Below are 72089 nucleotides of genomic sequence, written 5' to 3' on the forward strand. Positions count from 1 at the left end.
GTTGAACATCCCATTGCTTATACTCATACAAAAAATGATTTAGTTGAATCTTTTATTAAAAGACTTCAACACATTGCTACAACTATAATTATGAGAACCAAATTGTCTTTATTTGTTTGGGGACATGCTATTCTTCATGTTGTATGTTTAGTTCGTATAAGGCCAACTTCTTACAATAATATTTCACCCATGTAATTAGTTTCTGGGCAACAAGTTGATATTTCTTATGTAAGAACTTTTGGTTATGCAATATATGTTCCTATTGCCCCTCCTCAGAGAACTAAAATGGGTCCTCAATGTAAGCTTGGTATCTATGTTGGTTTTGGTTCCCCTTCTATTATTAGATATCTTGAAATGTTAACTGGTGATTTGTTTAAAGCACGGTTTCAAGATTGTCATTTTGTTGAAGCATTATTCCCTACATTAGGATAAGCTAAATCAATGCCTTAAGCACAACATGAAATCACATGGAATGTCATGAGTTTATTTCATTTAGATTCTTGTGCAAAATCAAAGTGAACTTGAAGTTCAAAAGATTATCCATTTGTAAGGGATTGCAAATCAATTACCAAATTTTTTGCAGATACTAGGGTAATACTAAAATCTCATATACCTGCTGATAGCTTTGGTGTATTCCCAAGAGGTGGGTGAATTGGAACTTAAAACTTTTTCTCCTAGGTTAAACTAGCTCAGCAACAGTACATTCACAACCTAGGTCTATCTACCCCAATGCGCAGATAAGTATAATATGTAGAATTTAAATCATGCGCATCATTCACACAATAACATACACGTGTGGTAAATATAAAGTGCAAAATTCTAAACAGACACACAATATATTGTCGAGGTTCGGCCAACTGTGCCCAAGTCCCGGCCTCTAACTCACAAGCCCGAGGATTCCACTAAAGGCTCACTTAAAGGGTGGAGCGGCACCGATAACAACCAGGTCAATTACCACAGGGCTGACCTCAACCTTAACCAGGTTAATTAAAGGGTTGACCTCAACCAACACACCTTACCAGGATGGCGCACCTAACTTTCCTAATCAGGTCAAAGCCAATCCTAGACTATTTCAAAGGGTTAGTCTCCCTCTTCAGGCATGTGCCTAGAAATACAACAGTACTTCAAATACAACGAAATGGTACAGTGATTATGCTTTCATGTAAAGCAAATGTGTACCCAGATACGCACAGTATACTTAATCAATCAAATGCACATCAATAATGTAGGTAAATGTAAGCTCAGTGATGTGTATTTTTGTGCAAGCTACACTCAACAAGATATGATCATTAATATGCTTAAGAGTTTTCTAATCAAGTTATTCCTTTGAAACAGTTAATATCAAATATCAATAATAATCAGGGTTTCAAAGATGTTGCAAATATTCAAAACAACTCAAAAGATTTTCTTCAATGTAATATGCTCAAGAGTAGTTTGAAAAGTATTATAGCTTGTAGAAAATATTTTGTACAACAAAATCAAGCTATAGGAATCTTTGCAATGAAAAAGCAAAGATCCTTAAGCGACTAGGTTTTTCCCAACACAAGATTTATTAAATAAAATCTGTGGGAAAAACTTTGCTAACTCCCCAAAAATAAATCAATCAATCAAGCAGGAACACTGGGAGTATTGGCAACCTAATATACACTAGCACAATCAATATACTCTCACAATACTAAAATGTATCAAGGGAATAAATATTTGAGAGTATTTGGGCAAGAATAGGATTTTGAAGTAGAGAAGATTTTGTTAATGATTTTATGCTAATCTCCTGCTAATCCTCACAAATGAACCCATATTTATAGGTAGGGGTAAAATTATAACCATTGGCGACTTGTTGGGAATAATTAGAAAAGATTTAAAATGTTAAAAGCTCATTAACCCAACTTAACCTTATTTTACCACGGTTAAATAATTTTAACACACCAAGGTTCAGGTGCCCGAACAGACTAAGTCGCAAAATAATTATTAAAGGATTCCGGTGCCCGAAATTATTCTTGGGTGGTTGAATCAAAGTCAGTAGCCTTTGGTGTGCGGTTCAGGTACCCGATGCTACATTCGGTTAACCAAAACAAGCAATTCGGTCGCCCGAGGGCTTTTTGAATGCGAACCTTCGGGCGCCCAGGTTGGTGAAAAGTATCTTGACATGGGTTCGGTCACCCGAGGAAGATAGGGTCAATACAGGTTTGGTCGCTCGAAGCCTGGTCAAACTGCTTACTTTCCAGCAGTTTGGGAGCCCGAGAAGTTTTCAACTCCTGAGGTTCGGCCACCTGACCTCTCACATATTTTTGCAATTTTACCCAATTTTACTTCAATTAATTCCCTAGATAAAATATGTGTTTGTGGGGACAATGTGCACTAGGTGTAGGGACCTAGGGTTTTTCAAGTACGCCCAAAAACCTGGCGTCGGTCAACCAAAGGGTGCCTTAAGGTCATTCGATCTCTATGGTCAGTCTATGGCATTTTTGAGAGCTTACAAATACCTACATGCATGACATGCAGAGATTATTACAGACCGATATACCCAGTTACTATTACAGACTCAATAACATTACAACAATTAATAAATGTGTCGGAGTCTTCACTTCTCTTCAGGTTGCCGCATGCCATTATATAAACTTGTCAATGAGAACCTGCACACAAACTTGGTAACCATTAAATACCAAAGTATTTGTCATTATCAAAACTGAGAATGACCTATAAGGTCAACACCTGCTGCAAATATTCCAGTTCATATTGAGGTCCCTAAACGACAACAGCCGGCTAATGAACCTAAACCACAAGTTAAGCATGGAAGGCCTGTTTGTGTAAAAGATAAAACTCTCAGAATGAGAAAATTAAAATTTGTAAACACTTCAAAAAAGGTTACAAAGGTGGATAATCCATTCGACATTCCTAAACCCATTTCTCCTGAAAATGAAATCCCTATTATAGAACCTCTTGAAGAGGAATCTCCTAAAGAGAAAACTCCTAAAGAGACATCCCTTGAAAGGGATGGGTACCTAGAAATAATAATGAGATCTCAATTCATTACATTGGAGAAATGTGGGATAGAAATAAAATTGTTGTCAACAACACATTTGCATATGTAGTAGCTACTAACATTACCAAAAGTAATGAGGATTCTAAACCTAAATTTGTTAATGAATTTCAATATATAAGTGACTGGCCAAAATGGAAAGAGGCTATCACATCAAAATTAAACTCTCTATCAAAAAGAGAAGTTTTTGGACCTGTAGTCCAAACACCAGAAGATGTCTAACCCGTTGGATACAAATGGATATTTGTGCGCAAGCGAAATGAAAATAATGAAATTACTCGTTATAAAGTAAGGCTTGTGGCACAAGGTTTCTCACAGAAACCTGGAATTGATTATGAGGAGACATATTCTCCCATAATGGATGGAATCACTTTCTGATTCTTAATTAGGCTAGCAATCGCTGAATGACTGGCATGCGTCTTATGGATGTAGTAACAACATACCTATACAGATCATTGGATAATGAAATTTATATAAAAATCCTTGAAGGATTTAAATTGCCTAAGCAAAACCCAGAAATTTATATTCCATTAAACTCCAACATTCTTTATATAGATAAGTAATCTAGATGCATGTGGTACAATCGATTAAGTGAGTACCTTGTGAAATAAGGCTTCATAAATGATCCAATTTGTCCATGCATTTTTATTTAAAGATCAAAATCTAAATTTGTTATAGTTTTTGTTTATGTTGATGATTCGAATTTAGTTGGGACTTTTGCAGAGCTCACTAAAGCTGCTAAATAACAGAATTTGAGATGAAAGATTTAGGAAAGACAAAATATTGTCTTGGCCTACAGATTAAACATGTAAATGGAGGAATTCTTCTTCATCAATCTAAATATACCGAAAAGGTATGAAGACAATTCTATATGGACAAAGTTCATCCTTTGGGATCTCCAATAATGGGCCGATCACTTGATGTTAAGACGAATACATTTCGACATCCTGATTAAGGGGAGGAATTACTTGGTCCTGAAATACCATATTTAAATGTTATCGGTCCTATAATGTATCTAGCCAATTGTACAAGACTCAACATTGCATTTGCTGTAAATCTACTAACAAGATATAGCTTTACTCCTACTCGGTGACACTGGAATGGAATTAAGCACATTCTATGCTATTTGAGAGGTACATATGATTTGGGTCTATTCTACTCATTTGATTCTAAATCTAAATTAGTAGGATATGGAGATACTGGATATCTATCTGATCCTCACAATGCTAAATCTCAAACTAGATATGTATTTCTTTACGAAAAAATTGTTATATCTTGAAAATTAGTAAAACAAACAATTATAGCAACATTCTCCAACATTCTGAAATACTAGCTATCCATGAAGCTAGTAAAGAATGCGTATGAGTCAGATCAATGATTTCTCATATTCAAGAAAAATGTGGTTTTCAATCAATTAAGGATATTCCAATATTTTTATATGAAGACAACGCTACACGTATAGCTCAACTACGATAAGGATACATAAAGGGTAACAGAATAAAACATATCTCTCCAAAATTATTTTATACACGTGAACTCCAGAAGAATAGTGATATAGATGTTTAGAAGATCCGCTCAAGTGATAATCTTGCAGATTTGTTCACCAAAGCTTTGCCTACTAGAATATTCAAGAAATTGGTTCATCTCATCGAAATGAGACACCTTAAAGATCTTAGCAGAAGTAGTTAATATATGGGTGACATTCAAGGGGGAGTGTTATCAAAAATAGATTATGGGAAATGTGGATGTCACCCCATCTTCCATTCAGTTTTCCACCCCAATAAATGTCATGTTATCCATAATGCTCTATAAAAGGGCACCCTACCCATCACATTTAGAGGACACATTTTTGTATGCGTGTATACACATTACATGCTTATATACTCACTTGTATGCTTGAAGTAAGTAGGGTATATAGAAATAAAAGGAGAGATAAAGAGAAGAGAGATATCTTGTACAAGGCAAGTTCCGATATTTTGTACAAGTCTGATTCCAAATCATCTTGTAATTTGACCTATGATAGTGAAGTTTTGATCCCATCTGCCAGTGGAGTAGGCATAGCCGAACCACGTAAATTTTTGTCTCGTCTCTATTTATTTTATATTTATTTTCTGCATCTTTTATAATAGTTTCCATTATTTTGTTCATAGAGTATGCCTTCAATTACTAATATTTGTCATGGCCTTAAATTTTACTTTCTTTTTTTCATAGTGTCTGTCCTGACGCAATTAAGTGAGACTCACTGAGCTAACTGTGGCAATTGTATATCCCCCTTCTAATGCTTGTCTTTTGACAGATATCAAGACAAATCGACTTTATTTTGCCAAACTTTAGGAGAATTTGTGAAAATTTTGAAGCCTTAAGGTGGTTCATTTAGAAAAACTTAGGTGAAAAATTTTAAATCTAAGGGGAAGTCTGCATGTTTGCCAAACTTAAAAGAGGTCAATACCTTTTACTCCAAAATTTTATAAATACATATACATTTTTCATTATTTTTTTTTTTTTGTAAAAAAATCTCCATATCTTTATCTTCTTCTAATGAAATTATTAATAAATTTTTTTTGTAATTTCTAAATTATGTTTTGTTGCATAAAATCTTTATAATTATTATTTTTTTTTACTAATGAAGTTTTAAAATTTTAAAATATATTTAAAATTTATTATTTGGGGGACTTTTATGTTTAGAATTTTATTTCTAAATTTATTTAGAAGTTATATTATTGTTTTTATCTAAATGAAGTTAGACCCTTCATAATAATTTTAGAACGCATAAGAGGAATTAACTATCTAATATTCCTTGAATTTAATTTTCTAGAGAAATGCTTTATATTACTTTTCAAATGTAACAAAATTGTTTGCATGCAAAATGACCTATATTATTTTTGCATTTATAATATCATATGCATATCTACATTGCTAGTCCATTTTTAGTTGTTGATCTTATGGGTCATATCCCATTTTGATTATGACAAATCTAAGGTATCTCACTTGTGCACTTAGTACTTGAACAGATATTTCTGAGATGGCACGAAGAGTGGAGGCACTACTAAAGCCATAAGAAGCTAAAAGATCAAGTCATTAAGGATATTGCTTAGCATCATAAAAAGCAAAAGGAATGAAGACCAATTTTCTCTATTGTATTTGCACTAAATTTTTGGTCTGTAATCTTCATGGTCTGTAATATTTGCATTTCATGCATGATAGGTATTTATGCTTAAGAGGTCATAGGACCATAGGGACCAATACCCTTAGACTTAAATGTCATATGCTTGTTCACATAGGGTTGAAATAGCACAAGAGACCAAAGAGGACATAAATGCCATTTATGTGATGTTTTGGTCGACCAAACTAGCTGAAGGTCAATAGGTTGACCAAGCCTCAGACGAGCGAACTGATTTTGAACATATTGCCCATGGTCGACCGACTGAAAAGTTAAGACTTCTTCACTTGCCCAGGTGACCGTTCCTTTAACCCAAAATGACCACGGTCGACCAAACTACAAAGTTTGGCAAATTGAACCACTCATTGGGCGATCGAAAGCATGAACGATTGGAAAATCATCCTGGCTCAGCCGATTGGCTTGATTACGCATCAAAGATTATAATTTTAATTAAATGCCTGATTATGTCCATTATTTTAATTAGTAAGCTCATTTGATAATTTTTAGATAATTATCTTATTTTTGTCAAAAATTTATGAGCATTTTATGTTTTATCATTGTAGGATAATTTTTGAAAATTAAAGCCGAAATTAAAATGTGTGTGGGTCGTGTGTGAGAGAAACCGAGCCATGCATGCATGAGCTTGAGCTTGTGAAGAGGCCATGCACTTCTCATGGAGCTTATGCAAATTAGAAGTCATTTGTGCTTGTGTGTGAGAAGACTACGTGGGCTTTATGCACATGAATCTGTGTCATGCAATGAAAAGTGGGCCGCAATCCAAGTCCGAAATTCGCTACGAGACAGCCTAAACATATTTTGGTATTTTAATCATAAACCTCTCCTCTGATATCAGATTAGTGTGATTCAAGTGCCATTGGAAAGCTTACAAAAACATCTACAATTTATCTTGAAATAGCCTTTTGCTAAATCGAACGTTTATGGGGCCAAAATCGAGTTTGAAGTTGCTGTATTGGGCCGTGTGCAGTGCTTAAGGAAAAAAAGGAGTCTTGGGCCACCAAAATAGAGGCCCATGCACCTATCTCAAGAGGAGACATGGTTAGGGAAAAATATTAGAAGGGGAATAGGGTATTTTATGGAGGAAGAGGGTTTATTGGGGGGAGGAGAGCAGTGTGAGGTGGCGGTGCGCAAGACAGTAGAGGACTCTCGGCTTCTCTCATATTTTCGGCTATCTCTCTCTCTCCCTTGTTTCTTTGTTTTTTTCTTTACTTTATTGTTCTTTAAATACATTGTTCAAGTTTATTTTCATTCAAGCTTTTGTTCAAGTTTAATTTTTGTTTAAGCAATTGTTTAAGTTTAGTTTATTTTTATTTAAGCTATCGTTGAAGTTTAAGTTTAATTTATTTTTGTTTGAATCTATTTTCGGATTAAGTACTATTTTTGTTTAAGTTATTGATTGGGTTAAGTTTTTTTTTTTTTTTTTTTTGAGTTAATGTTTAATTAAGGATTTTATGGTTGAATGTTTAATTTGAGTAATAAAGTTTTCATCTTTGGTCTTTTGTCCGAAATTTTAAATGTAAGATTTATTTCTTTGTCTGAATGTTTAAACGTGGGGTTGTTTTACTCATTTAATTTTGTTATCATTGTTTTTATTTTGTGGATGGATCATTAAGTAGAAATATTAGTTGTGTTGATTTTTCCATCGTCTATTTACAGTTACTCATTTCTTGTCATTTATTTTATGCGTGTTAGGTTCTTAGTTTATATTATGCATTATTTTAATTTAGTCAAAAACTCTCAAAAATCCAGAATTACAAATCTAAACTATGTTCAGTAAAAAAAAATTTCTTATTTTCCTTTAGGTTTATACAAAGTTTGGAATTAAACTACATTCTCTGAAAAGACGATTTGGTCTTGGGGCTAAATATTATATGACAGAATTCCTATACTTGGGATAGTCTTTGCGCTGCTCATTTTTAGAGTAAGTCAAGTTTTTGGCGCCATTGCCGGGAATTGTCAGTTTTAGTTTCAAACTAGTGTTTTTCCGGTTATTTTAATTTTTATCATGAAAAAATAAATATATAAATAAAATGAGTTTTGAAGAAAATATGGTTGCACCTGCACCACGCACACTTATGGATTTTTTGCAGCCCACATGAACCACACAACCATCTTGCATCGTATCACCTGAGAATGCACAAAACTTTAACATTAAGTTTGAAATGATGTTTGTGATACCTGAATTTTATGGGATGGAGTGTGAAAATTAGTATTAGAATTTAACTGATTTTGAGCTTGCATGTGTTACATTCATAGCTGGGGCTGCTACGAATCAGGCAATTAGATTTCGTCTATTTCCTTTTTCATTGAAAGATAAGGCTAAGACGTGGTTTAATTCTCTTCGGTCCAATTCTATCTCTAGTTGGGCTGATATGCAAAACAAATTTCTGCATAAATTTTTTCCCTTACAGAGAACTCAATTTTTGTAGGAACATATCAGTCGATTCATGCAAGGAGTTGATGAGACATTTCATGAAAACTAGGAGAGATTTAGAGATCTGGTTAACATGTGTCCCCGCCATGGATTTGAATCATGGCGCCTGGTCAACTATTTCTACACTGGGTTGACTCTTGAATCGAAATAGTTCGTTCATACTATGTGTTCAGGATATTTCTTTAACAAGGAGCCTGATGAGGCATTGGATTTTCTGGATCATTTAGCTAACTATGCTCAGTAGTGAAACACTAGGATTGATAGAAGACCAATTGCAGCTCAACCATTGAGAGTAATACATGGTGGACAGTGTATGAACTGAAAGATGATTTTTATGTTGAGCCACATCTAGCTAAACTCACCAAAAGAGCGGAGGCTATGGAGATGGAAAAGGAGAATAGTATGGAGCAACTTTGGAATCAACCTTCCCACTCCTATGCACCCCCTTATCAGCCATCATATAGGCTACTTTTTAGCATCAGTATCAGCCACAACAAATCTCTCAAAGCTATGCACCTTCAGGATTTCAATCTAATGCAGCACATGCTCCACCTGAGAAGTCTCTAAAGGATGCTCTTCAGCAGTTCATGTAGATTCAAGTCACAACTAACAATCAGTACACTCAGACCATAAATGAATTGTGGGATACCATTAATGAGATGAGCACGTAGTTGAATATCTTAGAAAAAAGGAAATTTCCAATAGAACCTCAGCCTAATCCTCAAGAATACCAGCAACAATAGCAACAAATACATAATTTTTCTCTTGAGACAGCGAAGGCCATTATTACTTTGAAAAGTGGAAAATAAGTTTCCCAACCTAAGATACTCATCGAAAGACAAAAAGTAGTCCCAACACCTAAAGTTACGACTGAGATAGATGAGGTCAAAGAAAAATCAAAGGAAGCGAGCCTAGAATTAAAGAAGTTTGTTAACGTGGAGACAGAGACCAGTAAGGAGTACCAACCTGTAGTACTTTACCCTCTGAGATTGACATTCATGGAACCATCATTTCCTACTAGAGTAAATGTCAAGGAGTGCAATGTCGAAGCAAATCCCTGTAGTAGTAAGGTGATTGGTACACCCGATAAGGAAGTTGAATAGAATGGTGAGAGTTTAAATTTTAAGGAACCAGGTAAAATATTTTAATGTTGATGCTTCTGAAGAACCAAAGGTCACTGCTCTAACAACTTTGCCTCAAAGATCGGTTCTTAAAGAAGTGAACTTCCTAGAAAAATATACTGAACAAAGATACTTCCATGTTAAAACAAGGAAGACAATCTGCACATGTTTTGTCTGGTACCTTAGAACATATTGATTTATTTGAGGCTAATTTTTGTGCAGGTAATAAGAGAGATTCATTTTGGCGGCTCAAATTTGGAGACCCGCAGGTTTAATTTATAGACCTACACCCACCAAATGAAATTCCTCCAAAGCCTCCGCCAGACAGACTGTGATATTTTTCTTTCCCTTCTTTTTATTTTGTTTTACCTTATTTTATTTTAAATTAATTTTTAGGTACATTTTTTTGTAGTTTCAATTTTTATTTTCCATTAGTTGCAAATAAAATGTTGCTAATTTGTTTTTATATCTTCTTGAGCTTTAGCAAATGCAAACTCTATAGACCTACATGCATATTGATCTCTGAGGCTTCCTTGTGCACTTAGAACATCATATTTTACTCTTATTGCATATTACTTATATGGATTGCTCTGGTTGCATAAGTGTTCTATACATGCTTATTTGGAACTAAGTTCATTCTTCAAAGTGTTAAGGGGAGCTTCTGAAGTTAAAATTTATACTCCTCTTGCTCACCTACCTTAACTTAGTTTATCAAATTAGTGAATAGGCATTTCCTTTGCACTCGATGTGCTCTTGAATAGTCATTTTCTTCAAATCATTTTCATTGGGCTCTGAATAATTCTAAAATGACATTCTTATCCAAAACATTTTGTTGTTAGCCCCTTCTTGCTGATGTCAAAAGGGGGAGAAGTGTTCTAGCAAAAACTAGGCATACTCATTTACGTGGGCATACACATACTTATTTATTTCTCTTGGCATTAGAGCAATGCATGCATATTGTTAAAAAATCTTTTGTTCTAAATATGCTTGATCTGGTACAACTTTTTTATGTACGCATATTCTCAAATGTGGGGGGGGGGGGGGGGGATCCTCTTGGGTTGTACCCATTTTTTGCTCTTACATTTGTCATCATCAAAAAGGGGGAGATTGTTGACCTTATAGGTCATATCCCATTTTGATTATAACAATTCTAAGGTAACTCACTTGTGGACTTAGTACTTGAACAGATATTTTTGAGATGGCATGAAGAGTGGAGGCACTGCTAAAGCCATAAGAAGCTGAAAGATCAAGTCATTAAGGATATTGCTTAACATCAAAAAAAGCAAAAGGAATGAAAACCAATGTTCTCTACTGTATTTGCAATTAAATTTTTGGTCTATAATCTCTGTGGTCTGTATTATTTGCATTTCATGCATGATAGGAATTAATGCTCAAAGGGTCATAGGACCATAGGGACCAATACCCTTAGACTTAAATGTCATATACTCATTCACGTAGGGTTGAAATAGCAAAAGAGACCAAACAGGACATAAAAGCCATTTTTTTTATGTTTGGAGTGATCGAACCTTGGCAATACAAAATACCTTGGTCGACCGAACTGGCTGAAGGTCAACAAGTTGACCAAGCCTCAGGCGACCGAACTGATTTTGAACATATTGCCCACGATCGACCGACCAAAAAGTTAAGAATTCTTCACCTGCCCCAACCAACCATTGCTCTAGGCCAAAATGACGATGGTTGACCGAACTCCAAAGTTTTGCAAACTGAACCACTCACTGGGCAACCGAAAGCATGAATGATTGGAAAATTGCCCTGGCTCAGCCAACCAGCCTTTGGCCACGATCAACCAAATGGAAAAATAGTTGTGTGCTGTTGTGAGTGTTTGGGCAACCGACCCATCATGTCAGGCAACCAAACCTCTCGAGTTCCCTAAATCTAACCATATTTTTAAGTGCTTAAAATGGGTTATTTTTTACTAATCTTTTCAGAAAATGATCGTCGTATCCCCAACGGTAATTTTTTTAGAGACATCTATAAATACACTTCCATTTGTCCTGATTAACAGCTGATTAGCAAAAACCATTAGCAAAAATTCTTAAAATCTTTTTGTGCTTCTATTGCTCATACTCTTTCAAATCTTTCAAGCAAATCACTCTTTCTCCTTACACTCTTATTTGAAAAATTATATCTGAGGATAATGATTGTTTATAACTCCTTGCTTGCAAACTGATTACAATTTAAAAGGGAGTTTGATTTCCAATTGTTGTGCATTATCACACATTCTCTTAGATCTTATTACTCTCTCATTTTGCATTATCTGAAATTGTTTTTAGAGAGTAAGCTAAGGTTTTTCCCACTATATTTTACTGATAAATATTTGATTGGGAAAAGTGGATCTTTGCTTATGAATCTTAGCATCCACATTACAAGATTCAGAAGCTTGCATATTATTCCTTTGATAAAACCTCTGCAAGCTTAAACCCTAGTATCTATTGTGCTTAATATTTGGTAAAATATTTTTAGATACTTGCTTAGGGTTTTTAAGATCCTTTGATTATCCATTTGTTGAACTTATGCATTATCTTGAATCAAAGGCTTCACTCTCACATATATACAAATATATATACACATTGGTTGAGAGTTGAAATATAGCTTAACCTTATCTTACTTGAGCATAAAATCTTATCATCTGTGAGTGTATTAATTGCTTTGTGCTCATTAGTGTGTGTATCTTCTTAGCATAGAAGCACCTTTAAGCGTACACAAAGTTTATATTGTGATTGTAATCCAGACGTGACTTAAGGGAGTGTTGATCTAACCTGTAAGGATCAGTTGTAATCCAGGTGTGGCTTGAGGGGGTATTAACTTAGCCCGTAAGGATTGGTTGTAAAGGTTAAGGTCAGCCCTGGTAATTTGACCTGGTGTTGTATTCGGTGTCACTCCACCCGCAAGTGAGGTTTAGTAGAATCCTCGGGTTTGCGAGCTACAAGCGAGGACGTAGGCACAGTTGCCGAACCTCGATAACATATCACGTGTCATTATGTCTTTACTGCCTTTACAATTTTGTGATTGCTTGTGTAATACTAGAATTGCTTTATCTGCCTAGCCTATCTAAACGCATGAGTATCGGTTGAATTGGAACTGCTTAGTAAAGACCTTAGGTTGTGGTTTACTACTGCTGATTATTTGATCTAAATTTTTTAAATATCCAATTCACACCCCCCCCCCCCCCCCGCCCCCTTAGGATCACACAAAAGGTCACTAGTGGTATTATTGTGATTACTAAACCCCTATATGATTTTCAAAACTGTGAAAATTTATAAATAATGTTATTAGTTTTCTTAATAAAATCAATATGTTAAATACAAAAATTATTTTATGGACAAAAATACCCATAAATGATAATACTCCTTTTTTTTCCCCTTAAAACCTCCTAAGACCATCCATCACACTTTTTGTGTAAATTAATTATATATCACAATTATTTAAATATTTAACATTATTTTTATGCATTAACATGGAATTGAGTGCATGTAAGTATTAATCTAATCAAAGACATCTAAGCACATGCAATTGCATACTCTCTCTCTCTCTCTCTCTCTCTCTCTCTCTCTCTCTCTCTGTGACGCACCGATTTTCGTACAATTTTTTTTCAATAATAATAAATAATTACACGTCATCCAGAACACCCACAAATCGGTCACGTCAACAATCCTATTATCATTCATACGACTCGACCTGCATTAGGTACTGAGTAAAAAGTTATTTTATTATACAACCTAACAGCGGAAGACAGTATATACATATCAGTCTGAATATAATACCCAAAGTATCAATATACACAATACTATCACATACCTAAAAAAAAAAAACAATACAACCCTAGTCCAAACTCACCTTGTATATCAGGCTTCCAGATCCCTACTATCACAAAGCTCTATCACTCGGTCGGTCTCTGTTCCCTAAAAAAAAAAAATTAGATAAATTGGGTGAGACACATCTTAGTAAGAAGGAATAAATTATTTACAGTGTGTGGCCATATAAGCTCAATTATAATACACTTTACTTTTCAAATCATCGTTTCATCTGAGAAAATACACTGATATACACATTCTCACAATCATATAGATATACAACACAAGCTTTTATAAGATTTAAAATCATTTCTCAAATTCAATAATTTCCAACATATATTTATCGCGAAGTTCCTGAGAATAGGGAAGATTACCCGCCCATACAGGTAGCTTCTCTCTGCCCTAACACATTATACAACCACGTATGGTCACATCTAATACCTATCAGGGCACTCACCTTACTCAGCAAGCCCTCAGGCGGAGAGTTTCACTTTGCCTCAATTATATATGTCATTAACTCACACAGTTCATTTCTCATATTTAACATTCTTTATTTCTTAATTTCCATTCTTTCTTTCATTTCTCATTTTAACTAATGTTATTCTTTTACTTTTGGTTTCCATTTTACTTTTCGGCTCATGAGTATCCTCGATATCAAATACCAACATCGCGTCTGTAACTCATGGCCACCCTGAGGATCTTTCTATCCACGCCACGCTTCCCCCCATGGTCAAGGTTGTGCGGCCCGAAGGCTGGATCTAACCGCGATTGGCCGACCCTGTTAGATCAAATATCATATCACATATCGCGTCTCTAGTATAACTAGCTGGCCTATAACCCTGATCCGGACTTAAGGGGCCCAACAACCCTACAAAATGGTACAGTCGACTGTCACGCCACACGCTCCAAGAGTCTGTGTGGTTGCACTAACACCACTAGCAACAGTACCGTGCTCAATATCATAACCATCCAATAGGGTTTACCACCACATACCCGCAATCATTATGCAATATTGGTATTTTATCATTCATATTTCACGTATTTCCACATTTCTCATTTTCATATTGCAGAATTAACATTGCAATATTTTCATTCCACATATTCACATTTCAATATCAGTATTCTCAACACATTTCATCATTTAAATGATATTTTCTCAGTTCATAATTCATCTCATCTCATTCTATCATATACATATCTTATTTCACAATTACTCAATATTTCTTAAAACACATTTCCATATTTCACCTTTCTTCATTTTCTCAGAGAATACATTTCTTGCACATTTCACTTTCATCATTTTCCCACATTTCAATTCTTATATTAAAACACATTTCACTATCACATATTTCACAGGGTAAATCATCAAACTCAGTTTAAACATTTCTCAATATAAATCATATGCCACACAAATTTCATCTGATATTTATATCATAATAAATTTCAGATAAAATAACATACGTCATTTTCACATATTGCTCAACCCATAATTTTCATAAAATAACTGTTATAATTTATTCCCCTTACCTGACTTACTGAGAGTCTCACTAGAATCCCAAATCCTACACCCTTGGCGCTCGAAATTCAACTCCTGCAATTTGCATTTTTTCCAAATTAATTAATCTATTTCTTCAAAATAATACTCATCTAGCCTTCCCTAGGCTCCATATATCTCAAATTAATATTTAAATTATTATTTAACACCCCCACTTAATTTTCTGAATTTTGTCTGCGGGTCCCAAAATTACACCCGCGGCGCTCACCCAGACCTTAAATTCTAGAAATCCTACTTCAGCCCCAGATACCCAATATTTTAGCATTTTTAAATTAATGCTAATTAATTAAAAATAAGCCTCTTAATAACCCCCGTACCCCAAATTTGGGATTTTGGCTTGACACCCCTACAAGAATTTGGTCCTACTAAACTTGTAGAGAATCATCCTTAGATTGTCGTGGTGGTGTCCGTTCGTCAATTGAACTTATAATTTGCAAGAAATTAAAGAAAAATATAAAATTTGCTTATCCCAATGGGATACGCCTACATCGCTCCTACCACTGATCCGCTTCGGCAGAAATGACGACAGCGGAAAATGAAGTCTAACGGTATCTTCGGATTTTCAATCAGGCCAAAATCCCTCACGAAATTGAAGAGAGAGGGAGAGAGAATGAGAGGAGAGAGAGAAAATTCAAAGGCGCAGAAGAAAGAAAATTAAAGAAAAGAAGAAGAAGAAAAAGAAATCCTGAAGCTTCTAGCTTCAGGATGTAATAATAATAATATATTTAATTAATATTAATAATATATTTTATTAATAAATAAAAATAAATTTTATTTAATTAATTTTTTTAATCCGATTAATTAATTAATTAATTTTTTTTATTTTTTTTATTTTTGGGAATCAATCCACTAATCTTCTATATCCCTTTTTGGGGTTATTACTCTCTCTCTCTCTCTCTCTCTCTATGTACATAATTAAAGGTAATTTTATGACCCATTATAATATTGCTCTCGATGTAAGTAAATCTTATTTTCCAATGACAATTATTAAGAATTTGTTTCAATTTTGGCATCCTCAAGATATTCAAAATTTTTGCTAAATCTATGAATTTCTAGCTTAAAATTTATATGCACGTAAATGAATAAAAATCAATTAGTAATATACATATGTAATTAATTAACATATTAATTATGTATATACATATCTATATATACTTATATATCTTGAGGACGAGAACAAATATATACAATAAGACAATTATTGCTACTCTGACTGTTAGCTATTAAAGACCCTAATGCTCTCACTTATTCCTCAATTTGATTAATTACATTGACAGATTTTAGTATTTTCACATGTTTGAGTTAATATAGATTAATAGTGTAATAAATTTTCATAATTTTGAATATCACAAGAGCGATTAATGATCATAATAAAATAATATGACAGTTTGTTATTCTTTGATTAAACGACGATGATGTTTTTGATCATATTTATATTATGTTGATGTTATCAATTCAATTATCCATTTATCCATCGGTCCAATTAACCTAGGGACTTCATCAAGTCACCCATGGATCCCAAAATTCCATCTCTATTGCTAATTAATAATTATTAAAAGAGGGTGAGGCTCGTTGTTCTAGTAAATTAGGTGAGAATATGAACCTAGAATATTTTTTAAAAAAAATTATAAATTAGTTTTTTAAAGGAATTTATGTTAATAGTTGTAAATGCAATGCAGTGGCTGGTAAAAGCATTCAAATAAAAGCGCGTGAGTGGTCGGACGCAAATGGAAACTGCGAGCGAACAAAACGGCAAGCCCTTTTTATCGCTTTGCGGAGGAAACTGCGCGATTGGTAAAAGGAAACTCGGTCGCACCGAAGCTTTGATATGACATCGAGACAGGGCTATCGCAGAACGACGCGTCACGCGCATAACCTGGACGCGTGTCGCCTTCTGAATGGTCGACATCGCTGAGAGTCGGTCCAAACTAGATAGAGGGAAGATAACCGTGTAATGCGAGGGCAGCCGGCGGACTAGAGAGAGTAACGCTGACAGGTTGTGAGGACAGATGGTCACCGATCTCCACTAATGCTTTCCTCTTTCCATTCCCAAGCCAACTCCAAGCACGTGTCACCACGCTCCTGCTCTTTCTAAAACTCTTCTACATGGGAAGTGAAACGCAAGAGCGTGAAAAGCATCCCACGCGGTTGGCCGTAACCCGTAAATACGGCCGCTTAACAATGCCGCCTTATCCACCTTCTCTTTTTTTCTCGTAATTTCCGCGTGACACGTAGTCCAAACAACAGCAATAATAATAATATTGTCGCCACACTCGTGGCTAGGGCGGCGCCCCCTTCTACAGTCAAACCCCTCCTTGACTGCGCCACAATCATCCCCATCCTCTCTCTCTCTCTCTCCCCCCCCCTTCACTTCTTCCTTCTATAAAACGTCCGTCTCCTCCCTCCATTTCAAACCCACCCTTTTCCTTCCATTCGAAACCGCATAACACTTCTTGATTCGAGAAAAAAAGACCCTTATGGCTCTCAAGGAGAAACACAGTCCCGCCAAGAAACCCGCGGCGATGAGCGCCGGCTCAGAGATGCATTACCGAGGTGTTAGAAAGCGACCGTGGGGCCGGTACGCGGCGGAGATCAGAGACCCCGGCAAGAGGAGCCGCGTCTGGCTCGGCACCTACGACACGGCCGAGGAGGCTGCACGCGCCTACGACAACGCCGCCCGCAACTTCCGCGGCCCCAAGGCCAAGACCAACTTCCCCCTCCCCCCATCCGATGAGGTAAACCGGAGCCCCAGCCAGAGCAGCACCGTTGAGTCTTCCAGCCCCGATCGGGTGCCCCATGCGCCGTCGGATCTCGACCCCACGCGCCTCACTCTCCGCCCCGCCACCGCTGCCGCTGGCGAGGGAGGTGGGTTTGCTGCAGTTCGGTTCCCTTTCTTTCACCAGCAGTTAGCGGTGGCTGCGCCTGGAGGGACGGTGGCGCCCCCTGTTTTTTATTTTAACGCGGCTATGCCGCCGGAGATGGCAAAAGGAGGGAAGCGGATGCGGGTCGACCCGAAATATAATGCGGGATTTGGTTCTGGAGCACAGAGCGAATCGGACTCATCCTCCGTTGATGATGTTAGCAATAGTTCTCAGCCTAAAGTAATTCATGGTTTTGATCTAAACCTGCTTCCGCCGTCGGATGAGTGATCCGTTTCCTCGGAGAAGAGTTAATTTATTTATTTAAATTGTAGATTTTAATGTTTTTTTTTTTTTTTAGAGATGAAGAGATGGATGACTTTAGTGGTTGATGTAAAAAAGTTACAAAACCCTTTTTTGCAGCATAGGGAAATTAATTATAATTTCCCCTATGTTGTTACTGTTGTAACCTCTCCTCTCATTAACGACTTTCTTAATTTAATTAATGGTGTTTAGCAATAGAAAAATAAACACTTTTATATCGATGGTATCCTGAGCTTATGCACTAATCTCATGCTTACGCCAGTCGTACTCCTTGAGGTAAATCGTGAATGTGTCCTGCGGGCGACAGGGTTCCAATCTCAGACTTCATCTTTGTCTAAAGTCGTCTGACGCAAGTCTTTACGACTTGACCTTATTTCCGAGACTTTCGCTTTCTTATTTTAGTTGTATTGGTGGTTGGATTGTTCTCGTTTCATTTTTATACAGTGGATTTTTTATAATGAAAAAAAAAATAGTTGAGCTTTATGTAAAGTTTAAGAATTTTTGGCTTATATTTGAAAGAAATTTTAGATTTGAATTGTTGAATTTAGATAAAAATAATATAAAAATTATATTAAATTTTGTTTAAATTTATCTAAATCTAAATTCATGGGCCAAAATTGACGGTCTCTCAAATGAATAGGGTCAAGTCTTTTTCAATTTTAAACTTTTGAATGATTCTAAAAACATTTCACTCTTTTTGAAGAAGTATTTTAAAATTTCTTATACATATTTGAAAGATAAAAAAAAAAAATTACAAAAAACAGTGGATATATCTTTATAGGTTTTTTTATTAATTGGAGGCACAAATTGAACTTGAATTATACAATTAGAGAATTCATTTCCAACTCAATGCCTCCTACCCCTCTTAAAATTCATAGCAACATGAAAGTTTCGAGCTAATAAGGGACCTTTATATAATTATTTCGAAATTAAGAATGCAAAATAAAAATATTTTTGCGATGTGAATCAGACATTAATGGTTGATTGAGTTTGACTATGATTAAAACGGGTTGTAATTATATTTTTATAATGTCATGTTGACTAACATGTTTTTTGTGTTTGTCTGACAAATTTAGATTGAAAATTTATGCAATAATGTGACTGATGTTACAAAATATTGTAAATAAGAAGTTGAGTTTCAAAATTTATACCAACTATAAATTTTGGCAAGAAAGCCATGTCAAGATCATTTTTCAAAATTAGTACCCTAAAAATATATAATTCCAAATATGTGATAATTTTCAGTGAGCTTGATCTCATGAAATTTAAAATTTTTGAGATAGAAGTTAAAAATATAAAATTCCAAATATTAACAGATATTATATCACAACAACAACAGTTATCTAGCAGCCAGCTTTTCAGCTTTTCATCACAATGCTGCAACAGATCTCCTACAATGCACAGCAGCAGTTTCTCAGCTCTCCATCCTTCAGTTCTCTATCGAATGCAACAGAAAATTATTCTCTCCAATTTCAATATTAATTAGTTAAATTAGAACACAACAGAGTTAACCATAAATAGTTACAGGCTCTGTTATCCAAGTTATTACTTTATTCTCTGATTGTTAATTCAGTTGCTATAATTTTGTACATATACAATTGTAAATTCTCTCTTCAGATAATATACAATATTCAAGATTCTTTTACAATTTTAATATGGTATCAGAGAAGTTCTAAAGTTCTTCCGCATTTTATTTTCTTCCTAAAGTTTTCTTAAAGTTCTCATGGCTTCCACCAATTCTTCTTCATGCACTACTTCATCAAATTCATCAATTGTGGATGATTTTATCAATCCTTATTTTCTGCATCATGGAGATAGTCCTGGTGTTGCTCTCGTTACAACACCTCTCATTGAAACAAACTACTATACATGGAGTCGTTACATGATTACATCTCTTCATGCTAAAAATAAGCTTCCATTTTATTGATGGCTCTTTTCCACAACCTGCCATTTATGATCCTCTTCATTTTGCATGGGGGCGCTGCAATTCAATGGTTGTTGCATGGATTACAAATTCATTATCTAAAGACATTGCATCCAGTGTCTTATTTTCTGATAATGCAAGAAATATATGGCTGGATCTGCAACAACGTTTTTCTAGGAACAGTGCACCGCGAGTTTATCATCTAAAGAAATCATTCTCAGATCTTTCTCAAGGGAAATTGTCTATCACTTAGTATTATACTCAACTAAGGACTCTCTAGGATGAACTCTAGACTTACCGTCCGACTCCCTGTTGCTCCTATTTATCATCTTGTTCTTGTGGAGCACTTCAGAAAGTGTTTGAAAGTGAACAATTTGATTATACTATATAATTTCTTATGGGATTAAATGATTCTTTCTCAGCTATACGAGGTCATTTGTTAATGATGGATCCTCTTCCCACAATTAAAAAAGCATTTTCATTGCTACTTCAAGACGAAGGCCAGCGACAGCTTACTTCAATTTCAGCTCCAATCTTTGATTCAGCTGCTATGGTTACAATTGTTAAACCTTCATCCAATACTGCAAAGTCTTTCAAGAAAGACAAGATTGTTTGCTCTCATTGTGGAATTTCAGGTCATACTATTACAAAATGCCATCGCCTTCATGGTTTTCCACCTGGATTTAAATTTACCAAATCAAAGAAAGAAAATTCTTCTGCAAATCAGGTTATCTAATATATTCCTTCTTTACCATTCACTCAAAAACAGTACACTCAATTGGCTCTTCTCCAGCCTTCACCTCCATCATCTTCAGCTTTGGCAGCTTCCACTGTTCCCAATGGTAGCTCCTCTTTAACCTCAATGTATATAACAGGACCTGCGGTTGTGGAAGATGATTGGACTGGGCAGACTATCTAATGGCCTTTATCATCTGCTTCCCTTTTCAAAGAATAATTGTTCTTCTGCACATACTGTCAATACCACCTCTTCTTCAAGCAATGCACATTAGTCGTTTGATCTTTGGCCTCAACAACTAGGCCATCTTTCTTTTGAACGATTGTATCTGTTAAGCGATCATATTTCATTTCCTACTTAAAACAAACATACATGTAATGTTTGTCCACTTTCCAAACAACATAGACTTCCATTTCATCATAGTAAATTTGTAGCCACTATTATTTTTTAATTAATTTATGCAGACATTTGGGGTCCATTTGCAACTCCTTCATTACAAGGCTTTCATTATTTTTTGTCCATTGTTGATGATTATTCCAAATGCACATGGATTTTTCTTATGAAATCAAAATCTGAGACTTGTAAGTTACTTCATTCATTTTTTGTTTTAGTTCACAATCAATTTCAGTCAACTGTTAAAATAATAAGAACTGATAATGGTTCAAAATTTAATATGACTGAATTTTATCACTCAAATGGGATTGTCCATCAAAAATCATGTATTAATACTCCTCAACAAAATTCTATAATGGAACGAAAAACACCAACATTTGCTTAATGTTGCAAGATCAATTCGTTTCCAAGCTCAGCTTCCATTAGCCTTCTGGTCTGACTACATTTTAGCAACTGCATATATCATCAATCGTACTCCAACTCCTCTATTATCAAATAAAACACCTTATGAACTTTTATTTGGTAAACCTCCTGATTATTCTCACGTGAGAGTCATTGGTGCACTCTATTTTGCTTCCACTTTTCCTCTCAATCGTCACAAATTTGATGCTCGTTCTCGTCGTTGTATCTTTCTTGGCTATCCATTTGGCATCAAAGGATACAAACTATTTTATTTACAAACTCATCAAACATTTGTTTCTTGTGATGTCATTTTTCATGAAAATGAATTTCCTTTTGCCTCCTTACCTTCAGATTTTCTTATGACGCCATCAATTTATGATATTGTTCTGCCTACTCCTCAAACAAATTGTTCTCCTAATATTCTTCATCTTTCATCAAACACTCCATCTTCATCAAACAGTATGCCATCGTCTTCATCCCAATCATCTGATTTTCCTTCTTATTCTAATTCTCTTTCCCTTCAACGAACGACACGTCCCAGCCATCCACCTTCTTATCTGCGTGACTATCATTGTTCCCTGGCCAATAATTTTACATCAGTCCCTTCTTCTCTTCACAATTCAGACTTGCCATCCTTAGGTAATCCGTATCCTTTATCTTCTAGTTTATCATATTGTAATCTCTCTTCAGCCTATCATTATTTTATATTGAATGTCTCTGTTCATACTGAACCACAATATTATCATCAAGCTGTTAAATATGCTGAATGGCGCGATGCCATGGCTAAGGATATATGTGCACTTGAGGTAAACTAGACTTGGTCTCTTACTAAGTTACCTCCTGGTTACAAACCCATTGGATGCAAATGGGTATATCGCATTAAGTACAATTCAAATGGCTCCATTGAACGATATAAGGCTCGACTAGTAGCTAAAGGCTACACTCAACAAGAAGGCATCAATTATTTTGAAACATTCTCTCCGATAGCCAAAATGGTTTCTATACAATGTCTATTAGCTGTTGCTACAACAAAAAATTGGTTTATTCATTAGCTCGATGTCAACAACGCCTTCTTACATGGTGATTTATCAGAAGAAGTCTATATGAAACTTCCTCCAGGTTATGGAACAAAGGAAACGACTAATTTAGTTTGCAAACTTCACAAGAGTCTTAATGGTTTGAAGCAAGTTTCAAGAAAATGGTTCTCTAAGCTTGTTGCCACACTACTTATATATGGATTTTCTCAGTCCAAGCCTGATTCATGTCTTTTTACTCAAACTTCTCCTTCGGCTTTTACTACCCTTCTAGTGTATATATGTCGATGATATTATAATTTCCAGCTCTAGCATTGCTTCCATCACCACTGTCAAACATTTTCTTCATTCAAATTTTCAAATCAAGGATCTTGGTTGCTTACGGTATTTCTTGGGGCTTGAAGTTGCTTGATCTTCCAAAGGAAAATTTATTTGTCAACGTAAGTATACTTTGGATGTTTTGCAAGATACAGGTTTTCTTGGTTCTAAACCTGTCACTTTCCCCATTACTTAATATCTTAAACTCTCTCGATCTGAGGGTGATTTTCTTTTAGATCTTTTACAATATCGTCGTCTTATTGCCAAATCAGACATTGCCTTTCTTTGTCCAAACTCTTGCTCAGTTCATGGATACCCCACGATTACCTCATCTTCATTATGCTTATCATGTGCTTCGTTATCTTAAATGTTCTCCTGGTTAAGGTCTATTCTTTTCTACTCATTCATCACTCAAACTTACTGGTTTCACTGATTCAGACTAGGCTAGTTGTCCTAATTCTCACTAATCAGTTACTGGGTTTTGCATTTTTCTTGGTAATTCTCTTGTCTCGTGGTGATCTAAGAAGCAAACCACTATCTCTCAGTTTTCTGCTGAAGCTGAATACCGAGCTATGACAACTACTGCATGTGAATTAACATGGCTTGTCAACTTACTCACAGATCTTGGTGTTTCGATTTCTTTACCTATTTCTTTGTTCTGTGATAATCAAGTTGCAATGCACATCGCCTCTAATCTTGTTTTTCATGAACGAACGAAGCATATAGATATTGATTGTCATTTAGTTCATGATAAATTCCAAGCTGGATTTCTCCATCTTCTTCATATTCCAACACATCACCAGTTAGCTAATATTTTTACAAAAGCATTGGGGACTGATGCATTTCACCATCTCTTGCGCAAGATGGGTATGTTAAATATTCATTCCCCATCTCCATCTTGAGGGGGCATATTAACAGATACTATATCACAGCAACAGCAGTTATCTAGCAGCCAGCTTTTCAGCTCTTCATCACAATGCAGCAACAGATCTCCTACAATGCACAGCAGCAGTTTCTCAGCTCTCCATCCTTCAGTTCTCTATCGAATGCAACAGAAAATTATTCTCTCCAGTTTCAATATTATTTAGTTAAATTAGAACACAACATAGTTAGCCATAAACAGTTACAAACTCTGTTATCCAAGTTGTTACTTTATTCTCTGATTGTTAATTCAGTTGCTGTAATTTTGTATATATACAATTGTAAATTCTCTCTTCAGATAATATACAGTATTCAAGATTCTTTTACAATTTTAATAAAAAAATCGTCAAGAACTTTTTTTTTCAAAATTAATATCCTAAAAATATATAATGCCAAATATGTGGTTGCTAGTGAGGTTGATCTCATTGAATTTAAAATTTGTGTGATAGAAGTTAGTAAAAATATTGTTGATTATGTATACAAAGGGAGAAAACATGGTGAAAATTCCAAGTGTTGAGGAGTAGCAAGGAAACCATCGATGGATTGGCCATAGCCGTCGACAGTTTGCCACCTAATTTCAGACAATTTGCATTTTGTCACCAAACTGTCGACGGTTTGACTTAGGATACCCAGCACAGATTTCAATTTTTGAAAAGGGGACGTTAATATGGTTGGGGTTTGGAGGGAAAATGTCATGCCCCGAACCCGCCAAGTGGAGCCCAGGGTGTGATGTGATCCAATCACCTGTGTCTGATACCATAACCTTAATCACGCAGCGGAAAAATAAACATCCTCAATAATATACCATAGTTCTATATAAACATCCCAAAAATTTCCCGACATGCAGCATCCATATATACATCTCAGAAAACTAAAAAAACATAAACCCAAAACTACATCGAAGATCTATACCCTCTCACAAAAATGCTATGCCAACAAACCCTGCCCTAAGCTCACTAAGTTCGATCACGCGGAGGTCCTGAAAAAGATGAATTGTATAACGAGTAAGACACATCTCAGTAAGACGGAATAGATTAACGCCAGTGTGTGGTCATCATGAGTTTAGTGTATACAAAATATCATCAGTTGTTAATTAACCAGAGTTATAAAATCATTCTCAGACCATATACATTCACACACACAATTATTTATAAGCGAAAGTTCTCGAGGATAGGGGAGATTACACGCCTATACATGTAGTTCCCCTCTACTCTAATACGTTATGCAACCTAGTCTGACTACAACTGATACCTATCAGGACACTCGCATTTCTCAGCAAGCCCTTGGGCCGAGAGTTTACTTCACCCCAAATACATATAATACTAATACACACACACACACACACACACACAAAATTATTTATAAGCGAAAGTTTTCGAGGATAGGGGAGATTACACGCCCATACATGTAATTCCCCTCTACTCTAATACGTTATGCAACTTGGTATAGCTACAACTAATACCTATCAGGGCACTCTCCTTTCTTAGCAAACCCTCGAGCAGAATGTTTACTTCGCCCCAAATACATATAATACTACTATATTTAATACTTTGTTACTTTACTCTGTATGCTGTTATCTCTGTAAAACCCAACTCTTCATAATCTCTATTTTCATATGCTTTATTTTCCTATCACATACTTTGTTATCACATTTCACATCCTCTGTCTTCATATATTCTGTATTCACATATGCTGTTTTGTATTTACATGCACTGTTTTGTTCATACTCTGTTATCACATTTCACATCCTCAGTCTTCATATATTTTGTATTCTCTGGTTAAATCTACAAATATGAATTTAGAACTCACTTCCAGATGGATAAAAACCAATATGCTTCCCCCCACGACGGGTTGTGCGTCCAGTAGGCTAGACTTAACTATGGTCAGCCCACCAGAGTTAAATCAATTCCCAACTCTTTAGTCTACTAGTCCGATTGGCTTTCCCATGCCGATCTAGACTCTAAAGGGAACTCTACCCTTCACAGCTCAATCGACTATTCAATACCAACACTCTCTCTAAGACGTGTGGCTGCACTAAGCTCTCTATAACTTTCACAACGATACCGTGCGTACTATAGTCCATCGGAGTTCTCAAACTATACATTGTAATTTAACAATAATACTCTGCTCTAATTAAACAATTCTAAAAACAATATAATCTTAATTTATTTTAGTATTTCAACATATTATACATATTTCATAACTCAACACAGTATTTTCATTTTTCCTCATGCCACACGATTTTAATAATACACATATTTATATAACTACTGAAATAATAAGTCAATCCATGTTTATTATCTACTTTACTAAAAAATTAGGTTAAATTATCTCCACAATTTATCTAATGCTCAAAATAGCATTAGCAAGAAAAACAAAGATAATTGACCCTACTCACCTTGACCAATTTTAGAAAATATAAAACAATTCCAACCAATCATTTCAACAAGTCAAATTATCCAAAGAATCCGTTACTTAAATCCTGTAGCTTTTTTCTTTACTATTGGCTTTTTGAGTCCGATCTCTATTTTGATGCTGACAAACCACCAGCATTTTATGTGTCTATTTTAGCGCTGAACAGGTATAATTCAGGTCACACATAAGATCAAGAAAACATAGAAGCCAATGGGGGTTTTAAAGCTCAAATCTAGTGTATTCCATGGAGTCAAAGAGCAAAGAAGGAAGAAGAAGACATATTTCAGTTGTATATGCATTTATTTCTCTATATGGTCTGTAATATATGGCATATGCATGCATGATATGTTTGGATGCTCAGTAATGTCGTAGGCAGACCTTAGGGCTGACTTCGGTCGACTGACGCCAGGTTTTTTAGGGTAAATTAAAATGCCTAGATCATAATTTGACCCTAGGAACCTTAGCCTTTTGCACAAAATGTCATAACTTATTCACACATGGTTGAATAGGTTCAAGAAACCAAATAGGACATATTTGAGAGGTTTCATGCGACTGAACCCAAGCAAGCCAATTGCCTCGGTCGACCAAAAAGCTGATCGGTCAAAAGTTTGACTTAGTTCAAGCAACCGAACCAAATTGAACTGAGCGTCCTCGGGCAACCGAACCTTAGAGCAGTCACTTTTCACCTACCCCGAGCGCCCAACCTTCACGTTTAAAATGGCATCGAGCGACCGAACACGTGAGTTTGGTAAACTGAACTTTAGACTGGGCGACCAAGTCGCGATCTTTTGGAAAATCGCCTTGGTTCGACCAACCAACCCTGTCCACGGGCACCCAAACTTCAAAAAATGTTGTTTCTCTTTGTGAGTGTTCAAGCGACCAAAACTCTCGGGTTGCTCATTTTTAATTGGCGTAATTAGGGTTAAAATTAATTAAACTTTTTTAATAATATCCAATGTGTCCCTAAGAGTCAAAAATTTCCCTGAGTCTATATATACCCCTTTCATAACTCAAATTAGCAACTTGATTAGCTAATTTTTTTTTCAAATCTTTTCCCTAATCAAAGTTCCCCCACATACTATTTTACTTGAAAAATCATTTTGGAGTCAAATTTTTACTCTCTTACTCTCTTTATTGCTATTTGGAAAATCTTTTGTAAAAGAGTATTTATTTTGTTTGGGCATCTATTTTGATTGAGTTTATTGCAAAAACAATTTTTTGAGCATAACTCTTAATTTCTCCAAATACTTTTTATTACTAATCTTTGTTGGAGAAATACTTATTTTATTTTGATCTTTGAAGCATGTGCATATTTCTCTCAACATCAAGATCACTCATCTTTGTTTTTGCAAAAATATTATTAAGACCAAGAACCCTAGGTTCTCCCATATTATTATTGAAATATATTTTTTGGAGAAAATATCTTGTTAGGGTTTAAATATATTTAAGCACCCTTACTCTACTGAGCATACATTTCATATCATATATACTAGAGTGTTTGCATTTCATATTAAAAGGTCACTATTGGTCTCATCAAATGTGATGAGGATGTGCTTGAAGCTGAGTAGGGGATAATGGAGTCTTGAAATTTGTGATAATAATCCAGTCAATTAATATCTTTGTTTAATTGCTTTTGTGAATGTTTTTTATCTTTTCAGCACATCTTGTGAATAGAAAATAATGGATGTTCTTTTTTTTATAGTATTGTACAGGGGGTTTATTGGTCAAAATGAAATTACAAATTAACTCCTTATTATTCTGTATGGTATGAGGTTGACTTTTTTTTTTTTGATTTATGAATGAATGTACTTTACTCTGTTCAGAGTTGGACATATTTTGCTTAGACACAATTTAATAATGGAGAACTAGCCTATCGTCCTATTAGCATCTAGATCAGATTCAAAAGAAGGCGGTGATTCTAATGTTGGAAGTGCTACCTACCATGACGATATTTATAGTTCAAATGTCAAGAACAAGTCAACTTGTCTCAGTTTATAGAGCAAGATTTAGATATGGACGGGGAAACTTCACTTATAAATAGAATCACTGGATATGACCATTTCGTATTAATTGAAAATTTGGAGAAAGACTTGTCCCCAAGAATAGTTGTTGAATTCATATAGAAGCAGATGACCATATCAACACAAGCCTGCATTTTTACAAGCTTGTCTTCAAAGACATACGCAATGGGAATCATTGTGTTGGATTCTAAAGAGAACCTGGAGACAAGAATGTATCAACTTAATGCATTATTATTGTTGATTGTACAGTGTTCACTTTTTGCTCTATTTCTATATTGAATTATATTGGATTTGGAGTAATTTCTTTCATTAGAACTTATATTTCCCTTATCAGTTAGCTTTCATTGTTTTGTTCATTTCTGCAGGCTGTGGGTGATAATTGAAAAGATACCAAGGTATGGATTGTTTAAATCATTAATTAGGAACCTAAAACAGATGTCCTTGGCATGTTCTTTCATTTTATTTTTATTAATTTTTGAGGAAATAGCATCAACTATAAAAGTGAGATTTTTGTGCTACTATTGGAGCTCTGTTGTGGAATTGCATAATTGATTTTATAATTCTCATATTGTAGCAGGAATTACAGAGCAAAAATGCTATAATTGGCAAAAATTAAAGCTCTGTCACTCAGGAACTGCAAAATCCAGGATAGCTAAGGAGCTAAGGAATTTATTCGTGGAGTTTGCAGACCATCAAAAGCAACTTTACAAGAGGCTTGCATCGGAAGAGAGAAAAATCCTGGACACGTTTGCCCTATAAGTGCTTGTAGAGTTCAGATGTGTTCTTGGATGGCCACTCAAATAAGCATGTGAAAATTTGTGTCTCATTTTTGCAAATCGAGTGAATGATTACATTTCTTTGATGGATGGTTTATATTTTGTATGACCTATTATTTGAGCTACTGGATTGCATGCCTTATCTGGAATGTCACCTGCATGGCTGATACAGTGATTTATGTTTTGTATGCTATAGAAAACTGTTAGGCTATCTGGTATACTCTCTTAGATTTACAAATTTGGGAAATGTTCGATTTACAGATGGCATGCTGCCAAATTTTTTTAAATTTTTTCCTAAAATAAACAAAGTTAAAAAAATCAAGTGCTAAATGTTTATAATATGATGCATGCTTAAATTGTCATTGAAAGGATGGGTGATTGCTAAATGAAGATTAATCTTCATCCTTAATTGTAAATGCATGCATATGAACATATATAGAGGAGCTAAGCACCATTCTTAGAAATAGAGCATAAAGAACCCATTTGCATCACGTGCTTTGCTTTTTGAATATTGAGGCTCTTCTGAAAACTCTAAACATCCTACCCGGCTCTTAAAGCTTTATGATTAAATATGGATTGTTCTTTGGTTAAGAACACAAAATCATGCTATGTACATATATGTTCAAACATTGTATACTAGCTAACTAATTTCTTGTAAAATTATTATTTTGTAGGGTTTGCGGCTCTCATAACACTACGATAATGTTAGACACTTCAGTCAAGTCGAATGCGCGCAACTTTTGAGTTTTCCTGTATTTCTTATTCATTGAACAGAATTAATTTGTATATTTTAATTTGAATTTGTACTTGTATGTATTTTAATTTTGAATTATTTGTACTTTAAATTTTAATAATTTATGAATTTTTTTGTAATTCTACTTCAATTTTTCTAAATGACCCAAACCGTCACTATAGAATCAACCTTATGGGGCCCAAATATTAGTCGGGTCCGAAGGGCTTGTTGGTGATTGGGGTTCCTATGTAATCAAAAATAAAAATAGTGATGGTTCTATAATCATTATTAGTTAATTATTAGTAACGGTTTTAATACTCGTCACTACAAAGCGTACTATTAGTGACGGTTTCTTGATCGTTACTACTACAGTCATATTAGTGACAATTATTAAATCTGTCACTAATACATGCGCTTTAGTAACGAATTTGAGCCGGCCATATGTATAATTTATAGTGATGGTCGTAGGATATTAGTGATAATTTTTTTTTTGTCACTAATACTCCACTATTAGTGATGGTTTGAATATTTCGTCACTTATAAGTATTAGAATCCGCAGCTATGGTGACAAACTTAGATCCGTCACTAATAACCTTTTTCTTGTAATGTATTGGCAAATGGCAGTAGAGGCTTTCACAGGTGTTCTTATTCTAAATCTTGAATTGCCTAATATATCTCTTTGCATGCTCTTTATCCAAGATCTCATCTTAGTTTATAGATTGCCTATTATTGTTTAAATCGCTATTGTCATCTTGTGAGAAGTGTGAATGGCCGCTCGAATACTTTTTATAGCCAATTGTTGTCAAATCATGGCCAATTCAGCATTGATAAGTCCAATTGGCTTCTGCGACATAATGACCTTACCTTACACTTTTGGTAATTGATAGCATAAAGAGTCCCACACGGGTATGCCAAAAATATGTGTGATAAAAAACTAAGCACCTTTTAAGAGGTGGTATAAATTTAGATGGGTAGATATAGTGGATTAGTTGTTAATGGACTCACTATGTCAACTTCCATTAAAAGTGTAAGGCTATGGATAGTAAAAATTATAGAAAATCATAGAAAAAGGGAGAAAAGAGGAAGGTGAAAAGACTTAAATTAGAAGATGTAAAAGGGAGATAGAGAAGGAAAAGACTGAAGGGAGAAGAAAGTGAAAGAGAAAGAGAAAAAAAAGATAAAAAAGATAAGAGGGACTAAGGCCTATTTAACATTTGGCTATTGCATGATGTATGTTGAGTTGAGTTAGAAATCCTCCTATAATGTCCATTACACATATTTATACCCTTTTCAAGTCAAACCTACATTAATTATACAATTACAAGCATAAAATCAAAATAATAAATCCTAATAATAAAAAATATTTATAAAAAATGTTAAGACCTAATCATAAATTAGGATCGTTTCATTACATTAAAAGTCTAATTTATTATGGTCGACATGCTTGCTTAATGCTTGTCTGTTTCGTCACTTGATAGTGGGTAAACTTCGCCTGATGAATTAGGAGACCAACGTCACCTATGACTACGTGGTCTTTGTTGTTTGAGTGGCTATTTACAACTTCTATGTTGCCTAAGGGGTAAGTGATTCCATCCTTAGATGATTTGTGTCTTGCCTATAGTGTTTGAATTACACCACTTTTAGATGACTCTTTATTTAGTCACTTAGGTGAATATTGTTTTTTTTTGTCCCACATTGGTAGAAAAGTTGTTTTGAACTTTATTTGTTGTTGTTTGTCCTACATTGTTGAGAAGTATTTTTTGAACTTGAGGTTGAAGGTATATAAAGAGCTCAACTCTCCATTTGTAAAACACACCTCAAAGTTGTACTTTGTCAAGAAGTAGGGCATTAATCGTCGATGCCCGAGGATGTGGGTAATTCTATACCGAACCTCATTAAATTCTTGTCTTATTCTTTTTACTATCTTTTATTATTAGTTTCTGCATTACTTTAGTTTTTTATATATTCAATAGCATTAGTTGTAGTATTGGTGTTTGGCACAAGTGGGGTTCCCGGCACAACAATTGGTATCAGAGCTAGGTTGAATAGTATCAATACGAAGGTATTCCTCTATTAGGATCCTTGATTCCACGTTTGATGTCTAACAAAGACCTTATCTAAGCAAGTGCTTAGAGACCATTGCGGCTCAGTCGCTCCATAAAAGTCAGCCTGGTCAAAGTGGAATTTCATAAGATAAAACAGAGTAGACACAGTTGGTACGTACCATTCATCCTAGGCCTTTTGCTTTGTTGGTTGCTATTGTATATATATATATATAGAAGATGGTAGAAACTGTAAAAGAAGAAACCCTGTCCATACGAACTCCAACCCCAACGACTTTGACATCATCGTAAAAGACAATAGCTAATGCTAGGTTTGAGGAGGAGAAATTTGATAGTAACAATAATTTTGGTATATGGCAACATGAAGTTATGGACATCCTGTATTAGTAAGAATTAGATATTGTTTTAGATGATAAACTAGCGGATATGGGTGACAAAGATTGGGAAAAGATCAATTGTCAGGTATGTGGTATGATCCATCTGTGTCTCGCTAAAAATCAGAAATATTGTGCTATGAGGGAGACATCTGTAAAGAAATTATGGAAGACATTAGAAGATATATTTATGACAAAAATTCTAGAAAATCTACTCTATTTGAAAAAGAAATTGTCTTACTTCTAGTATCAACCAGGTATTTCAATTAATGACCACATAAATGTTTTCAATAAAATTTTGGCCGATTGTTAAATTTGGATGAAAAGGTGAAAGATGAGGATAATGCCATTTTGTTACTGAATTCTCTCCCTGATGATTATGAACATTTGACCACCAATTTATTGTATGGGAAAGATAAAGTTACTTTTGATACTGTTTATACTGCATTGATTAATATTGAATGCAGAAAGAAGGATCAGAGGGTCTATAAGGAAAAAACAAAAGCACCAACAATAAGGGGGCGTTCTCAAAGTTGTAAGCCTAGAAGGAGGAGTAAATCTCATAGGAGACCTGCTAAAGATGGATGCGCCTTTTGTCATGAGAGAGGGCATTGGAAGAATTATTGCCCTAAATTATAGCAAAAGAATAAGGGCAAAACACATTCTAATGCTAATATAGCCAATGATGATGGAAGTGAGTCAGATTTTTCTCTTGTTGGAACATCTTCGTCACATTATTTTGGTGAGTGGATTTTGGATTCTGGTTGTTCCTATCACATATGTCCCAATAGGGAATAGTTTTCTAACTTTTAAGAATTAAATGGTGGAGTTGTTTTTATGAGAAATGATAATACTCGTAAACAACTGGAACATGATCAATACAGTTTAAATGTCAAGATGGAACTGTTAAAACCTTGACTGACGTTAGGTATGTTCCAAACCTAAAGAAAAATCTGACTTTATTGGTTTCCTTGGAATCTAAAGGGTTCACTATCACTTTGATAGATGGAACCTTAAAGATTAAATTAGGTGCGCTGGTGGTGATGAAAGGAATAAATAAAAATAACTTGTATTATTTACAAGGTAGTACAATTATTCCCTCAACAGCTGTTGTTTCTGAGAAAAATGCAGGTTTAGATACAACCAGGTTATAACATATGCAATTGGCACATGCAGGAGAAAAATCTTTGCAACAATAGCTAAGCGAGGTTTGTTGAAGGGTGTAAAGGTGTGCAAACTTGAATTTTATGAGCATTGTATTCTAGGAAAACAGAATAGAGTGAAATTTGACACTACAATCCACCAGATAGAAGGTATTTTAGACTACATCCACACAAAGGTATGGGGGCCCACAAAAACGGCTTTATTGGGTGGTATGCATTATTTTGTCACTTTTGTTGATGATTTTTGCAGAAGGGTTTGGGTGTATTCCATGAAGCATAAAAATGAAGTGTGTGATATTTTCCTTAAGTGGAAAAAATTAGTTAAAACTCAAATTGACAGAAACATTAAATAGCTCAGATCAGATAATGGTGCTGAATACATGAGTGACCTATTTATGAAGGTATGTCAAGATGAAGGTATTACTCGACACTTCACAGTTAGAGATATACCATAGCAGAATGGGGTGGTAGAGCGCATGAATCAAACTTTTCTAGAGAAAGTTCGATGTGTGTTATCTAATGCTGGATTAGACAAAAGGTTTTGGGTTGAGGCTGTTAGATATGTGTGTCATCTCATCAACCGTCTACCATCATCTGCAATAGGAGGAAGAACACCTTATGAGGTATGGTCTGGAAAGCCTGCTAGTGATTATGATTCTTTACATGTATTTAGTACTATGGCTTATTATCATATTAAAGAATCTAAGTTAGATCCAAAAGCCAAGAAAGTAATATTCTTAGGGATTAGAGCAGGAGTCAAAGGATACCATATTTGGTATCTAGAGACGAAAAAAATGATTTTAAATAGGGATGTGACTTTTGATGAACTTGCGATGATGAAGAAAACAATATGCAAGGAGTCACCAATTGAAAAAAAAAAAACCTGCAGTACTCAACAACAGGTGGAGGTTGAAACAATTTTGGGAAACCCAATGAGAAATAAGACTGCACGATGTAACTCTCCAGTTACAATGGGGAATAGTGTACAAGAAGAGGAGATTTCAATTCGAGAATCTTCATAGCAACAAGAATCAATTGTTTCTCAGAGACTAAGACGAGGAATTCGAAAACTTGCTCGGTATACTTATATGGTGGCTTATGCACTTCCAATTGTAGATGATGGTGTTCCTTGCACTTTCAAAGAAGCAATGAGGAACTTTGAATCGGACAAGTGGAAAAGAGTGATTAATGAAGAAATGCAATCTCTTCATCAGAATCATACTTGGGAGCAAGCCCAGCTGCCCAAGGGTAAGAAAACAATTGGTTGCAAATGGTTTATGTAAAGAAAGAAGGTTTTCCAGATGTAAATAATGTTCGCTTCAAAACTAGATTGGTACCTAAGGGCTACTCCCAGAAGGAATGTAATGATTATAATGATGTACTTTCTCCAGTTGTTAAACATTCTTCCATTCAAAATCTTGTTCACTTTGGTAGCACAATTTAATCTTGAACTAATTCAGTTTGATGTAAAAACTGCATTTTTGCATGATGATTTGGAAAAGGAAATCTATATAACTCTCAGTCGGATGGATTTCAAACTGCTGGAAAAGAAAATTGGATATGTAAACTGGGTAAATCATTGTATGGTTTAAAACAGTCTCCAAGTTAGTGATACAAATGATTTCATCAGTTTATGAAGGGTCACAAGTACATCAGAAATAAACATGATCATTGTGTTTATTTTCGCAGACTACAAAATGGATCTTTTATATATTTACTCATGTATGTCGATGATATGTTGATAGCTTCAAAGAATAGGGAAGAAATCAATAAGTTGAAAAGTCAGTTAAATCAAGAGTTTGGGATAAAAGATCTTGGTGAAGTAAAGAAGATACTTGGCATGGAGATTCGCAAAGACATAATGATAAGAAAAGTTAGTTTGTCTCAAAAATGGTATTTGAAGAAAGTAGTACAGAGTTTTGGCATGTCTGAGCAGTCAAAACCAGTAAGCACTCTTCTTGCTCCTCATTTCAAACTTAGTACAACTTTATCTCCTAAATCATACGAAGAACGTAGGTATATGTCACAAGTTCCTTATGCAAATGTTGTTGGTAGTCTGATATATGCAATGGTTTATACTAGACCTGATATTTCACAAGCTGTTAGTATGGGAAGCAGGTATATGTATGATCCGGGTAAAGGACATTGGCAAGCTATGAAATGGATTTTGAGATATATTTTGAATACAATTGATGTTGGTATAGTATTTGAGAAAAATAATACTATTGATCAACGGGTTGTTGGATATGTGGATTCTGATTTTGCAGGTGATCTAGATAAATGTTGATCAACTACTGGATATGTTTTTACATTTGCTAATGGTCTAGTGAGTTGGAGGTCTACCTTACAGCCTACCATTGCCTTGTCTACAACAGAGGCAGAGTACATGACAACTTCAGAGGCTATTAAAGAAGCTATTTGGTTCCAGGGTTTACTTAAAAATTTAAGAGTTGTTTAGAAGCACATTGTTATGTTCATTGATAGCCAGAATATTATTCATTTGGCAAAGAACCAAGTCTACCATGCACGAACGAAGCACATCGACGTTCAGTTTCATTTTATGCGGGATATTATTGATGGAGGTAAGATACTTCTTCAGAAGATTTCTACCGCAGAAAACCTTGCAAATATGTTGACCAAGATTGTGACAACAATTAAGTTCAAACATTGTTTAGACTTAATCAATATCTTAAAAGTCTGAATATTTTTGGAAGGCGCCGATGATGTGAGATACCAGAGAATGTTGGTGACTGAAAAATTTGTTGAATTTATCGTCAAGGTGGAGATTTATTGTTTTTTGTCCCACATCGGTAGAAAAGTTGTTTTGAACTTTTTTTTTTTTTTTTTTTTTTTGTCCTACATTGGTGAGAAATGTTTTTTGGACTTGAGGTTGAAGTTATATAAAGAGTTCAACTCTCCATTTGAAAAACACACCTCAAAGTTGTACTTTGTCAAGAAGTAGTGGATTGATCATCGGCGCCCAAGGACGTAGGTAATTCTATACCAAACTTCATTAAATTATTGTCTTGTTTTTTTTTTACTATATTTTGTTATTAGTTTCTGCATTACTTTAGTTTTTTATATATTCAATAGAATTAGTTGTAATATTAGTGTTTGACACAAGTAGGGTGCCTAACACAACTAATATGCAATATGTGATTCACCTTACCTAGGCTACCTCATTTTTAAGGCGACTATTTTGATTGAATGATTGTCATCACATGTCAAAGAAGTGCACAAAGATGACACAATCACTATTATTTTTATTAAAAAAGTACCAAAAAAAGGGGCATGCCCCACTCAAGCCTCTCCTTTTAGCTTCATCCCTAATCTCGTTAGTAGCACAAATATGATCAATGTTTACAATAGCTAGCATAACAACTAGGATTCTTTGACCTTATCAATTTCTCAATTTTTCCAATTAAAATTTATGCTTTTGATCTCATAAGCAAAACGGGCTAAAAAACATGCATGTAAAAATTGGGTGAAGTTTGTAAATACAAAGGTTTAGTTAATTTGCATCCTATAAACATCAATTAAGAAATTACTATTTTCTCAACTTGAGCACAAAATGGACATAATTCATCGGTGACTCTAAGATTTCATCACTATTTGATTTATGATGTATATGTGTCACGAGCCAAACTTGTTTAAGACATTATGTTTGCTTGTGGCTATTTGCCTTGTGTGCATTGGATGCCTAACCACAATGTAAATAGTAGTGCGAGTGTTACTTATTGTGCGTGTTAATGCCTTTGTGTAAAATGAGAGTAATACTTCTTTAGGCAATTACATGCTACATCTTACACATATCAATTAAGAAATTACTATTTTTTTTTCAGCTTTATATTATAATTATGGATTTTGTTGGAAGGAGATCATGAATATGTCGAAAAAACTTGAGTTTTATTCATGGAAGGATAGTAATTTTCAGGATTAACTTAGACTCCATTTAAAACATGGAAAATATTAAGTTCAGAAAAAGAAAATATCAAAGAATTCGTATTTTCATGTTTGGCTGTCTAGAAAAGTGAGAAAGAAAATAAAAAAAATATACTAAATTCATGAATAAAATTTTGATTTCACACATCATTAATATTTGATTTTTCTTAATTTTTATTCATACAAAGACAAACTATCATTTTTAGAAGTACTTAATATAAAAATAAAATACGATGGAAAATGAGTTTACTTCTTATTTTCTTTTCCATTCATTTTCCCGACTAAAATTCTTGATTCAAGCGGACCATTAATGATTGTTTCTTGTTCACTTGTTATATAGCAAGACTATCTTCCTTATTCCAGCTTGAAATGAGATGACAAGTTAATTTTGTCAAGAATTCTCGACTCCCACCAGGGTTCAAACAATTATATTCGAAATGAATCTTGAATAAGAAATCTTAAGAATAGATTTTTATTTTATTTTTTTGTTATGCAAATGAATAAAATTTGTTGATAAGTGAAGTATTTGGAGACTTGCTCCTTCCACCAATCAATTGGTTAACCTTCAAAGGAGAAATACTAAGGTTGAAAGTCTTTGATATATATCAAAAGTTGAATAAAGAGGAAGTTAGTTCTTGAAAACTTTATCACAAGCAGCCGATAAATTGGTACTAGAGAAAATCCATGGGAAGAAATTTTATTAAATAATGCTAAGCGGTGAAGAAAAATAATTTTGTCATTGCTTCAAAGGAAAAAATCTTGACACCATTTGCAACGCGTCTTAGAAAAAGAGAAGCCTATAGTGATTTAAAATATTAAATATGAATCAATTGATAATTGTTTTTATAGGAATATAAAAATCTTTAAGATTGCTTGAATATTTGGAAAAAAGAAAGTAAGTGAAAATAAAAATGAAACTTTTTCTCCATTACAATTTCTCTCTACATCAAAACACTATTAAAAATAATAATAAAAATATGGTTAAAAATTAAGATAACTTAAATGTTCATAGCTTGCAAAAATCAAAATATTATTTATTAATTTGATATATACATATTTTTTTATTTTCCTTCTCACATCCCTTGATAAATAAATATACATAGCGAATCTCTATACAAGATATTTCTCAAGGAAAATGATAACTTTATTTCTGACTTTTTATCTTTTCTTTCTTCAATTGCAAATTAAAAATTAAAAATTAAAAATTGGGAAATAAAATACATTAAAAATAAATATAAAATATGGACTATATTTTTTAAGAGAAAATTCCAATAGGTGCCTCCCTGCCTAATTATATGAGAGGTTCCCCACACGCACGTACAATAGGATTTGGTACTGGAAAGGGGAAGGAAACCGGCCCGGCCGCCCAGCGAGGGATTTGACACGTGACAAGTAAGTGTGTCACGAGTCGCGCACGTGGGCCCCAAATAAAATTACGCGTGGAGAAGTCGTCGGGCATAGGCATAGGCATGGGGATGGATGGATGCCGCGTGTAATATGGCCGTCTGATATTTTTGGTTATCTAATTGATTAAATATAATTTAATGTAACATGGTCTGCGGATGGCGGTAGGCTGAGAAAGCGTGTGGAAGAGCGGGAGTGCTGGGGAGCGGGCGGTGGTGGAGCCCATGTTCGGCGAAAGTAACAAGCTAGCGTCTTCTACTCTTTCAGATCCGCCGGGGACTGTGTGGGCCCCCGCCCCGCGTCGGTCGATACTGGAGGAGCTGATTTCGCCGCCGCGCGTATATACTTTGTCCACCCTAGACGATATCACGCTGTCGGGCCGTCGGCAACTATCATAAATAAAATATATATATATATATATATATATATATATATATATATATATGAGTGGATGTGATTGCATAACAGGGGTGTAATTAGTGTTTCATTAATTATTTTTTAAATAATTCTATAAATTTTGGTATAATTAAATAAGTGAAGAATATATATATATATATTTTTTGATTACATAGGAATTTAAGCCACTAACGAGCCCTTCGGATTTTTTGGTGCATTACTAAGTCTACGGATCAATATCCTCCGCTCTCAGGTCTCGCTGATCAGGGTAAAATCCGAATGTGGACACTATTTTCTTGCATCAATTGGATGTTCGACCAACCCGACCTCTCGGACACATCTCCATTATCATTCATGGTCCCCGCTGGCTCATAGAGAACTCTCACCATCCACGGTCCCTATTGATTCACAGAACGAACTCTTACTATCCACGATTTCCGCTGTCTTACAAAATAAACTCTCATTATCCACAATTACTGCTGGTTCTCTGAGTGTATTTTCCTAAAATTGAACCTCTAATGCTCCTTACGTGCTAATACCTTTTTACCGCGTCATGTCTGTAGAGGCAAGTGAAGAATATATTTTATTGCATTTCTTGTTATACTATCAATTTTTGGTTGATTTGAAAGATTTAATGTGAGAGAATAAAGAGAACAAGAAAATAAAGACAAAATTTTGTTTTATATCATTTTTTCTCTGCATTTTTCAAAATAAAAAAATTACTTTAATATGATTAAAATTTGAATTATGTTTATTAATTTTTCTGTACTTATTTATTATTACTTTTTTTATGATGAAAAAATAGACTTTTTATAATTTTTCTTTTCTTTTCTTTATGTATTTCAAATGGGAATGCCGCTCTCATTATTACACCTACTTGAAAAGCGAAGTCTGTTGTATTTTTTTTTCTTTTTCATTTTCTTTCCTTTCACTCAAAGTTGGACATAAGTATAACTATAGAAAAGATGGCTTCACTTAATAAGGGTGTGTGAGGACCCAAAATTTTATTTTTTATCTCGAGTACATAGTTTTGTTGTTAGTGTGCGTTTTTGTAAATTACTTTAATTGAATAAATATTATATTCTCCTTGATCATATCTTAGTGGTAACAAAGCAAACTTATGAAATATAGTATAAATTAAGGCAAGAAGCTCTACAATGTTGTCATAAAATTGATTTTAGTATTTCAAAAATAGTTAAAAGCACTATTTAAATTGTGGGCAAGTCAACCAAAGGCTAACCATGCTACTGTCAAAAGTTGTTATGGCGATTTAAGCATGCTACTTCCAATTCTATATTTAGAAAAGACAAAAAAAAAGTGAAAGACATTTTTATTGCCTTATAGATCCAAGTCCTTAACAATTAAACATACTAGTATGATTTATTTTTTTTGAAGAACATGTTTAAAAGGAAATTGCCTCAAGTTTCACAAGCATCAAACCATACATTAAATCCATGTAAAACCTTGAGGTTCTATTATTGAATTGGAGAGTTAACATCCCAATTATAATCCCAATGGATTTACATTATAATGAGGGCGAGCAGTAGTCCCCACTCAATTTATGAAAAATCAATCATAGTAATGTGAAAAGAGCTTAGATTGTAGTATTCGAGAAACTTGTACCCACTCAACATAAGGTCTAAGTGCAAATAAATAAGAATTTTAAAGGGGGCTAATTTATTTTTTTAATTTTTTATTTGGGGACTGATTAATTCAAATGAACAAGATTAGATTTCTATAGTTTTTTTTTTAAAATATATATATATTTGTTAGTTTTGGTGTATTCCCATGGGGGATGAATTGAATATTTAAAAATTATCGCCTAGGTTAAACTAGATCAACAGTATTACTCAACTTAGGGTCTCTTATGCAAAAATAAACTCAGTCATTCACAATAAAACATACATGTGCTGTAAATAAATTGCGGAAATGTAAAGAACACGCACAATATGTTATCGGGGTTTGGCTAACTATGCCTACGTCCTCGCCTCTAGTTCGCAAGCCCGAGAATTCCACCAATGCTCACTTAACGGTTGGAGTTGCACCGATTACAACTAGGTCAATTAGCACAGGGCTGACCTCAACCTTTACAAATTCTCTTTGCAGGGCGGAGAAAGCCTTAAGTCAAATTCACAGGGCTAACCCCAACCTGATCCTTCCGGGCTAAATCAAACCCCTTCAGGCCACACCTGAAAATACAACAGTATTTTTCACAACATAACTGGCACAGTGATTATGCTTCTCAAGTAAAGCAAATATGTACCCCAATACGCACAGTATAATCAATCAATCACACATCAACAATATAGGAAATGTAAGTTCAGTGATGTGATTTTGTGCAAATAACACTTAACAAGGTATTATCACTAATATGCTCAAGAGTGTTCAAAACAAGCTAAATCTTTGAAACACGTTAATATCAAATCTCAATGGCAAATTAGGGTTTCAAAGATGTTAATCAAATATTCAAACTTAACTCAAAATATTTTCCTTCAATGTAATGAACACAATAGTAGTTTGAAAATATTTTAGCTCGTAGAAAAATATTTTGCACAACAAAATCAAAGTTATAGGAATCTTGCAATGACAATGCAAAGATCCTAAGCTTGCTATTTTATCACAATACAAGATTTATTATATTCAAATTTGTGGGATAAATTTTGCTAACTCCCCAAAAATAAATCAATGAATCAAACAAGAACAATGGGAGTATTAACACCCTCTACTAAGCAATAACCTAAGCAAGAACTCTCACAAAGTTAAAAATAATCAATGGAATGAAGGTATGAGAATGTTTGGAAGTATTATAAGAAAAATGAGATTTTGAGTTCGAGAGAATTTTGACTAACGATTTTTCTTAATCTCTTCTTAATTCACACAAATGAACCTATATTTATAGGTTAGGGTAAAATTATAACCGTTTGAGACTTTTTGGGAATTCTTAGAAAAGTTTCAAATTGTTTAAACACAATTAACCCAAATTAACCAGTATTTACCACAGTTAAATAATTTTTAACCCAGCGCGGTTCAGGTGGCTGAACAGTAATTCGGTCGCCCAAACAGACACAATAATAAAATGTCTTTAAATATGTTCGGCAACTCGATTTCCAGTTCGGTGGCTCGAATCAAAGTCAGAAACATTTCTTCTTAAATTCGGGTGCCCGGTCATAGGTTTGGTAGCCCGAACTCGTGTGTTCAGTCGCCCAAGACTCAATTTGAACTAAACAGCTCGGTAGCCCGAGTTGGTGGAATGTCCTTTTTAGTTTGTTCGGGCGCCCATGGAAGGTGTGCACAAATATGTTCGGTCACCTGAAAGCTTAAGTCAACTGTTGACTTCTCAATAGTTCGAGCGCCCGAGGAGTTTTGGACTCTTGGGGTTCGGTTGCCCGAACTCTCTCAAATTCCTTAAAAATATTCCATTAAGTGAATTTTTTAAGACTCCTGTATTTTATATGATATATGTGCATGAGTATTGGGACCTAAAGTCATATTAGGGTCTTACTGAGATTGTTTTGAGTTAGTCTATGGCATTTTTTAGCTTATAAACCTATATGCATGACATGCAGAGATTATTACAGACTCATATCACATTAATTGACTTCACAATATGAAATAAAATCTTCAGGGTCTTCAGGCTTCACTTTAGGTTGTCGCATGTCATTATATGAGTATTTGCCAATAAGAACTTGCACACAAACTTGGCAACCATTAAATACCTCAGTATTTGTCATAATCAAAATAGGGTATGACCTATGGGGTCAACAATCTCCCCCTTTTTTATGATGACAAATACTTGCCTACTTTGCCCCCTTTTGGCAACAGCAAAAAGGGCCTAAATAAATATTTACGTATATAAGCAAATAATCATATGAATATAAGATATGTTTGGGAAAAGGTTTTTAGAAAATTCGGCAATATGTCATTTGAAAACAGAACATTTTTCCCAAAAATACCTGTATACAAATGACCTGATTGAGTAATATATTGACAGTATATCCACAACTACTTACTCAAATAGTCCAGTATTCTCAAAACATAAAATAGAGGTATAACTTTCAATCATTCAAGAAATATAATAGTCATACAATGCAAAAAGAATGACAATGATAACCTCAACATTTAAGCACACAAACAATATAACTGGTCATTTAAATGATTTAAATGACATGAAAACAAGGTTAGACCATAAGAATACACAAACCATTACAATTGAAACATATCATAAGACCCATGAAAAATTTGAGTTAAAAGCACACGACATATGATACCAAAAAGAGGGTTTGAGCATAAACATAATCTAACTAGTTCACATGCATTTTTATGTGAAGTTATCGAGCCAGTTATGCAATATATATATATATATATATATATATATATATATATATATATATATATATATAAGTATATATCCCCCTTGATATTTGCAAGGGGGTGCTTGCTGAAAAAGAAATTTTAATTTTAAAACAAGCAAGCAATATTTTTTGGTTTGTTAATTAAGCGCATACAAGAATATAATCAGAAAAATCAACCATAAAGATCCTAAAGATATCAGGCAATTCAAAACAAGGATCATATGGCTACACAACTGACTGTGACAAAACAACATATTTCAACTTAAAAATTTTCAATTTGACCATTTTTATTCAAGCATATGCCACATTTGATTCAACAACATATCTAAGCTAAAAATTTTGTGAGTATAATATGACAGGCATTTTAATTTTAGATACTCGCCCTATCAATTTGAGTACATGCTTAGATTCTTGAACTACTTATACAAACCAAGGATTAATTTCATTTTACTCAATAGTACAAGTCATCAATCCAAATCTTTAAAATCAACTATACTGAGTATTTGTCAATTACATAGTATCACTTGATTAGTATAGTTGTCCCAATAGACCACAGATGCATCAGAAGATATATATTAAGACATGAAATAATGTTCATGACCCTAGAACATTCCATATCAAACCATAAAACTTCAAGCGTAGGATATAATATTTAGGGATTTTATAAGAGCCTCAATAATTTAGTAGACGAAGGTGATGCATATAGATCATTTATGTGCTTCCTATAAGGATGGAGCTGAGCTCTTCTAAATGTTCGATGATTACGCTAGGATGAAGTTTAATTATTCAATTAGTTTTCACTCATTCTTTCAAAAATATTTTAACATTAATTTTATCATAATCATCTTTAACACAAGGTTTTGGTTTGGAAAAAATCCTGTCGAAATTTTAGTAGCATACCGTCTGTAAATTGGATACTTCCGAAATTTTCATGCACCAAAACCTAATAGGTTCAAGCAATCAATTCAAAATAATTCAGTTTGAGCATGCGAGAACCTATATCCACTACCAGCATGCAATATACAACATATTGCATCAGCCATGCAATTGGCGTTCCATATAAGCATACAAGTAAATAAGTTTCTGCAACAGCCTTGCAGATGGCGTTCCATGCAATATAGTATTATCAAACACTATATTCAATAATAGTTCACAATACTAGATAATCACAAATCACTATCTATCAAGATATAATATGAACAATAAACAATAATGGATAGTTATGAGTTTAGTGTTGTGTTGTTTTTCATAAAGGCATATGGAAATATAATAATGAGAGCATTCAAAAGAATCATGAAATTTTGAAAAGAAATTCTCCCCCTGAGTTATGCACTCAACTCATTTTATGTCTTTTCTTATAGTTCAAGTTCTTTAGCCAAGAGTTTATAAGATTTTCAATGGTTTAATCTTGGCATGAATGCTTTAGGCTTAAAGGACCAAGAAGTCACAATAGATATTTCTTTAAGTGGACTAAGTCAATATTGCCTCTATTGATGTGAATTTCAATATGTGTGAGAGGCATAGGAATAAATACTCTCAAGGATTAAAATTTATGTTTAGTTCGAAGAGTATTCATTATGAGTGGACATTTTCTAAAATATTTTTGTGCTTAATAATGATGTCCAAGTGTGTGCAAAGAGTGTCTAGGGGAGTATGAATTTTTGAATATAGCTCTTTGGACAATGGTATGTATCCTTTAGATATAATTATTATTATGAAGCAAGGATACAGCTGGTGAGTAAAAGGGACCTTACCGAATATGAACGTGGTTTGGTAAGGATTTCCTATGAAAGGAATAGATAAATCAAGATTAGAGGATTTAAATATTAACTCAAAGGGAATAATTTGATTTAACAATAAAATATGAATTCCCTATTCGATGCCTCTAATTTTGATTTTGAGAGGATATCTTATAATAAGCACTTATCGGATTAGGAATTTCTAATAACTAGTGCTTACACCTAGAGTGATGACTACTACTTGTTCAAGGCTATAAAGTTCAAGGATGGGTTTAGGATTAAATGATATATAGTGTGAGATGGATTCCCTAAACCACAAGCTTGTGCAATAGACAATGTGTGCTTAACTAAAGATTTCATATTTGCTTGTGAGTTAAGCAATCAGAATTATATACTAGGCCTAGTTGCCTTGTCCATTTGGAAGTGGATTTCACTTTAGCAAACTGTCAAAGTTTTCACGTTTTCACCAATCATTATGATATATATGCATTAAGTTCAGATTGGTTGTATACTTGGACTTGCAGATTGGCTTGATTCTCAAATGATCTTAGTATAGCAAAAGTGTATAGTGAATACATGTACTAAGATTTAAAATTTTAGGCATGTACCACTTCCTAGCCTTTTGGTCATCGCTACCTTTAAACTGAGAAACAAAGGAAAGATTAACTAGAAGATAATTTCAATTTGAATCCATTTTTCCTTAAGTCCTACAGGATTTGCCTTCATGATTACTCAAATCATTTTCTTATCTAAGCTTCTTCCATTTTTACTTGACGTAGCATGATTATGGGTTTGATGAACTAACCATGAACCCTTTCTAAAAAATTTATTTCTTTTAATTCTTAAGGATTCATTGTGATTATTCTTTTCATTTTTAATTTCGAGAGTTATACTATCTCTTTCTCTAAGCAGATGATTTTGAAGATCTTCTTAACATTTTTCTTTTCAAGGATGGCATGATACTCTTTTAATTTTTCTAATTGCTTTGCCAACCTATTACCCTCATTTTTCAAAAAGGTTTTCTTCTTAGACATCCCAACTAGAATCTTATGCATTTTATATGATTCATTTTCTAATGTTGTATATGAGGGCATGCTTTCATTGTAAGATTCAATACATGATTCATCACAAAATTTATCACTATAACATTCATATGAATCAATGCATACAATATTATCATCAGAACCAATAGATGACTCATCATACAATATATCACAGTATTTGACACAAGAGTCATCACAACATGCATCACATGGATTATTACATGAGCTAATAGCATAATTATCACTAGGGCAATCGGATGATTCATTGCATGATATATTCCAATATTCAACATGAGAATCGTCAAGTGCATCAATAACAGAACTATCACAATATTCAACAGATGATTCAGCATTAGATACATCATAGCATTCAGCAACAGAATCATCTACGGAGGCTGAGATAGGAACATATACCTCACTGTCTGTTAATGCAATTGCCCTATTATTTACCACTTGCTGAGTGGTGGTCTCATTCTTCTGGGACTCTCTATATTTTCTTTCTAGTTCATCCAAGATCTCTTGTGCACTACTACATGCCATAATCTCATGAAGAATATTAGTATCTAAAGCATAGTACAGTAAATCCATGACATATGAATTTGCATGCATCACAGTAGTATCATTTTTGTTTACGGGCATACAAATTCCTTTAACAATTAGTTGTCAGGTCCTCCAACTCATAGATTTTATAAATACACTCATTCTAATTTTCCAGGTGGTGTAATCAACACCACAAAACAATAAAGGACTAGAAGGTGACTATCCCTCTCCGAATGGGGATACATCAATTTGAGCTATTGTGATCTTTTACAAAAACGTTTAAGTCTAGTGCAATGAGGTTCTGATACCAATTGTTAGTTTTGGTGTATTCCCAAGAGGGGGTGAATTGGGTATTTAAAAATTATTGCCTAGGTTAAACCAGATCAACAGTATTACTCAACCTAGGGTCTGTTTATGCAAAAATAAACCCAATCATTAACAATAAAACATACACGTGCTGTAAATAAATTGCAGAAATGTGAAGAACACGCACGATATGTTATCGGGGTTCGGCCAACTGTGCCTACGTCCCCGCCTCTAGCTTGCAAGCCCAAGAATTCCACTAATGCTCACTTAACGGGTGGAGTTGCACTGATTACAACTAGGTCAATTAGCACAGGGCTGACCTCAACCTTTACAAATTCTTCTTGCGAGGTGGAGAAAGCCCTAGGTCAAATTCACAGGGCTGACCCCAACCTGATCCTTCCGGGCTAGAACAAACCCCCTTAAGTCACAACTGAAAATACAACAATATTTTTCACAACATAACTGGTACAGTGATTATGCTTCTCAAGTAAAGCAGATATGTACCCCAATACACACAGTATACTCAATCAATCACACATCAACAATATAAGAAATGTAAGCTCAGTGATGTGATTTTGTGCAAGCAACACTCAACAAGGTATTATCACTAATATGCTCAAGAGTGTTCAAAACAAGCTAAATCCTTGAAACACGTTAATATCAAATCTCAATGGCAAATTAGGGTTTCAAAGATGTTAATCAAATATTCAAACTTAACTCAAAATATTTTCCTTTAATGTAATGAGCACAAGAGTAGTTTGAAAATATTTTAACTCGTAGAAAAATATTTTGCACAACAAAATCAAAGTTATAGGAATCTTGCAATGGCAATGCAAAGATCCTAAGCTTGCTAGTTTATCACAACACAAGATTTATTATATTCAAATATGCGAGATAAACTTTGCTAACTCCCTAAAAATAAATCAATCATTCAAATAAGAACAATGGGAGTATTAGCACCCTCTACTAATTAATAACCCAAGTAAGAACTCTCACAAAGTTAAAAATTATCAATGGAATGAAGGTATGAGAGTGTTTGGAAGTATATAGGAAAAATGGGATTTTGAGTTCAAGAGAATTTTGGCTAATGATTTTTCTTAATCTCTTCTTAATCCACACAAATGAACCTATATTTATAGGTTAGTGTAAAATTATAACCGTTTGGGACTCGTTGGAATTCTTAGAAAAGTTTCAAATTGTTTAAACACAATTAACCCAAATTAACCCATATTTACCATAGTTAAATAATTTTTAACCTGGCGCAGTTTGGGTGGTTGAACCGTAATTCGGTCGCCCGAACAGACATAGTAATAAAAGGTCTTTAAATATGTTCAGCAGCTCGAGTTCCAGTTCGGTGGCCCAAATCAAAGTCAGAAACATTTCTTTGTAAATTCGGGTGCCCGGTCATAGGTTCGGTAGCCCGAACTCATGTGTTCGGTTACCCAGGGCTCAATTTGAACTAAACAGCTCGGTAGCCCGAGTTGGTGGAATGTCCTTTTCAGGTGGTTCGAGTGCCCATGGAAGGTGTGCACAAATATGTTCGGTCGCCCGAGAGCTTTAGTCAATTGTTGACTTCTCAACAGTTCGGGCGCCCAAGGAGTCTTGAACTCCTAGGGTTCGATCACCTAAGCTCTCTCAAATTCCCTAAAAATATTCAATTAAGTGCATTTTTAACACTCCTATATTTTTTATGATATATGTGCATAAGTGTTGGGACCTAGAGTCATACTAGGGTCTTACTGAGGCCGTTTTGAGATAGTCCCAAAAATTCGACGTCGGTTTACCGAAGGGTGCCCTAAGGTCATTTAGTCCCTATGGTCAGTCTGTGGAATTTCTGAGCTTACAAACCTACGTGCATGACATGCAGAGATTATTACAGACCATATCTCTAGTTACAGACCCATATTACATTAATTGACTTTACAATATGAAATAGAATCTTCAAGGTCTTGAGGCTTCACTTCAGGTTGTCGCATGCCATTATATAAGTATTTGTCAATAAGAACCAGCACACAAACTTGGCAACCATTAAATACTTGAGTATTTATCATAATCAAAATAAGGTATAACCCATGGGGTCAACAATATTCATAAAATATTTTAGAATATTGACTTTACATTTCGGAGAGGCATTGGATTTGGATATGTGTGGATTTCAAGAAAATATTGTTTACTTTTTTAGTCCGATCTCTAGTTTTGATGCTGACGAAACACAAGGATCATATGTTTGCCAAGTTTATGTGCAGGATCAACTAGCAGTATCATATATATGGCATGCGGCAACTTGAAGAAGAATGAAGACCTCGGCATATTTATTTGTTGTATTTTCATATTCGGATCTGTAATATTATTAAAGTTCAATGGTCTGTAATAATTAATGCACTACATGCATGATAGGAGAGATAAGCTCAAAGGTCTTAGACTGACCGTAGGACCCATAATTCTGCACGAAAAAGTTTCCTATTGACTTAGAACTTATTATTATGTGATTAGGGACATTGCATAAGAAGAATAGGACAGAAATGCCCAAAGTTGGCATGTTTGGTCGACCGAACTCTAATACACAGAGGACCTCAGTCAACCGAACTTCCCCAGGGTTAATAGTTTGACCTTTCGGTTGACCGAGCTTAAAATAAACAGCAACACTCTAGTCGACCAAACTGACACGTGGGGAGATCCCAACACCCTGGTCGAACCTTCAGTAGAAAATTGACCTAGTCGACCGAACACCCAAATTGGGTCGACCGAACCTCAAGTACGGTCGACCGAACCTCTCAGGTTGCTATATTTTTAACCGTAGTAACACAGGGTTATTTAAGTTAAATTGGGTTAAAACAATTTTAATAATTCTCACTATATCCCAACAGTCAAAATTTTGAGGGTGTCTATATATATAAGCTCATTTGCAAAACTTAAGACAAGATTAGGAGTTTGATTAATGAAAATATCCTCTGAATTTTTTAGAGCCTTTTCTTCATATACTAAACCAAATACTCATCCTTTTACTATTCCCTTGCAAAATCTTTTAAGTGGGTATATCTTGAGAGATCCTACAAAGCTATAACTCTCATTGTTTTGATTGTGTGATTGCTTTTCGATTGAGAGTTTAGCCAAAAGTTTTTCCCCCCGATTTAATCAACAAATCTATTGTGTGGGGAAAACTTGGTAGCTTGAGAGTCTTAGCATTTGTATTGCAAGGCTCCTAACCTTGTATTGTGATTTGTGAAGCAAAATTTTTTTTCAAGCTTATACTCAAATATCTTTTGTGCATAATATTTTCGAAAATCATTTTTGAGATATTTGATCATTATATTTGGATATCTTTGAAACCCTACTTGTGATTGAGGTATATTGATATATTGTTTCAAAGATAGTTTGAGAATACACTCTTGCACTTGATTGCCTATTGACATTAGATTGAGTGTGATTACACTTCTTTGGCACTGAGCTTATAGTTCATATTTGTGTGTTGTGCATTGATTGATATTAGTACATATCTGCTTATTAGAGAAGCATTTAAATTGTACGCAATTTCATATTAATTATTGTATTCCAGGCGTGGGCCTGAAGAGGGAGACTTGCCCTGATAAAAGTCCCAGATTGATTTTGACCCGGTTAGGAAAGTTAGGTACACCATCTTGGTAAGGTGTAATTGTAGATTGAGGTCATCTTCGTTAATTGACCTGGTTCTAAATGGTGCTGCTCCACCCGTTAAATGAGTAATAGTGGTAATCCTCTAATTTGCGAGCTAAGGCGGGGACTCAGACAGTATTGGCCGAATCCCGATAACATATCGTGTGTGTGCCCTATTTTATATTTCCACAATTTATATTCCTACATATGTATGTTATTGTGTGAATGTTGCGCATGATTTAATTTTCGCATCTTACATTTATCTGCACAGTTGGGTTTATAAGTATATAGACAGGCCTTAGGTAGGCCTGGCAAAACGGGCGGGCGGGCGGGCCGGGTTTGGGCGGGTCACTAACGGGCCAGGTCATAAACGGGCGGGTCATAAACGGGTCAATATTAAATGGATCACACACATGTCAACCCTAACCCGCCCATTTAATAAACGGGCGGGTAACGGGTCACCCGTTTAAAAATATATATATTTTTTTTATTTTAAAAATTTTAAAATTTTCATATAAAATGACATTTTTTTTAAAAAAAAAACTGCATTTTATTTATTAATTTCTAAATGAAAAGAACATAAAATGTAAAAAACAATACATCTCTTTAATGAATACAATTTTTTTTAAAATGTAAAATTAAAAAAAACACGCACACCTCTAAAAATATTAAATATGCATAATACATGCATAAAATATTTATATATAAATCTAAATTTAAATGAGTCCCGTAATATTTACATATAGAGCTAAATGTAAAATATTTAATAAGTTCATTCATCATTCATATTTTTTTAATTCATGCATTATGCATAACATATGAATCAAATATTCAAGTCCTACAATCAAAACATAATCTTAAAAAATATAACAGTTAAATATTTAGAAACAAAACCAAATTTAAATGAGTTCCATAAAAATTCACAAGATTACAATTTTCAAAAGATAATAAAAAAACTTAATTAGCCATGATTGTTTGTCGAAGCTTCTCCCAAATCATTAATCAAAAGATTTTCAAATTTGACTTCTAATTGTTCAGCTTCTTCTCTTTCTTCACTTGGATCCACTGCAATGACAAAATAAGATAACAAATAAGAAACAATAACAATTGACAAAGGATATGAAAGTAAATAAAATGTAAGTATTGAAATTATTGAAATAATATTGGAAAAACTCAAAAAAAAAAAAAAAAAAAGCATACTTGCGTAACCAAACAACCAATTTCGAGTTGTTATCAATGCTCCTGCATTTTCCGGCAAAAGTGATCTTCGATATTTGTTAAGAACCTGGGCTCCAATACTGAATGCAGATTCTGATGCAACGCTTGTGATAGGAATAGTAAGTACATCACGCGCCATAAGAGATAAATGAGGATATCGAAATCGATTATCTTTCCAATTCCGCAATATATCCATTTCAGCATGTTCCACACGATTTAGCCTAGGCTCTTCCAAATATAAATCTAATTGAGATTTTTCTGTAGTAGCACAATATTGGCTTTCATAAAATTCAAATTCCTGTCATATATTAGAATAGAAAAACAAATAATATAAATATAACAACTAAAAATAATATATAAAATAAGAAATGAAAAATTAGAAAATATAAATGAAGTTACCGAAAGCTCATCTCTAATGAGATTGTCACTACCACCAGTACCCCCAGTAGATGGAGCAGTAGATTCCAAAGAAGATTTTGATTTGTTTGCATAATCTTGGAATAGAGAGTACAACTTTTGACGAAGGAGATTTAGCTTTTGCCGAGAAGTGGATGAATCAATCTTTGAGTAACAAAACTCGACAAATTGAAGCTTGTAACGAGGATCAAGAACAATTGCAAATGCCAAAACAACACTATAACACTTCCAATATTTATCGAACTTCTCTTTCATTTTTGCAGCCATACCATTAACAATGCAGTCTGGATTTTCCATTGTTTCAAGTAAATGCAATTGAATTTTCCATATATTTGAAAAATACAAATTAGATGTAGGATAATCCGAACCCAAGAAGAGTTTTGTCATGTCGTAAAATGGCTTCAAGAAATTGCAAATGACCTCAGCTCCATTCCACTCTTCATTTGACGGACAATACTTATAATTTGCATCAAGTAAAGCATAATGAATTAAAGCCCGTCGATATATGAGTGCACTTTCTATCATCATGAAAGTTGAATTCCACCTAGTTGGTACATCCAAGCGCAAACTGATTGAAGCAAGTATACCAACTCGTTTAATGCACTCTTCAAACTTAAGTTTTCTTCCTTCTGAACCCTTAATGTACTTGACACTTTCTCTAATGTTATACACAACACGTTCAATCACTTTTAAACCTTCTTGAACAATAAGATTCAAAATATGAGCACAACACCTTACATGAAAATATTCACCGCCACTTACTAAAGGTGCTTGCAAAGACAATTGACTTGAAAGAATATCTTGCATACTATCATTAGCAGTTGCATTATCCAATGTGATGGAAAATATCTTCCTATCAATACCCCATTCCTTCAATACACTAAATATTTTTTCTGACAAAGCAACTCCTGAATGTGGGGGTGGCATGTGAGAAAAGTTAATAATCTTACTATGCAATACCCAATTTTCATCCACAAAATGAACTGTAATGCATAAATATCCTTCAGTTGTAGGAGAAGACCAACAATCAGAAGTCAAACACACTCTACCAAAAGCACTCTGTAGTGTAAGTTTAAGTTTCTCCTTCTCCCTTTTATGTATTTTCAATACATCAGCTTTAGCAGTGTTCCTAGCAATTGGTTTAACATCAGGATTAAGATATTTATGCACATCTCGATTTCCTTCATGCTCAACCCATGAAAAAGGATAACAATGTTTTATTACAGCAATTGCCATCTTCTCACGATACACATCTTGCTCAATTTTTTTCGCATGAAGTTTGGTTCCGTAATCCATGTGCATCTGCTTCACATCATAGTTATCACGTAATGGACAATTATTAATGTGGCGTCTCAAATTTGCCGTCCCATGGGTTGAAGCATTAGCAACATATTCAGCCCCACATTTTTTACATTTTGCCTTCTGTTTTCCATCAACATCTATAGGTAACAAATATAATTCATCCCAAGCAGCTGATGTCTTTCTACGTTGTCTCTTTTTGTTAGTGCCATCATTGATAGAAGAATTGTTCTTTTCAGATTTATCTGAAGATAGAGTAATATTACACTCATCATCAAAATCCAAGTTTATGGTATCCATTATTTGCAATTTGTATTATCCCTAACAAAGAATAATTTTTTGGATACGCTGGGTGTCTTGGGCTTTCGCACCAGACTAATTCCCTAACAAAGAAAAATAGTTAAGACTCCGAAAAATAATAAAATAAATAAAATAATGAAATATTTAAACAATAAACACAAATCTGTTATTGGGTGTGTGTGTGTGTGACAACAAATTATTTTTTTATTTTCAGTAGGGGAAACACAAAAAACATTATTATAAAGATTTCTTTTGTTATTACTTGATTTTCATTCTACTTAACTTCTGAACATGTAGGATCCTTCTTGTTTTCTTAATTTATTTTATTTATCTACTATTTATTTATGTACTATTTATTCATCACAAATCCATCATGGCATCAACCATGAAACCCAACAAGCCAATAAATCAGTAACAGTAAGGCAGTAACACTGTAACAGATACAGTCATACAGAGAGCCTAAAAAATAAAAAAATCTTGACTCACCTCTGCAACTCACCTCTGGAGCTGATACAGTAAGTTAGTAACTGACAGTCGCTGTGGTCACTGGTCCGTGGAGCCTGGAGGAGACCTGGAGGCGACGACGTGAGCAACTCACAGCACCGGCAGGTCCGGCAAGTAGCAGCACACCAGAGGAGAGGAGAGGAGACTCAGGAGAGGACAGGTCGGGGCCGTCCGGCACGTTGCAGCGCACCAGATCCAGAGGAGAGGAGAGGAAAGTTAGGAGTCAGGATTCAGGAAAGGAGAGGATTGAGAATGAGATTTCAGAGAGTGAGAGTTGAGAGTTGAGAGGTCAGAGATGAGGAGACTCAGGAGAGGCCGAGAGGGTGAGAGCTTGAGAGACTAGAGTGGAGACTCGAGAGCCGTGGCGTCACTGGCGTGGGTTAGAGACTTAGAGCCCTTAGGGTTTTTTCGTGTTGATTGAGACTCTTGAGTCTTGCCAGGCCTACTATGTCTACTGAGTACTGAGAAGTGAGAATTGCTGAAGCAGTGAAGCCTGAAGCGTGAAGCCTGAAGGGTGGCCGAACTGCCGAAGGCATGTGCCGTGTGCGTGAAGTCATGACTGCAGGCTCCTGCAGCGTGAGTCTCTGAAGGCTGAAGGGTGAAGGCAAGCTGGCGCTAGAAATAAAATAAGCCGATTCAAAATAACGGGTCACCCGTCGGGTGACCCGCCCAAACCCGGAGAACCCGTTTATAAACGGGTTAACCCGTGACCCGCCCAAATATTAAACGGGTTAACTTCTTCAAATCCGAACCCGTTTTAAACGGGCGGATCCGGGTGACCCGATGGGTCATGACCCGTTTTGTCAGGCCTAGCCTTAGGTTGTGTATTACTGCTTGTGAAATTGAAATCAACTTACGAAATTTTAAATACTCAATTCCCCCCCCCCCCCTCTTGGGAATACACCAATTCCAACAAATATAATTCAAAATTATATTGAATTTTTTTCAAATTCACCCAAATTCAAATTTACTACCCAAAATCCATACTCCTAAAAGCAATTAAATTATTATATCATGAATTCTAAATTGTTGTTCCTTTTTTCATCTTCAACTCTAAATAATTTAGCGACTTATGTTTTGAGGGAGGCTTTCAATGTAAGCAGCGTCTTTTTTCATAATACATGTAACGTGAGTCTTTTTTTCTTTTTATTAGTACTCAAGTATTATATCTAAATTAATAATATAATAGTTTATGGTTATGAATGAGTAATTTTAAAAATTTAAATCTTATAAAATATATAAATAAAAAAAATTAAAGTGTGTTATACATGAAAACCTAGACCGCACAGAAGAAGCGCCACTGGCGCTGGAGATATGGAACCTAATGTCATTTACTATATAGTTTGGGTTGAGATTGCCCTCGTTGCTTTTTGCACAACAACTTCTCCAAAGAACAATAATTTTTCATTTGAGTTAATGCTTACATTAGTCTATTTAGTAGGGTTGCAAAGATATTTTAGTACAAAAGATGAAACCTCCATTTGATTTGAGGAATCAAATTTGAAAAGAAATCAATTTTAGAAACATAATTAGAAATAGAATCGTATTATTGCATTTAGTTTGTAAAATTAAAGGCGGAATCTTGTCCCAACAAAAATATTAACAACATAATCTTGATGCAATTCAAGAAAATTGCAATACCAATAATATCTAATAACAAGGAGAGCAATATCAATATTGAGAAAGAACAAAATAATAATAAGGACAAAAGACATGACCTCCCTTAAGATTTTACAAAAAGATTGGAACCTTCAAAAAATCTCAATTACCTCTTTAATGTTTCAAAAATATCACAGACCTTCCTTAAAAGGCTTATTTTTTTACAAAATACAAGGAGAAGTTTTGTTTTTTTGACAAATGTAGGGGGCGATCACTAAAAATTTTGAAAGTTTGGGTCCCATGGGTTTTTGAAACTAATAATAATTACAATATTAATAATATTTATTATTATAAAATAATAATGACAACAAGAACAATAATAGTAATATAAAAATAAAAAATTATTATTATTATTATTGTGAGGATAATAATTATTACAAAAATAAAAAAATTAAAAAAAATAATATTACATTAAAATAATTTATATTATAAAAATAATAACAATCAAACTAAAATAACAAAAAATAATAATGCTAACAATAATTCTTATGTAAAAATAATAACAACTAAAAATAATTATAAATAGAAATAATATTTATTACTACAATAATAATAATAATAATAATAATAATAATAATAATAATAATAATAATAATAATAATAAAAAGGAAAAAAATAATAGTAATTACTATTTTGAGGATAATAATTGTCATAAAAATAATAATGACAACAATAAAAAATAATAATTACACTAATAGTAATCGCTATTGCAAAAATAATAAAAAATAATAATAATCAAATAAAAATAACAACAAATAATAATAATTGCAATAACAATAATAGTTATAAACATAATAATAATGATAATAACAAGAACAACAACAACAATAATAAAGAAAAATAATAATAATTATTTTAAGGATGTTATTCTCATTTTAAGGATATTAATTATTATAAAAATAATAAAATAATAATAGCAACTAAAAATAATTATAATAACAATAATATTTATTATTAAAATAATAACAATGAGAACAATAATACTAAAAAATACTCAAATTGATTATTATTTTAAGGATAATAATTAGGATTAAAGACATTGACCTTCCTTGAGATTTGGTGAAAAGACATTAACCTCTCCTAAGGTTCAAAAATCTCAGGGACTTCGTTGAGGTTTTTAAAAATTTTAGCGACCTACCCTAAGATTTATAAAAAAAAAAAAAAAAACACAAATTTTCCCTTATATCTTATTAAAAGACAAATCCTTTTGGGGAAGGTTTGTGTCTTTTTAGCAAATTTTTATTTTTTTCAAATCTCATGTCAATGTCTTTTGATCTAAAAATTATTATAAAAATGGTAAATAATAATAACGAAAATAAAAACTAATAACATTAATAATAAGCACTATTATAAGATAAATAATAATAATAATAATTATTATTATTATTATTATTATTATAAAATTAAATAATTGTGAATGTATAGTATTTATTTAAAAAAAAATTTTATTTTCATTCTATTATATAAGCCATTGAAGAATACCAAATATTAGGAAGAAATCAAAATTTAGATTCTTACAATCATTTCATGTTATTAACCAAATGCAGTAATTGCATTCTAAAAGCAATTTCATTCTTACCCTAATTCCATTCTTTTCTCGATTTCATTCCTCTTCAATTTTATTCTGCAAATTAAATGAGAATTGTGGTTGAATGGAATGAAATATATTTGTTTGAATTTTTGCAGCCGAAAATTTTTCGTTCAAAAGCTGGAGCAAATGTTATCATATTTTCAATGGAATCTAGAAAATTACTATAGACACCTAATTTTATCCAGACTTTATATAGTAAAATGGCATATTTAAATTTTAAGTTTTATAATAACTTTGAGAGATTTTTCAAAATTTGTCAAATTTGAACAAATGGAATTTCCTTTTTTAGATTTGGTAAAATGAGGGTTGAATCAAGGTGCTCTTTAAGGTCTTTCCCTACATCACAACACTTCAAAGATCAGCTCTCGACCCATCTTCGAACCTCCAGGCCCAACCCTTCAAAGGCCCTTTCATAATTCTAGCCCAAGAAAATACATAAGGCCCAACCCACCTAAGCCTTCCTTGTGCCCACTCTACTTCAACCCTACAGGCAGCTGTTGCTGGGGACTACCCCTATCCTAGCCCCACCCCAGCAGCCACCATCCCACTACCCCTGCTCCCCACTATAACTTGTACTCCAAAACTACTGGGTTGCACCCACAACAGCCTGGAGATCAGAGGCTGGTCCGTTTGGCCTATAAATAAAGAGGAAGAGAGAAAAGAATGAGACATTGTAGTAGATAGAGAAGCCACTCGGTTAGTAAGGCAGAGAGCAAGGGAGAGTAAAAAAAAAAAACAGAGAGCATCCTTGGAGAAAGAGTAGTGTTGTTGCTGTGCTGGTGAGAACTGAAGGAAGAGCAGAGGTTGAGAGGGAGAGAGCTAGGCTGCAGAGAAGCACCATAGGAGGCTTAATTGGCAGAATAGAGGAAAACTCGCAGGGATACTAGTCCTTTAAAGGATCTTTCTTCCAGCGTGGGGTTGTTGGTGTGATTATCAGACTTTGGTCTGAGTTATGGGTAGGTAACTGGCTGAATAATTGTTGTGATATGTTGAATCAGCCTAGGAACTACGATGAATGAATTGCATGAATGCAAACTACAAAATGTTGAATTGGTTTGATTAATTCTGTTGTGTATGATTTGAGACATGATCGAATAACGTGTGAATATTTCTTTGGAATCATGTTGTGAATGGCAAAATTTTGAGTCTCATGATTAATTGATTCTAGGGCTATATATTTAACTGCATAATTGATGGACGTTGAATGCATTTAAGTGAAGCTAGAACGCACTTGATCGTTTGTTTGCAGGTACTGCATATTTTATTTTTCAATCACCTTTATGGGCTCGGACTCATCTCAGGATCCGAGCGGTTGAGTCCAAAGAAACCCGAGCTCACACTCATCCTAATCAGACTCAGGGGTGGCAAAACGGGCGGACGAATCGTTAATGGGTCGGGTCATAAACAGTCGAATCGTAAATGGGTTGAGATTAAATAAGTCACATCCTTATAAACCTTAAACAAACGGGTTACGGGTTACCGTTTAAAAAATCAATATAGTTATTTTAAAATTTTAAAGCAAAATATTTAAATTAAGTCCAACTGTTCCTCCCTTTGCTTCCACGCCTCTCTCTCCAGTCTAGTGTGTCAGACATTTTTCCTTCCCTCTAAGCAACCTAGTCCCTTCGTTCACTTCGCGCCAATGACGTCGTCGCCATAGCACCATCTTCCAAGCCCTTTCTCTCGTTCTCCTTCTTCTTCTTCATGCTTTCAACACTTCAACAACTGAACTGATTCTCGATTTTAGCTCCGGGGGAGGGGGGCGTGAGCTAATTAGAAGCCGAGCACAAATGCATCCCCCTGCCGCCGACGCACCGCCATCATCACCGGTGAAAGCCCTTGAGCTCATCAACCACCTTCTCTCTCTCCTCCTCCTCGCCTCCCTCTCTGTCAAGTTGTTCGTCGAGCGGTGGCAGGTTCTTCGGTCGAAACTCTCGTCCCTTATCTCTCATCTCTCAACTCTCGGTTGAAGCTTGAAGGAGCTTGGAGGCCGCTATGGAAGACCCAGTGGAGCAGCCGAACAGGAGGACTGGAGGAGGCAGCCACAAATAAGATTTAGGGTTTTCTCCATTTCGACCTTTGTTCTTTGTGGTTTCTATATTTTTATTTTTTATTTTTTTTATTTTTATTTTTGATTACGCACTGGGTATCCACGTGTCCGTTTTACAGTCCACGTGACAAATCCTACACCCCTTGAAGTTGACTCCACAACTCCAAAGGGAGGATAAATTCAGGAGTCCATGAACGGAAACGAACCTGAGAGGGTTTGAACACTTGACCTCATGAAAGGCACTCTCGCAACCCGCACTATCACCTAGACCACACCCTGAGAGTTTTATATTTTTATTGAACATAAGCCAAGTAAACAGGTCACCCTACGGGGTGACCCTACCCAAACTCGGGTTGACCCGTTTATAAATGAACGAGTCACAAGTTGATCCATTTATAAATAAGTTGACTTTCATAAATTCGGACCTGTTTTAACTGGGCGAGTCACAATGACCAGTCGGGTTTGAACCTGTTTTGCCAGGCCTAATCAGACTAGCCAAACCCAAACACCTAATCAAACTCGAATCCACTACCTTAACCGAGTCAACTCGACACCCAAGCTCGGATCCCAAATAGAGTTGACCCATGACCCAGACTTGGATCTCATTTCGAGTCAGCCCATGACCCAGACCCGAACAAATCCAAAACTTTACCAAATTACAAAACGTGGTCAAATTAACCCAAATCCTCCAAACCCAAAACATACATATTTGGAAGAAAAGAAAAAGATACAATAGAGAAAGATCGTCGTCAAACGCATATCGCCGTCGAACCCAGATCATCGTCGCGTATGCTTCACCGGCTGCCAGTGAAGAATAGAGAAAAAGGGAGACATCAGAGAGAGCAGCGACGAAGCAGCTGGGTTTCCTTTTCTACAGCACTCCTAAAGTATTCCTTTTTCACACAACGTTAACGTCGTTCAGAGATTCAATTCCCCCCCCCCCCCACCCCACATGCCAAGTGTCAAATTATTATAGGAGAGGCGCAGATCCACGTGGAAAGGTCGGCTCCCCTTATAATTATTTCCCTTATCAAAGACTCAAAAGCAGCTCGATTTCATTTATGCGAGCAAGTCCATCGAGTTTTAAATAAATAAATTTTAATTCGATTTCATTTAATAATTATTTTATAATTATAATTAATTCTCATTAGTTTCAATCATTTTTTTTAAAAAAAATATCTTATTTTATAATTATAATTATAATTTTACAAATTCTACATATATTTAAGCAATTTAACAAATTATTTTTTATTTAGAATATGAAAACAACAAATGAAAATGCTCATATTCACATTTTTCATCAAATTTTAAGGGAATTTTGATAAATTAACAAATTAATAATTTATGTACTACAATTACCATATAAAATGTTTGAATTCACGTCTTTTTATTAAATTTTAAGGAAATTTTAATTTATAAGAATTTTTTAAATCTTAGATTTTGTTAAATTTTCCCATGATTCATAAAAATTTGAAATTTTGAAAAATAAAATGTATATTTTTATTGAAATTTAGTGGAATTCTTTTTTTTTTTTGGTGGGTGGATAATGAATGAGAAGGATCTCCGACATGTATGTTAAAACTTTTTGAGAGGTTGGAAAAGAGTAAAATGATGGCATGCTAGAAAAACCACCCAACTATTAAAAGAGTTAAAAAAGAAAAGGAGGGAGAGGGGTGGGAGGCATCGGCAGTGAGGAGGAAGAAGGGATGTGACGTATTGCTGACAAATATGGATCAGAGCAGAAGGTCCTATCTCCATCAATGGTTGCCTCCTTCCTTCCGCGGAGAAAGTGCATAGAGAAAAAAATCCATGCAAAACTCGCTACTTAATATAGCGAGATGTAGTACCATGCGTTGAATGCTCCTTCACTTTCCCAAGGAAATCTCGCTGGATGGTCCAACGAGATTACATAAGTATCAAAATGAGAAATTTTTTCCCAATCAAACTGCTATTTAATATTTTATTAAAAATAAAATAAAAAATAAAAAAAAAAACTCAAGAAAGGATATCGAGTTTACTTTTTGGGTAGTGTAGACAAGAAAAGAAATACGAAAGAGATTTAGGGCTCTCTACTATGTTTACAAGAACCAGAGAGAGAGAGCGAAGAGAGAGAGGATGAGTGAGAATTAGAGAATAGAAAGAACAAAGAAAAAAAAAAGGAGAGAGAGGGAGAGAGAGTGTCGGCGATAGTGGAGCTGTCACCAAAGCATGGCAGTCAAAGATAGTAGCGGTAGGTGGGGGCTACAAAGAACCATGGGGTTCTCTGCTGTGACTTCAAAAGATAGAGAGGAAGGAGAAAAAAGTAAAAGAGAAGACATGAAAAGATAAAACTAGAGCAGAAATGAGAAGAAAATAAAAGAAGTAAGGATTGAATTTTTGTGCGTTATTTCAATTTGTACAACCCCTATTTATACAAAGAATTAGGAAAACATTCAAACAATCTGTACACCAAGATTGAATTTTCTCTTTACGGGATTTCAACCATGATTTGATTTCTTAATTCATCCTGCAGATTGTGGCATTTCTCAACGCTTGATTTATGTCATGAAGTGCAGCATTCCTCAACACTCCCCCTCAAGTTGGTGTGGATATTTATGACACCCAACTTGCTAAGTAAATAATTAAACTGTGCAAGTCCAAGAGCTTTGGTAAAAAAGTCAGTAGGTTGCTAGCTTGTATGCATGTAAGTCGTTTAGATGATGTCACTCTAGAGTTTCTCTTAGACCACATGAAAGTCTATATTGATATGCTTGGTTCATTCATGGAATAATGGATTTGAAGCTATGTGTATAGCAACCTTGTTGTCACAGTATAAACTAACTTTTTGAGAATGTATTACTTCAAGGTCTGGGAGTAGAGACTTTAACCAAGTGACCTCACAACATGTGGAGGCCATAGACCTATATTATGTTTCGGCTGAGAAGCGTGAAACTGTTGTTTATTTCTTGGTCTTCTAGGGAATGGGTGATTTTCCGAGTATAATGCAATACCCGGTGACCGATCCTAGGGTACCCCTACATCGTGCCCAATCTGCATCACAGTATGCATAAAGCTGAATTTTGCTAGAAGCAGATAAGAGAATTCCTTGACCTAGGGTTTTCTTAAGATATCGTAAGACTCTGTGTGCTGCATCCAAGTGTGGTATTCGTGGCTTATCCATAAATTGACTTAGCACATGCACTGAATAGGCTAAGTCGGGTCTTGTGTTGGTTAGATAAATTAATCTTCCAACAAGTCGCCTATATGACGAAGGATTTGAGACAAGTTCGTCATCACTTTTGTTAAGTGCAAGATTTTGATCCATGGGAAAGTTTCCAAGTTTAGCTCCAAGGAAGCCTGTATCTTCTAATATCTCGAGTGCATACTTCCTTTGGGATAAAAATATTCCTTTAGCTAAACAGGCGACTTCAATTCTCATAAAGTATTTAAGAATTCCAAGATCTTTGAGTTTGAAATGATCACTTAGGTATTTCTTGATCTCATTGACCTGTTCCAAGTTGTTTCCTGCAACAATAATGTTGTCCAGATAGACTAGAATGGCAATGAAATTACCCTCATGGGATCGTATGAATAGTGAATAATCTGCCTTGGATTGTTTGTATCCTGTGTGAATTTAGGTGTAATCCCAAGAGGGGGGGTGAATTGGGTATTTAAAAATTTTGGTCTTTAAGTCCTAATTTAAAAACTCAATCATACAACAAAATTTTGGAGATACAGAGATTTTATTATTACACAACTTAATCAATTCAATCTGTGGATATCTTAACTTATTCAGTATAACCCAATTAATCTCAAATATTTTAAGATATTTAGATACGCCAATATTTATAACATGCACAACAGATCAAATATAAACACAAGTGTGGAAATATAAATAAAAAGAGAGAGAGAGAGAGAGAGAGAGAGAGAGAGAGCGCAAACACAAGATTTTTAACGAGGTTCTGCCAAACTCGCCCTACGTTCTTGCCTTGGGCAAAACACCCAAGGATTCTACTAATCCGCTCCTTAAATTTGGGCGGAGCTTCCCGTCACAATCCGCTGCTTACAAGAGGCACAACTTCCTCCTAATCCTCTACTTACAAGAGGCACAACTTCTTCCTTACAATCCCTGCTTACACGAGGTATAGCTTCCTCACCACGGTTCACACACCGAACCGCAAATACAATAGATGAATACAATTTCTGGATACACTCAGATGCTTCTCACCAAGCTAATGTGTACAATGAAATCCCAAACACTTTTACATGATATAACTTGAAGCTCAAGAGAGAATATGTGTTGATCCCAATATGATTTTTGTAATGAAAAATATATGATCTTTGTATACAAAAATATGTATGATGAGTTTTCTCAAAAATCAAAACCCAATACGATGTATCTCCAAAAATTAATTTTTCAAATAAGATGTGTGTTGGAGATCTAGGGTTTTATCAAATAACTTTTGTAAACACAAGAAAAATATGAAATCTTTGAATGAATATATGAATGTGAATGCTTCAAAGATTTATGCCCTAGAATAAACTTTTCCCAAAAGATTTTACAAATAATATATGGAAAACTAGGGTTCTTGCTCTCTCAATAAAATATTAAAAATAAAATTATGACAGAAGAAATACTTTAAATGCACAGATTAAATACTTGTTTTTACCAAACCTCAATCCAAAATATGCTTTGTAAGATGTGTGCGTGGAATTCCTTTGAAAAACTGAGAGAATGCCCAAAAGATATCTGAATGCGATAGAGTGTAGGCAAGGGGTTCAAAAGTTGTTCAACTTGGGTTTGATATTTATAAGTATTTTCGGGATCTAGGTGTTTTCTAGCCGTTGGATAAAAAATAACCATTTTTATTAAAAAAAAAAAAATTATGCACGTTGCGCGCCGAAGCGTCAGGTGTCCTGACAGACTCGTCGACGAGTATTCAACACTCATTCATCGACGATACTAGGGGTTCGTCGTCGAGTGGCCTATCTGAGATTTTTGAGGTTTCGGTATTTTCTCGTCAATGAGAGCAAAGTGTTCAGCAACAAGTGGCCTTCAGTCATTCATTGACGAGCTGCCTATTATTCAGCCTGATCCAACTTAGGTTAATGTATATGAATATGTCATGAAAAACATGCATCCTAAGGTTAGTCTATTTTTCATTTTTGAGCTTTTAACTATATCATGTGATCATGCATATACAAATATAATCTAAAACAATACAACTGAAATAAAAACTACGTCTTCACTCATTTGCTCTTAAATTCTCTTTTGGAATGGGCCAAGGTATATGAGTTTTATGTTCCTTATGACTTCCATTTTTTCCTTTGCCATGTGTGCGTGCTTGAAGTATAAACATGTTCAAGTACTAAACGCACATATGAGATATTTGTATTTTGTCATTATCAAAACGAGATCGAACTCAAAAAGTCAACAATCCTCCCCTTTTTGATGATGACAAACACAAGAATAAAATGCATAAATTCAAAATAGACATTGTAATTCAATCATATCCAAAGAGAAGACATTGGAATATTTCAAGTTGAGAATTTTAAGTTCAGCTCAATAAACATCTAAATTTAACATATATGCATATCTCATTTAAACTTTAAAGCTCATTTAGAAGGTAAGGAGTATAATAAAATTTGTCATTTTGCTTAACAATCCTCTCCCCCTTTTATCATCAGCAAAAAGGTTAAGCTAAGTTTAAAACAATTTTAAAAAATTCCTTAGCTTTAAAAGGATAACTCCCCCTTTTTGAAACAATTTTTATTTAAGCTTAGAAAGACTCTCCCCCTTTTTGGCTATTAAGCTCATAAAGATAGTATAATTGGTCATTAAGAGATTAAAATGATATGTTAAACATAGTTAGACCAAAAGTATCTACAAACCATTTCAATTAAAAACATATCATAAGACCCATTAAAGATTTAAAACACACAGCATATGACAGCAAATAGTAGGTTTGAGCACGATTTCTATCTAACTAGTTCGTATGCTTTGTTATGTGCAGTTACTAAACCAGTTATGCAATTCGAAAACATATATATATATATATATATATATATATATATATATATATAAAGAATAAGTCAAGAGAAGAAAAATTTTAGTGTAAAAAAAAATTTTCTTGCCATAAAATTATGATATGAAAAATATTTCCCTTTGATATTTATCAATTAGCACTGGGGATGATGTTTTCTGAAAAAGAAACTATAATTCAAAGCTTAAGCAAACACACATCTTTCTAGTTAAGCTTTTAAGTACATTCCGAAAGGAAATATAACTAGAAAGACTAACTGTACAAATCCTAATAATATCAACGCATTTTAAAACAAGATCATATGATTAACTCAAGGAACTGGTGGCAAAGCAATATATTTTTCATCTAGAATATTCAATAAAATCATCATAATTAAGTACATGCCACATAAAGTTCAATGCACATCCAAGCATAAAAATATTGGTGAGCATAATAAGATAGGAAATAATTTTCAAATGCTCCCCCTATGAGTTTGAAGACTTGCTTAGAATGAAATGTTTATACTTATCAAAGATTAATTTCACTAATATTTCAAAGTCATATAAACAATCATTTTAGAATAACTTAGACCAACTATAGTGATACCATGATGCACATTAGTTCTTTATGCTCTTTATCTAGGGATGAAGCTCAGCTCCCTTAAATTTTTTTCAAGCATGCAACAAGTTTAGTTCAGCATAGTTTAAAAAAATTCATGTGATTAACAAGTTGCATCAAATATGCATAAAAGAATTTACACATACCATTCATTATTTGGTACCAAATGTAAATACAAAATATGATACCAAATGTGATTATGCTTATTTTTCAGAGCAATAGTATTTTCAAATTAATTTGCTCCACCTCAATTATGCACTTATCATGGTCTTAAGACTTTTTATTTTAATCATTCTTCACCAGTTTAGCCGAATGTTTTAAGATTTTCAATGATTTATACTTGGCTTTACCTGCTTTGGCTTAGAGGACCACAAAGTCATAAACAATTCTTCTTCAGGGCCATAAGCCTATATTGCTTCTTTTCTTATGGATCTCAATGTATAGGTTTCCTAGTCATTTGGAATTTCATATAGATTGAAATCTATTGCAAATAATTTAGCCATTTGACATATTCAAAAGCTTCTAATAGATTTGATTTGAGGTTTGAGAGCTTGTGAAGTGAGATTGGACAAATACTCTTAACAATTAAATTATTATTAAGTTCAGAAGAATATTCATTATGAGTGGACAGTATTCAAAATATTTCGGGGAAGCAAATATATCCAACTACTTAGGTAAAGAGCAATTTGGGAGAATATTAATTTTTGAATATTGCTCTTTGGGTATTTCTAATTATCCCACCATCGAACGGTATCCCACAAGTTTGATCTCAATTTTAAGTAAGAAAACGAGCCAAGGATAGATGAATCTTTACCGGATATGATCGTGGTATGGTAAAAATTTCTTGTGGAGGAAATGACTTCTTCACAAATCAAAATTAGGGAATTTTACATTTTAAGTACAAAGGGAATAATTATTAAAAATGTCTTGATAAACAATTTGATTCCCTTAGAGAATGCCCCTGATTTGATTATTACAGGATGTCTTTTAATAAGCACTTGATAGACATGGAATTTATGATTATTAGTGTTTGTGATTAGAGTGATGACTGATTTAAGCATTTATGGCTCCAAGGATGAGTTTAGGATTAGATGATGCTTAGTATATGATTTATTTCCTCAGGCTCAGTCTTTTGCTATGGACATGATATGCTTAACTTAAGATTTTAATATTTAAGCATGAGTTAAGCAATAAGAATTATTTGCTAAACAACGATGCTTTAGTCCATTTGGAAGTAGATTTATTCTTTAATATTATGATTACTCATTGCAAAGATATAAGGTTCCTGATATTTTAGCTAGTTAAGCTTTCAACCTTTTACTTTGAACAAATCAAAGTTAGCATGCTTTAACTAATATTTTTATATCTTACCCGATTATTATGATATATTTATTCATTAAGTTTAGATTGGATAAATTACTTATATTTCCACATTGGCTAGCCTTTCTATGGTTCTTAGTATACCAATAATGTGCATATACTAAGATTTGTCATTATAATCATGTAGTGATCCTAAAAAATAAAATAAAATAAATAAAATTAAAATTAAAACTAAAATTTAAATTTAAATTTAAATTTAAATTTAAAAATAAAATTTAAAAATAAAAAATTAATTAATTAATTAAATGATTATTATTAATTATATTATATTATAATATAATAAAATATATATAAATAAGTTAACTAATATAACTTGAAGCATCAAACTAAAGTTTTAGGAATTCAGGAAGAAGATATAGAGCAGCGCCCCCCTTTGTCTCCCTCGTCTCCTCCCTCCCACTCTCCTCAATCTCTTCTCTAATATTCGGCCGATCGAAAATCCGAAGATATCGTTGGGTTCCTATCACTGCCATCGACAAACCTAGTAGAGCAGAATTGTCGTGGGAGTGGCGTAGGCATATCTCCTATGATAAGACCAATTTTCATTCTTACTTTAATTTTTCTTAAATCTTAAGTCCAATTAACGAACGGAAACTGTCAGGAGATTCGTGAGGAGATTCTCTACAATCTAACTAGAACGGATTTTCAAGTTAGAGCTCTAGAGCACCAACCCTAAATCAAGGTAAGTTTAATAATTTAGGCTTTATAGGCTATATAGGGTACTCAGAACCTAGGGGAATTTTAATGAAAGTTACTTTGGGAATTGTGATGAATAATATGGTAAAGTTTGAATTTCAGGATTTTAGAGGTTTTGAACATCGTGGGGCGTAGGTCGAGATTTTATCGGGCTTTTCAAAAATCAAGTAAGGGGATTAAGATAAGTCAGTAATTTTATGAAAATTGAATCAATTTAATTGTTATGTTTAAATATATATATATATATATATTTATTTATTTATTTATTTATTTATTTAAGAATTTAAAGATTATTTTGAAAACCAACCATTCGAAATGGATTTTACAAACCTAGGATATATGGTATGGTGTTTTTGAATAAATGAACGGTGGAAAGCTTGTTTGTTTATTTGGTTATGTTAAAATGTGGAAATCGTGTGACAGATGATTTAATTGGTATGGATTATTCTATATCTGAATTTGAGATTTTGAAATATTGAATTGTTTGTGAAATACTGAAATGCTCGCAAAAATATTAGAATTGTTTATGAAATATGGGAGTTTGAAATAACGGCCAGTGGTGGGGTATTATTTGATTGGTCAAGGGCCAGGATTATTATTTGATGGTCGAGGGCCAAGTTTTAATTGACGGCTATACGTCGGGTTGTGTTTTGTGGTCGAGGGCTAGGTTTTTGGACTAACAGGAAATATATGTGAATTTATGTTTTAAATGGTGATTTATATTATCTAAATTGCATTATATGCTTTAAGAACCCTAAGGACCAGTGTATTGTGAGCACAATACCATTGCTAAAGATTTGTTATGTGACTGTGTGCGCCCACACCTGTGCTGAGAGATGTAGAGTGGCCTTATCCGATTTGCCTACGTGAGGTGAATGTACCCCCTAGGTGATGGCAATCGAACCAGTAGTTGGAGCTGCATAGACACGCGGAGTATGTTAGCGGAGAGTACAGATGACTATTGTCTGGGTGGATCCCCCAGGACAATAGTCTAACCTTCGGGCTACACAACTCGTGCCATGGGGGAAGTAAATGGCATGTTTGTCATAGGGAGTATTTTATATGTATATCGGTTAATTTATGTGAATACGGATAATTAATAAGATAATTTCAAGGGCTTGTTGAGAAAGGTGAGTGCTCTAGTAGCAGTAATGGTATTAGAGCAGAGGGAAGCTACTTGCATGGGCAAGTAATCTTCCCTATATTCGGCTAATTGTGTGTGTGAGTGTTAAATAAGAATAATTTCATAAATGTGTGTATCTACCTAGTGAACTGGTTATTTTCAGTACACTAAATGCATGTTGACCACACACTAACATTAACTCAGTCTTTCCCTTACTGAGTCGTACCTCACTCCTACTTTACAAACTGTTTTTTCAAGAAATCCTAGAGATCGAGTCTAATAGGTTAGAGGAGTCAGGCTAGTGGTGTAAATTTATGTAGGTGGTGTGTATGGACAAAAATGTTATTTTTGTATAGTTTTATGGAATGTAATTATATGAAAATGGATTTATTTGTGTATAAAGATAGTTAGAACTCTGATAATGTAATTTGAGGATTTTGTATTTTATTTTCGCTGCGTATATGTGTTTTATATATAATGGATAAGGTATTAGGTACATAGACGTCACTAAAGTAGCACCCCGGGCCTATGTGGCAAGTCAGGATCGTTACAAATCACACACCACTTCCTAAGCATTTAGTCATCATTATCCTTTTTCATTTGTGTGGTTGGCTCCACTAAATTCTCAATCCTAAGGTCTAAGGAAGAGTTTTTGGGGTTCGTTTTTGGTACCCATTTTTCTTTGACTCTTTAGACCTGTTTGGGTTTCACACATTTCCTTTTAAATGGACAATAAAATTTAATATGCCATTTATTTTTACATAATACGCAGGTGGTGTGAGCATACGAACCGGAAGAGGTACTAGTATAAAATTTTGATGCTTTAACAAAGTACCCCATGTATAGGTTCTTTCTTCTCCAATTTTCCATTCCATTATAACCTATACCTTTCTTATCTAAGGTCATCTTTTGATAACTCAAGAGTTTATCTAAGTTTTCTTTGCCCCTAGTAAATGTGTGGATTGTAACACCCCGACCCCGAAGGATTTGACATATTAACTTTTTACTACTGATTTACAGTAGAAGCAAAATAAACTCAATTATTATTAAACCAGAGCGCTAATTATCCATATTACAATCATTTATTTTAAAAAAAAATAAAAATTTCACAAACATAAATATATGACATCATACTAATATTTCTAATCAATCTTTATTTTTCTATCCCCACCCGCATGTTTGCTAAGCCTGATTTCCAACATGCTCTTTAGAATTATCTGAAATAAAAATATGATTGGAGTGAGACGACGCTCAGTAAGTAAATAAGATTATTATTAGTGTGTGGCCAAAATTAGCTTTTTAAAAATTTCGTAAAACAATATTTAATATTATAACTTCAAAACTGTCTCTAGAATAAATATAAATTTAAAAATTTCTGCATAAAACTTTTACCATCAACTATAACAGTAAAATTTTATAATCATATACTATAACTGTTAAATTAAATTTTTAATTTTAAAACTGTATAAATATTTAATGATAAATATACATATACTTTTCCTTATACATTTTCTTTAGATCATCATTTAAGTACTAGAATGATCATTTTCATGTAAACTTACACTTTTCCTTCAAATCATTAGTGACTTTGTATACGTAATTAACTATGTATAAACATATATTATAAAAACCACCCTTAGGTTTGTTTGCCGTAAGTCATGTTTACCCCCATGACTAGGTTGTGCACCCGAAGACTGGACTTAGCTGGCTGGCCGACCAAACTAAATCAACGTACGTAAACTTTAAGTGAGATTTTCCTCATTAAGTCCTGATCCGGAACCACGTGTGCACTCAGGAGAAATCCACTAACATAAATAACCATTCTGTAAACAGTGTGGGTGCACTCTGATCCGTATAAACTTTAAGCTGCGGTACCGAACATCTGTAACTTTGAACTTTCGTTGCCATAAGAGATTTTAAAATCATCTTATTATATTTTATGTAATTTAAAATAATATCGTGAAAATCTCATCTATACTCATATTTTCATAAAAAAAATGCAACGTAGAAATAAACTCATGCCACACAATTTTTGTGTTAAAAATATATATGATTTTATTTTTGAATAGAAAGAAATGCTGAAAATTTACCCGAGGGGATTAGAACATTTCTTAACCCAAAAATAGATACAAGTATATTAAAGATAGAACTGGTATAATTAAATATGCGTAAAAATAAACTCATGGAAATTTTGTGAAACTAATTAACATAATTGAAATTTACTTATAAAATAAACTCGAGTATGAATTTTAAATCAAAACAACTAACATAATCAAAAT

General features: G+C 34.1%; 2 protein-coding genes across 2 annotated transcripts; one reads left to right on the forward strand and one right to left on the reverse strand.

The window, feature by feature from the left end:
- Nucleotides 1-17386: 17386 nt before the first annotated feature.
- LOC131147672 (ethylene-responsive transcription factor 4-like) lies at nucleotides 17387-18507 on the forward strand. The gene has a single exon (XM_058097187.1). The coding sequence runs from the start codon at nucleotides 17621-17623 to the stop codon at nucleotides 18290-18292; it is 672 nt and encodes a 223-aa protein (XP_057953170.1). The 5' UTR covers nucleotides 17387-17620; the 3' UTR covers nucleotides 18293-18507.
- A 5505-nt stretch (nucleotides 18508-24012) lies between these two features.
- On the reverse strand, nucleotides 24013-54187 carry LOC131148226 (zinc finger BED domain-containing protein RICESLEEPER 2-like). Its single transcript, XM_058097953.1, has 2 exons — nucleotides 52571-54187; nucleotides 24013-24171 (listed from the first exon to the last, which is right to left on the reverse strand). The coding sequence occupies exons 1-2, from the start codon at nucleotides 54185-54187 to the stop codon at nucleotides 24013-24015; spliced, it is 1776 nt and encodes a 591-aa protein (XP_057953936.1).
- Between the last annotated feature and the right edge of the window lie 17902 nt (nucleotides 54188-72089).

Source organism: Malania oleifera, chromosome 2 (assembly GCF_029873635.1).
Source record: "Malania oleifera isolate guangnan ecotype guangnan chromosome 2, ASM2987363v1, whole genome shotgun sequence".
NCBI classification, from domain to species: Eukaryota; Viridiplantae; Streptophyta; class Magnoliopsida; order Santalales; family Ximeniaceae; genus Malania; species Malania oleifera.

Excerpts from the sequence above, each read along its gene's own strand:
- LOC131147672 (XM_058097187.1), top strand. The coding sequence starts at position 17,621 with ATGGCTCTCAAGGAGAAACACAGTCCCGCCAAGAAACCCGCGGCGATG.
- LOC131148226 (XM_058097953.1), bottom strand. The coding sequence starts at position 54,187 with ATGGATACCATAAACTTGGATTTTGATGATGAGTGTAATATTACTCTA. Across the intron at positions 24,172-52,570 it reads TCATTAGAGATGAGCTTTCG|AGAACTGAAGGATGGAGAGC; the intron begins GTAACTTCATTT and ends TGCATTCGATAG.